Genomic DNA, 62,036 nt, shown 5'->3' on the forward strand with positions numbered 1-62,036 from the left:
AAAGGAAGCCCTTCGCTGCTCTGGCCCTCTACCAACTTCGCTCGGAACTTCAATTGGCTGAAGAGTTCTGCGCACGGATTGCTGGGTCCGTGGCCATCATTACTGACGCAGCATTGAATCACATCCCTGAGGCACGTGTACCAGAAATCAACGTGCTATTTTCACTCGAAGAGCTCGATGCTGCGTTGGCGACTTGCAGGCGTTCTTCGTCACCAGGACCTGATGGCATCACGTATGCTGCCCTATGCCACCTTGGACATGAGGCACGTGATGAGCTTCTCAACTACTACAATGAGTCTTGGCAGAACGGCGCCGTTCCTAAACAATGGAAATCGAGCCGCTTGATCCCCATTCTGAAACCTGGAAAGTCACCGCTTGAGATCTCATCATATCGTCCGATTGCGCTTTCGAGCTGCGTCGGCAAAGTGATGGAAATAATGATTCTTGCCCGATTGGAATGGTACCTAGAACGATTCAACATCTATCCGAACGCCATGACAGGCTTCCGTCGGGGTCGCACGTCCATAGACAACGTCATTGACATCGTAACATGGGTCCAAAATCAAAAAAGCCTCAAGCGCCTGTCTGCGGCACTTTTTCTGGATATAAAAGGAGCCTATGATAACGTCACCCATGAGGCCATACTAAACTCACTTGAGGCTGTTGGAGTTGGTGGCCGGATGTATCAATGGATTCAAGACTATTTGACTGAAAGGCGTTTTTTCTTACAGACCGAAGACGGCCCAACTTCAGACCATTACATCTGCCGTGGTGTGCCGCAAGGTGGAGTGTTGAGCCCTATTTTGTTCAACCTCGTCCTGGTAGGACTAGCGGATTACCTACCGCAGACAGTACACGTCTCAATATACGCCGACGACATTTGCATCTGGGCCTCTGCGGTGACTCGCCCTCAGCTAAGAGCCAGGCTTCGGCGGGCGGCAACCATGACGGCTTCTTATCTCCGAGAACAAGGCCTCAGTGTGTCTACTGAGAAGTGCGCATTACTTGGTTTTACGCGGAAACAAATGTCATCGTATCCTGTTACCATCAATGGTCAAGCTGTATTCTATGTTAAGACACATCGGTTTCTGGGCGTCATCATTGACCGCAACCTCTCGGGGAGCCCTCACTGCGTCTATCTGAAGAAGAAGCTAGTCGCCATTGCTCAAGTCTTCAAATTTCTATGCGGGAAAAACTGGGGTACACCAGTCCATTCTATGTTGCAGCTGTACAGGGTTCTGTTTCTGGGACTACTACGTTACAGCCTACCAGTGTTGTCCAATGCATGCAAGACGAACTTTCGCACCTTGGAGAGCATACAAGGTCAAGCCCTACGCACGTGTTTGGGGCTGCCTCGGTGCACGTCAACAGCAGCAACAATTGCCATCGCAGGAGACCATACAATCCAGACACATGTAGCTGTCGACTCTCTCAGAGCGCACATTCGCCATCTGTCAAGGATCCCCGACCACCATTTGGCCTCCCTACCAGCCGAGAGACCTCAAGCGACCTTTTCACGAATGATTAACGCTCATCAAGAGTACATACCAGCAAGTTTTACACCGGCGGCGAAGCCTTCCTCCCCCCTGTGGTGCCTGCGACAGCCTCAAGTGAATTTCGATATTCCTGGAATTACAAAAAAGTCCAATCATCCATCGCCGGCTCTGAAGCAACTTACACTCCTATTACTGCACCAGACGTATCATGACCGCATACACATATATACCGATGGTTCAACCTCACCTACCAGCTCAACTGCCGCATTCGTCGTTCCAGCCAAGAACGTTACAGTTAAATTCAAACTGTCGCACACGACTACATCAACATCGGCAGAACTTGCAGCTCTCCATGCCGCTATGATGTACATCACCGAAGAGCCAACAGAGAAGTGGGTCGTATTTTGTGACTCCAAGGCAGCCCTTCATAGCATCAAGTCCGCGTTACGTCACAGAACTTACGAGCAAATGACATCTGAAATCAGGGAACTGCACCACCATGCTCTGGAAAGAGGACACCACATTGTATTTCAGTGGATTCCTGCTCACTGTGGCATCGTCGGCAACAACCTAGCTGACAAGGCTGCCCGGTGTGCCCACGAAGATACAAAGACGCGTCCAACACCTTTTGCGAGGTCGGACGCTGCCAGAGAACTTCGCCTACTTGCGCGCAAGAAGTCCCAAGATCTCTGGACATCAAGTGGCTTCAATTGCAGATTACGTCAACTGGACCCCACGCTACGGCTACAACTGCCACCTAGCCTTTCCCGCGGTGAAGCAACCTTGTTGTGTCGCTTGTGGTTGGGAGTGGCGTTGACGAACGCATACTCCTACCGTATGGGAATGGCCGAGAGCCCGATGTGCGACTCCTGCGGGTGCGAGGAGTCCATCGAGCACGTATTGTGTACCTGCCCTCGCTACGATGTCCACCGCCTCCCTCTGCGGGCAACTTTACACAGACTAGACTCGAGACCATTCACCGAGTCAAAGATACTCGGACCGTGGCCACAACCGTCACTGGCTCGAAAAGCGATTCATGCACTAGTGCGGTACTTAAAGTGCACGGGCTTAAGAGACCGCTTATAGTGTCATTGTGCAAGGTGTCCCTCCCACATGTACTCAGTGCTGACTCTCTCCCTTTCTTCCTCTTTCTATTCCCCTTTCCCCCACCCCCAGTGTAGGGTAGCAAACCGGATGCTGTTCTGGTTGACCTCCCTGCCTTCCCTACCCTTGATTTCTCTCTCTCTCTACCTAAAGCCCCTGCATCTACGCGCCACCGCCGCTTTCTTAAGTAGCGACAACCTTTGTTGTGCGCCGCCTTTTTCCCTCACACCAAATCTGGTTCCGGTATTTCCGGTTCCGGCATTTCCGGTTTAAAAATTTCCGGCTTCGGCGTTTCCGCTTCCTGGAGTTGCGCTGCGGGAATTTTAGCTTTGACTGCTGTTAGACGATGGTGAGACGCCCGCGCGTGCTTAGCAGAGCTGTGGCAGTCACCATAAGAAGAATGCAAAGGGAACAAGCTGTTGTATTCCGCTGAAGTAGTAGTTCGCGGTCGCTGTTGTCCAAATTCACGAAAAACGCCAGTGGTCTCCAAGCGCCCAGGCACTACATTCCACTGTACGTTGTCGCCCGTGCCACAACCCGTAGCAGGTTGACGCGAAGCAGCGAACACGGGCAGATCACTGGTTGCAGTAGGTGGTGGTTCTTGGATGGAATCGCATTCACAGTTTCAACCGCAGCTCGTGCAATTAAAGCCCCTCCAGCGGCGCGAAAGTAAACAACGCTAAAAAACAAAGTCTCACTTCCACTCGGAACAGGAAGCCGCAGCTACGTAAGTTCCGCTTTACGCCGGAAGCTAAGGGGGTGAGTGTGAGAGGAGCGTGGAGGAGGAGGGCAGGTTGGCGGTACTTATCCTGGTCGGCGGAAGCGTGTATGGAGGGGCTTTAAACCTAGCCATCGTGATTGCTTAGTGGCTATGGTGTTGGGCTGCTAAGCACGAGGTCGCGGGATCGAAACCCGGCGACGGCGGCCGCACTTCGATGGGGGTGAAATACGAAAACAGCCGTTTACCTAGATTTAGATGCATGTTAAGGAACCCCACGTGGTCGAAATTACTGGAATCCCCCACTACGGCATGCCTTATAAAGCGATCGGGATTTTAGCACGTAAAACCCCATAATTTATTTTTATTTTTTTTTGGTTAACCTTCCTGATATTCCCTCTTCCTCTCCCTCTCTCTACCTCTCCTGAATGAAATCTTGGCCAGTTGGTCAGTAGGTGTAATTAAGCCACGTGCATTGTTTTTATAGTAATGTATTTTATATTTGCTCATCGTCATCATTACTTGGTAAAACTTACAACTATGCAATGACAAATCTACCGACACTGACATTCATCATTTTATTTATTTATTTTTCTGTCGCTCTTCTCTTAAACTGAGAACTGGTTCCTAGTCGAGTTATATCTTTCCGATTCAAAAAGTAAGCTCCCACACAGCCGAACGCCCTTTGCTTTCAGGAATCGTATCTTCAGAGCACGCTGCAGATGTTTCTGTTGGCATCATTTCAATATAATATTGCACTAGCTAAAGTGAACGCTCACGTGTTGTCTTCTGTTCTTCAGATTTATGAGCCCCTCCGAGCTTAAAGGGTCTTTTTCAAAACTCCATATGCTACTTTTTACGAAGCGTCGCCCATCCCTCGCTCTTAATTTAGTTTATCGTCTGCTGGCACATTCCGATTGCCAGCAGCGACTCAATTTGCATGCACCCGCCCGTCTAAGCCCGCTATCTCTAAAGACAAAACACTGTCAGGAATCAGCTCGACCTTCTTGGTCGTGCCAGTTGCTAAATAGGCAGGGTATTTACAGATAGGTGAAAGTTTCCACCAGATGCATATGAAAGAGTTGCATGCGTGCGAATCCAAGTTTGTCCAAGCCAGCGCGAGGTCGGCATTATTTTTGTGCACCGTTATCTTCGTAAGGCTGCTGCAGTTTTGCTTTTTTTTTGTATGGGCGATGCGGCGTTTATTTCATAGCATTCTTTATCCTGCTCAATTTGCCCTTCTTTTGCTTGTGTTCTTGTTAGTTTGATCCATGTGCCAGTTCGTTTATTATTGCGTCCCTGTTTCTCAATAACGCTGTTATTTAGAGACAAAATATACTTTCCAGGGCAGAATCTGTACAGAAGTACTGGAAGTAAGTAAACAAAATTTGGAAACTCTTCTCTCACTCCCCCCCACGCCAACGTCAGGGAAATAAACCAAAAACCAAGCTTTCTATTCAATTGCCTATTCAGCGGGGCGTTTTCTTATTTCTTTTCCAGAGCTTGCGTGAGCTTCTCTCGAACTTGCCTTTTGTGCGCTCAAAGCAAGGTTAGCTTCTCGGCTTCGGATACGGCTTTGACTCCTCTCGCTTCCTCGAGTTGACGCGCGTTCTTCAATGGCAAGCGGCGGCGAGGGAGTGCCCGCCGCTTTCGTCGGAGAGCGACGGAGCCAGCGCGACCCTCCGCTCGCCGTGCCACTCGTGGAGATCCCGAACTCTCGGGGTTCTGATCCCGATATCAGTGCGCGAACAGAACTTCTGTCAGAACAAAGCCGATCCAGAAGAGGGCGCTCCGGGCGCGCGCGGTGCTCGCGGCCTCTTGTCCGCGCTCGCTCGGTTCGGCCGAATACTTTCTTTAAAAGGGGAGAAGAAAAAAAAGAAACTTTCACGCCGGGAAGTACCTGGATCCTTTCTCGGCGTTTGGCTAGGCGCTTGTTTGTTTTGATGCCGCGCCGACTTCTGGTGCGCGCTGCTCCGCGTGCGTGGCAGCTTCCTACGAGAAGTTCGATTCAGCCGCTCCCCCTTCTCCTCGGTCTCGAGCCTTTCCCGTCGGTGCCCGCCGTGGCACACTTGTGTTTGCCGGCTTAAATTTGGAATTAAATTTATACTCTCGTCTCTGGTCTCGATCGCTTCAGAAGTCGAGTGTCGGGTTGCAGTGGAGATAAATCCAGTGTGTGAAAAGAAACAGATCTCTAGAAATGAAACAGAAAGACTTCTTAATATTGGATATGAAAAGAAAAAAGAATTATTCTACAGAAATAATGGCAAACTTGAAGATACCCCGTCATGCACGCAAAACAAAATGGCGACTTGCAGCTGCCAGATGGCAATATTTAGCGGTAATTTTATTGTTCTTGAAGCGGGAAGCGACAAACGACCAGGGGTGCCTTATTTAGACGCACATCAATCGAGTCACGTCGGGCTCAGTTACTGCCAGTTACGGGCTCAGTTTGGCAAATAAAAGATGCACAGACCACCCGTTTCTTTTCAAAGTATGGTAATACTGCTTATTTCTTTATTCAAGCATTGATATCACGCAGAAACGTGGTTGGACGAACACTTTCGATTAGGAAAGCTACACGGCAACGGCTACAGCATTGCAGCAAGCCCTACTCTACTCAACCAGCCATGATCAACACAAAAAATAGTTAAAAACAAGATCAGGTACCGTCCCCATTTATGCTTGCTCGCTGAACAAACAGTTCGACAAAATCCGCTAGAATTAAATAGCTTGTCCTTTACTCTGCGCAAATCGAAACCACCTTATTTTCTAATTATGGCAATAGGTGCAAATCTCCCACTGCGTGAAATTTTAATTGGCATTTACCTGCCGATGCACGCGCTTACTTACATTAATAACGCAGAAACTGAGAGACAAAGCACGACAGTCTGTGTTCCTTGTTCAAAAATTACTGACCGTGCATGACCAAACCAAAGCTAACTCGGTGCAAAAACAAGGACGACCAGAATGAAATCGCGACACAACAATTCATAAGTCCTGATGGAAGACCGAAACGAACTCCGGAACTCATGGCAAGGGAAATACAAGGGACTATATTAACTGGTATTCAGAAAAATCCCGCAATCGCGCGCGCACCAGCGAAAGCACCTATGCCATTCCTTGAACTCCAAACTAAACACAGAGCACATGTTCCTTGTCTTCAGCAGCATAAGTTTACTTGCGTCGCACAAAGAAGATCTCGACGCGCCTAAATTCTCGTTTTCAGAAAGAAGGAGAACCACGAGCCGCTAGTTTAGTAATAATGGTTAGTGGCACAGTGACTTCCGCTAGCTTGCATCGTTATTCTTGTCCTTCATGTCCCACGTGAAAGCAGACGCTACAGTCCACAATATGCTGCAATAAATAATCCGCGGAACACCTTTCTTGTTGTTTTTGAATTTAAGCAACGTCTTTTAAATGATAAATAGACTGCCTGAAGTTCAAAAGAAACGTAAGCACACGCAATAAAGTTTACCGAGAGAACCTCTCAATTTATTCCATGGCGCGGTTGCCTTATTCGCACGTCGTTCATTTTCGCCAGAAAACAGCTCGAGCCGTGACGAGGGTGTTACGCGTTTGCTATTTTATCGTTCTGGTAACCGCAGCGTCCGCCCTGGCGTTATACGCATGCAGAGCGGCAATTTCACATAAGGACTGACGCAAGGAAATCAGGCGATTAGTTGGGAACGCAAGCTGCACATTACCAACCACATCAGCAATAAATCATATCTTTTCTCTGATATGCAGTGCATCGTCAGCGAAGGAATAAGTTTTCGCTCAGAGACCTTAGGAAAGGATTTCGATCGTAGTCCGGTTTCTCACTCATTCTTTGAGTTCAGGAAGGAGGCAGATGCCTGTGCTTATTCCACTCGTTATATCATTGGTTATCTAAAAATCTTCCGCCAGGGCTTCTGTTGTTTGGCGGTTGTTAGTGACGTTTACGTACCTAACAGCGCTAACCTTGCGAGTTCTTAGGGAATGCGCAAGCTGACGAAAATACAACATTGAGCGCGCGCATCCACCTATGTATTTCTTCAAACATATTATTACAAGTCACTGACCATTCGCAAAAAAGTACAAAGCTTGTCGTTTCGGGATCTGCGTAGATCTCTTGTTCACAACGAGTCGGTCATTACCGGATTAGTATATGTGTGCTTGAGCACTCGTACCGGGGCTCGAGAATACAGGTCATCCAAGCTTCCTTGCGTCCTGTTGAGCGTGTTGTCAGTGGTTTGTATGACCAGCGATTCCAATGAAGCGTTGCTGACAAGTCCCTTTCCGTGACAATGGCATTTGGCTCGTCCCAGTTTCCCGCGTGGAGCGTGCTTTCAACGTTCTCTGAGATGGTATGTCAGACAACGTGGTTCTTGGTGACGTCATCTTTATATTGTTTCAGTCACCTTTACAATTTTTCCATTTCTCCGATGTATACAGATTTTCAGTATGCGCAGGGAATGTTGAAAACGCCTCCAGGATACTTTGATCATGGGAAGGGGCATTTTAAGTAGACGTGCTCAATCCTTCATTTGGTCGTCGACACATGCGCAGTCCAGACACCGTGTTATCCTAAAATACATTTACATCTGTTCGGTAATTTAAATTAAAGTTTCTTGTCTGTCTGTGTATCTGTTCGGTAATTTCCTGAATATAGACAATCGATGCGCGACTCGGTTTCAAGAATCCTGGGGCGTGTTCTGCTTGCTCTCTTGGTTACTGGGTCCTCGATTTGGCGCACGGTCTTCGCAATAAAACGCCTCGGTCGTCCCAGACTGTCTCGAGCTCCTGCTTTAAGGCTGCAGTCGTGAAGGTAGTCTCCATTATGGGATGCTTGACCAGCACCGTAAATGACGGAACACTTTCAGGGAATACCCCCCAAAAAGCGGCGGCTTTTTTCCAGACGGAGAAATTTAGACCGGCCTCCATGCGCGAAATCAGTGTCTGGCAAGGAAACCAATTCCACTAGCTTTTTCTTTAATGTGAATTTTATGCAAGTCTTCATACTGTTTCGATGGCAAGGAATCGCTGAACGTCACCCTTCAGAATACAAAAGCATCCGTCCAGGTACCTCAGGAAGACTTAAGGTCAGGGCTTGAAGAAGCTCAGTGTCCTGGATTCGACAGTCTCCATCGTCAGGTTTACAGCAGATGCAGAAATGGAAGAACCCATTGCAGTTCCTTGCAGCTCATTTTAGAGGTAATATAGCAGATGAAATACGTTTTCTCCAAGCAAGAGCGCAGCAGGCTGTAGAGCTCCATCATGTAAAACGGGGCCTGTTCCTTTAACGTCAAGCCGACGTTCAATGCCGTTTTTTTTACTAATTACGCTAAAACGAAACGTCCACACATTCTAGGCTTTTGTTGAAACATCTGTAGTCATTCACGTGATTCGGTTGAACGAGAGCCTTACAAACTTTCCAACATTGTTATAGTATGGGTATATAAATACATATCAATGTCTTTTAGCCTGTTCGTTCATTTCATACAATCATCGCACATCCACGTTTATCTTTTCTCTTACAAAAGCTTAAAAATAGGTCAAATCAATCATAAGCCACACCTTGCTCTAGCATGAGGAAAACCTAAATATAAAAAAAATCGGCAGAACTTGATTCACAATAAATGTCGACGTTAACGTGATCAGCATTGAAACAATGTGGCGGCACACTGCAGTGTCAGTGTCGAAATTCCTACACAGCCCGGCTGCTGTGTCGCACCTCGCACTGCCCGTGCTGCGACTTCTAGCGGTGGTGCTGGAAGGACTGCATGTACGCGACTGTTCTCTGATGCTCATTCCCTGATGCACAGCATCAGAGAATTTTAAAAGATCATTTTTGGCATTGTAGAGCGGCACATTCCCAGTCACACATCGCTAGTGGCTCAAGTCGGGGTCAAACAGGTTCACTGAAAAGTGGAACATGCCCAGTGCGACGTGCCCAAAGCCCCGGCACCCAAAAGCCGCATCCCTGGTAACCTATACGCCGGCGTAAAAGAGTGCAGAGTGACAGAGTGGCACATACTGAGTTACCCAAGTTGGTCCGGTGGATGGTTTCCAACCCTGTTCCCCCATCACAGTAGACCGATACACTACCCGTTCGACCATCGACTACCCGTGATCCTGCCTGTGGAAGGCAATTACGAGGGTTGCAATGTGGGTTTGTTGGTAATGCATCTTCAAGGGGAGTACGGTAGCGCGATTGCAAGATGGGACAAAAGAAGACACAAAGGGACACACGTAGCGCTATGTGTGTCCCTTTGTCTCTTCTTTTGTCCCGTCTTTGAATCGCGCTACCGTACTCCCCTTCCATTATTACTTTCTTTTTTCACAACTGCTCCCCATATTGGTTTTTGCTTCACGTGCGCGATACATTTGTTGGTGAGTTGCGTCCAGAAGCACCGTTGGGGCTACGAGAGAGCCGTAGTGGAGAGCTTCGGGTGAACTTGACCACCTGCGGATCATCAACGCGCGCATCAATATAGGTGCGCGAGAGGTGTTGCGTGCTGCCTCCCTAGGGTGCGGCCGCGCCAGGGCTGGTAATCGCAGCGCAACGCCATAGCTGCTGAGGGCCGATGGACGCGTTTTAGTCGCCCGCCTGCTAGCTTAACTCCCTTACCTCCCTCCTCGCCGACAGCACGCGAAGTAGGAGAGTGATACCACGTTTACTGAAGAGCGGCTCGATCTGGTATCAGCGTACACCGCTTTGTAGCTACTCGCACACAAAACTGGCCTGTCGCAGCCGCGAGTATCCATGATGCTGTAATTAAGAGCGTTGATCGGTTGCATCGTATTAGTGTTTCTGCCAGACGCGTTAATGCGTCGCCTAAAGCGATCGCGTTTATAGTGTCATCTATGGGCAGTCACCAGACGGGCGGCACCACTCTCTGTCAACAAATGGCGCCAGATACATTCCTGATAGCTTTCCTGCTTTCTGCTTTGTCAGCAGTGCACGGAATGCGCAAGAAAGTTGAGTTTCTGTGTGTGTGCGCCGTTACTAAAAAGAACGAGAAAAAAGCAACATGATCACGTCTTTAATTTAATTGCTCTGGTTCTCAGTCACTTTTCATTTCTAAACTTTATTAGTAAAATATATGAAAAAGAAGGCGTAACTTCGGAAAATCGCAGTTTTCGTGTGTGACCAATAATCTATGAAAACAATAAAATCGCAACGCCACCTGCGCGACAAGCCAACATAAATCAACGTAAATTTATGTTGCAGGTAAGTAAGTAACGTAGATTCCAAGTACGGAATACGCCATATAGGGCGATCAGCGTTCCAAGTCAGTTTTGTTTAACGCTACCGCGAAACAACGCCTTCCTTTTGATTATATTCCTGCGATCTTCGCCTGTGGACAAAGGGCGCCTTCGATTTTTTAGGGAAAGACTTGTTCAGCGAGTTTCCCCATCGTTTGTACGAACTCCGCGATCGCTTCACCAGAGATCACGATCTTTGTTATCAGGCCTTTTGAGAATCTCCTCACGTCTCCTCGAATACGCTGCGCGCGACGGTATTCGCTATCCCTCAACTCGGGTGCACAGGAACTCCGAGACACAGCGGCGATAGCCAGACACACCCTTTCGACTAGGCAATTCATTTTTATCGGGGACGTTTGTTCTCGATAGAAAAGGAATTCACAATCGAACAAACTTTCCGTATAGAATCATGACGCCACAAAAGATCCTGACGTGCATTGCTCTATGATTTCTTTCTTTTTTTGGGGGGGGGGGGAAGGGGGGACGCTTGGTTGAGGGACAATTACTACGGAGGATGTACGTATGCTTCGCTACCTCTTCTTCCCATACATCAATACGTGGGCGTATAACGTATAAATCATTAGCCTAGGCTTCGCGGGGCAGTCGTTATCTTTCAGATGATTCTTCTCATCCTTGAACAACCGGCACTTCGCCTCCTCGCACGTCCCCTCGTCAATGCATCCTTCGTGACCCAATTCGTACTAGTCGAGCCGATTCTCCGTAAAAATGCCGCACAAGAGGGGTGTGTAAGAAAGATTTTATATTCCTGAGAGCTGCCATTCTTTTACGTCGCAGCATTATTCCACGTCGCTTTTCACACAGCCCAAGGTAAGAGCGCGCACCTAATTGTCATAGGTGTCCTGCTTTCTTTTTTCTTCATGCATTCCATTACCGTTCACTACTGAAAGCATCCCTAAATCGCAGCTCCGTGTGTATGCCATATAAAGCGCCGCGCCATCAAATATGTCGGTCATAAATCGCAGTGCCTGCGCCTGTTCCCAAAGCGTAGCAATCATTGCGCGATGACGAAGTGTTCCTTCGATATCACGTTTGGAGAAGCTAGGGGCAGGAACAGGCCTGCTTTCGTTCGGGCGTTTCGTTGATTTTATTCTGCTTCTGCGATTGGTCCTGCGTTTTTATTTACTGCTACTGGATTAAGTCATTTACGCTACGCAATTATGTCTCTGGACTACGTGCTATAAAGACAGCGAACGTATGGTAATGCAACAAAACAAGAACTCTGAATTTACAGAGGAGATTGAATTAAAGCGTATAAATATAAACTATATACAACATCGGATCTGTCCCGGCATGAGGGGGTTAAAGGGAAGCGTACGTTAGGATTCCAAGTCAGTGTTATTGAATGAGCTGAGACTACGCGAGCGTTAATACGCCTAAACATGATTACTAAACAACGGGGCTGCTTTTATGATGATTCTGGTGGTGATCAAGTGTCGGGTCAGTGATGTTTAATTAGGTTGATGCGGCTTCTGCGACATGGTGAGGAACAGTTCGTACGTTGCAGTGGTTCGAATTAACAGGCGCCGGCAAATTGTTATGACGAATAAAGCAAATGGTTACGGCAGTTCTTCCGAAAGTTCTTACGAAAAGCTTTGCAAGTTCAGTGCCGCCCCTCTCGCCAATCGTCGACTGCGAGCCCCAAATCTACCTCGCACACCAACCTTATGTGTTAGGGTATTCATGCACCTCAGAGATTCCTGAGCAAATTGACGGGGCCGCAGTTGGTATAACATATAAGGAAGATCATCGTCCTCTAGCGTGTCCATCATGAACACTAAAATAATATGATTTTCCTTGTCTTCCTACGACACCCAACTGCATAGCACTTTATTTTCATTATTGCTCATTTCTCTCCCCTAAGCGCCAAACTAGCTCAAATACGAGTCTCAGAGTTTTAAGCTTTTCTTGAAACATCATTTTTTCATGATAGGCTAGGTTTCTCACCCAGTGTACTCAACCTCACTCTTTATAGATAAGAAAAAAAATTGGAGGCTTATCAAGATTAAGCCCAATGGATGCGAAGCATCCACTGGGCTTAACCTTAGCGTATCCTTAGCGTTTGGAGGCATCTTGACCGCATACACGCCCGGCGCAAAGACGCTGGCGCGGTTGCGGGCACAGAGACTGACGCGAAGGCGGGCGCACGCCGCTTCATTCCTGGCGTGACGTCACATATCACGTGATGCAGCGATGGTGGCGCCGCCGCCACGTCGCGCGCGACGGTGCGAACCGAAGCGTGGAGGCTAGAGTTACTGTATATGCTACCACACCTGCGGTAGCATATACAGTAACTCTAGTGGAGGCCTCCGCCGGGCGACGTCTGACGGCGCGATATGAGGCCCCATCTGCAGCCGGTGTCACGTCATCAAGTGACGTCACATCATGTGATCTCACTTCAGGGTCAATGGTGGCCACCACCGGGAAGCGACCGACGGCGCGATATAAGGCCCCATCTGCAGCCGGTGTGACGTCATCACGTGACTTCATGTCACGTGACCTACTTGAAGGACACTTGAAGGTCAATGGTGGCCACCGCCGGGAGGCGACCGACGGCGCTATATGAGGCCCCATCTGCAGCCTGTGTGACGTCATGACGTGACGTCATGTCACATGACCCCACTTCAGGCTCAATGGTGGCCACCGCCGGGCATCGCGCGGAGGCCCGAAACCTACGTTAATATGCTTCGCATAAAATACTCACCGACAATTACGATGCTCCCTAAGGGGAAATGTGAGCGCAACTTTATGCGTGTTTTCATTTCATGATATATGGGCATGGCACGGACAATCTGTTTCGTGCGGCACGTTGCAAAGGGAGCGAAGTGTGGTGCCACAGCCTCGCTAACTGGAAGGTCGCGAGAGGCAGAGCGGGGTTGACGCGTAGGCGCAATGCACAACAGCCACCGCCAACAAACCTCCGCTCGTGCAGTGCTTTGTTTTCACATTTCTGACTCGCGCTACTCTGACGCCATTACCCGCCGTGGCTGCTTAGTAGGTATGGTGTTAGGCTGCTAAGCACGAGGTCGCGGGATCGAATCCTGGCCACGACGGCCGCATTTCGATGGGGCGAAATGCGAAAACACCAGTGTACTCAGATTTATGAGCACGTTAAACAGCCCCAGGTGGTTGAAATTTGCGGAGTCCCCCACTACGGCGTGCCTCATAACCAGAAACTCAAACTGGGGCTACAATAGAGACAATCCCAAGGGCATATTGTTAGCAGACGTTGTAGAGCGCTACGGACTTTTCCAGCTAACTCAACCAGATCTCCCAACGCGAATCGGGAACAGCGTGTCCCACGACACTTCCCCCGACCTCACGTTCACCAACAACGAAAGTGAGACGCGATGGACGAACCTAGGTGAAAACCTAGGAAGCGATCACTATATCTTAAGCATATCGGTTAATGCAGCCAGGATTCGAAGAGCTATTGGCAAGGCAAGGCTGTCCGACTGGACCAAATTTCGAGAAAAACAGAAAACAATCGGCAGCATAACAGACGTAGGAGAATGGGCCGAGCGGATCCGAGTTATTCACTCTAGGGTCACAAAAACAATTGAAACGACAACGGAGGCTCCAGCCGTGGATCGTCACCTCTTACATCTCTGGGAAGCCCGGAGAGGCCTCACAAAAAGGTGGAAAAGGCAGAAGCTTAATCGCAAACTCCGGATACGGATAGCTCAGCTAGCGCAGGAAGCTAACGAATACGCACAAAAGTTAAGCGACAGCAATTGGCGTCAGTTCAGTGACTCGCTTCGGGGCACGTTGACTACAAAGAAAACATGGCGCATTCTTCGAAGCATGATTGACCCGGGAGGAACAAAAACAGTCGCGAATCGTACACTCAAGCTACTTGAAAACGAGTTTGAAGGTCGGGAAGCTGACAAGATAGACAAAATTAAAGAGATATACTTAGGAACTGTACCGACCGGGCAATCCACCAAACCCGTTTACGAAGGTCAGGACCAGCCGGAACTGGACGCCCCCATAACCTTTGAAGAGGTTTACGCAGCGGCACACTCCTTCAAGAAAAACACGACCCCAGGGGTAGATCAGGTCACGAACGCAATGATTCGCAATCTAAGTGACGACACGCTAAAGAGCTTGACCAAATTCTTTAACGACACGGTCTGGACAGAGGACGGCGTCCTTCCAAAAGAATGGAAGGAAGCAAAAATTATTCTTATTCCAAAACCAGGTAAGCCTCGTAACATCAACAACCTTCGACCCATCTCCCTAACGTCGTGCGCGGGAAAACTCTTTGAAAAGGTTGTGCAGGTCCGGCTCTCGAACCACATAGAGCTCAACAACATGTTCCCCTCCAACATGTTCGGTTTCCGACCCCACGTGTCAGCGCAGGACGTTTTTCTACTACTAAAACACGAGGTCCTGCACCCCAACAGAGGGTCGGAAGATAAATTTGTACTGGCATTGGACATCAAAAAGGCCTTCGACAGCATCTCCCACCACGCTATTCTGGAGGGACTGGAAGCGGTGAACTGCGGAACGCGAATTTATAGCTACGTGCGCTCGTTCCTCAGCCACCGCACGGCCACAATCGGATTAGGCTCCACGAGGTCTGACACCTTCAACTGTCCCGACAGAGGTACCCCTCAGGGAGCTATACTCTCTCCACTGCTTTTCAATGTAGGGATGAGAAAGCTAGCCCTGGAGCTAGATAAACACCCGAATCTCGGTTGTGCGATATATGCCGATGATATTACGTTCTGGGCTCACCAGGGGTCCTACGGGGACAAGCAAGAAACCCTTCAAAAGGCCATAGACGCAGTCGTGGAATACGCGAGGGCGGCGGACATGGTATGCGCACCCGAAAAGTCGGAATTCATTCGGGTGCGTGCGAAATACGCAAGAAAGAAGGACTGGGTGCCGCTCACTCTGACTCTCGACGGGGCGCCAATTCGTGAAGTGGAGACACTCAGAATATTGGGGATGTGGATACAGCAGAATGCTGGAACATCTCACACCCTACAAAACCTAAAGGCGGTCACAGGAAACGTGGCCAGAATGATAAGGAGAGTGGCAAGAAGCAGAGGCAGCCTAACTGAGGGAGAGACCATCAGCCTGGTTTACGCATTCGTAATTAGCCGACTCACATACGCCCTTCCATATCAGGCCTTGACAAACCAAGAGATTAAACAGGCAAACGCAATAATAAGAAAAGCCTTCAAAGCCGCCCTTGGTCTTCCCGAATGCGCTAGCACAGAGAGATTCGTAGGACTGGGCCTGCACAATACTTTTGAGGAGTACGCAGTCGCGACGTTATATGCCCAGAAAGAACGACTTTGTTCTTCAACTCAGGGCAGGGAAGTATTGGCGAGGTTAGGCTTTCCCCTGAGACCCCAGTATTGCGGAGAGGAAACGGCACAGATAGACCGCAATGTTCGATCGCACATCGCGGTGGCCCCAATTCCCAAAAACATGCACCCCAAGTACCATCCCGGACGACGCAGAGCAAGGGCAAAGACCCTTCACAAACGTTTCGGCATGGGACCGGGGGTGTATTATACGGATGCCAGTCGAGCCAGCTCAGACACTTTCACCATAGTTTCTACATGCAACAACAACATAACAACGGCATCCTTCAAAACCGCCTCGGCATGCGTGGCAGAGGCTGCAGCCATCGCCTTGGCCATTCAGGACGCCGAGCGCCAAACCAATTCGGCTGTCATATTATCCGACTCACAAGCGGCTTGCCGCCTGTTTTTACAAGGAACAGCACCCAAATCAGTAATCAAAATTTTAGGCACTCAACTACAGGGGCACCACACTATTGTCTGATGTCCGGCACACGAGCGACTGGCAGGAAACGCTAGGGCAGACCGTATTGCTCGAGGTTTGAACGTCCGAGCAACGGCATGGCCTAGCGATGACCTTCCACCGAATTCTCGTGACATCCTCCTTCAGCAAAGGCAGGAGCGGAGACGTTTTGGACATCCTCACTCCGACTTAAACAGCCAACAGCAGAGGGACTGGCGTCGTATTCAGACGAATACATACCCCAACCTGCACCACCTACACAGAATACACCCCACGAGGTTCACTGACGAGTGCCCGTGGTGCACAGACACACCCACACTAAAACACATCACATGGGAGTGTCCCAGGAGGCCTCCGCACATTGACAGTCCCATATTACACGAACATCCACTAATGAGGAATAGGCAGTGGGAGGCATGGCTTGCGGACGAGGGTCGAGAGAGCCAGTTGGCTCTTCTGGACCAAGCCCAGCGAGCCGCTCGTGCCAGTGGGGCCCTGGAATAGGGGCTCCAACCATCGTGCCTTGTTTTATTTACATTAATAAAGTTTTACTCTCTCTCTCATAACCAGAAAGTGGATTTGGCACGTAAAACTCCCTAATTTAATTTTTACTCTGGCGCTTTCTCGTAGTGATCGCCACCGCGGTGCCCTTCTAGCGCGTCGCTAGGATTTTCTTCTCACGCTTTCGCCGTACCCTCCTCATGGCAGCACGAACGCCGAGCAGCTCGCAGAAGCAGACGACAGCGAACAGGCTATAACTAGCGCCACTCTGCTTGTACGTTCTGTCCCTAGCGGCAAAGGGACGAACTACACTAGGCGTGCTGGAGTCCATATGTCGGACACGCACTACTCTGGCGCCATCTTCTAGAGATCGCCACCTCAAAGCCCTTCTTGCGCGGCAATACGATTTTCTTCTCACGCTTTCGCCATACCCTCATCAGCCGCTTCTCGTCTCGCGCTCTCTTCGCTATCGCCGTCTTTGATCCACCGCGGCACTCTGCGTTCGCTGTTTCATCCTTCGCGGTGCACGTTCGCTGTGTTACAAGAGCCCCCGACGCACGCCGACGTTCAACGCAGGAAAGGGCGTCTAAACGACAAACTGCACGTACGTTTGCCGGCGCGCGAAAGCTGGCGCACACGCGCCCCGCGCATGCGCAGATGATGCAAGACAGATCATACGCGTCGAAGTGCGCCCAGATATCTTCTCCGGAGAAGTATCCGTGCTCGCGCTGCCTCAGAAAAAAAATAGCTGTGGCTTAGCTAAGGTTAAGCCCAGGATGCGAAGCATACTATATAGCCTTTATTTTAACGCGACAGCGTTAAGGAGCTCGTGTCGCAGAAAAGCCGGTGTCGTCGGCGTCGGCTCAGGCGTGCGGCGCTTGCTCAGGCGCACATTTCGTTGTCGCGCCGAACGCTGCGTTGCTCGACGCTCACCGCGTCCAATGCGGGGTGCGTAGTCGCTGCGCCGTGGCAAAGCCACCTAGAAACAGTCTCTGTAGCACGCCGCAACCTTCGCTTCTCATTCCCACGAGCAGCTCTGTCTCCAGGAAGCATCTCAGCTCGTGAGTGTCTAGCAGAGGCAAGCGCAGCTGCTTATATACCGCCGCGACGCCGCGAGTGATGGCGCGAGTTGCGGAGCCCCGTTTTAAAACCCCTCAATCTCCCAAAGTAGCGCCGTTCACTTCCCTCCTCCTCCGCTCGGCGCGGCCTCGATGGTGGCGCCGCCGGTGGTGGGCCTGCCGTAGCAGACGACGGCTAACACGCTACGGGAGGAAATCCGCGGAAAAGTTCGTTTGAGTCCTGCGGAGCAGTTTTTTCAATCTGGATCTTGCTTTGTCAGTCGGTAACTGGCCTTAAGAATGTCGTGTCGGATTTGCGGAAGAAATAGAGAAAAGCACCATTATTCAAGGCGTATTTAAGGCGTAAAGCGCGCGCACGTTGAAACTTCGTGTTGCTGAAACACGACACAAGCACGCGGTGTGCTCAGACACGCGAGTAATTACCAGAGTTTCAGGTTTTGACAGCGTGAAAGTATGTGCACGTGGTTTCGTAGGTTAATTTACGTACCTGCAGGATGTTTTTGTTCGGCCGGCGCGTGAGAGATTCCGACTGTCTGCGGTCAGCAATGGCTGGTAGCAGGGCCGTTTCTGTTCCGTGCCTTTTACAGATGTACGTAGCTCATGCACAGGTTGTGGTGGCCATGAGCAACGTTTTCACACATAGGCGGTATAGATAATTTGAACAACGTACCAGCATATGAAATCGTTATTTATTTATTACAGTGCAAATGGTTAGAATTTGATAGAAAAAAAAAGAAGGAACTTGATAAGACAACTGGAAAGAGGTTCAGAAAATAATTATCCCCCTCCCCTCATTGGCACCAGCAACACTTTTGTTGAAGTGCTAATTTTATCTCTGTATACTACGTGCGTCTGTATTCTTTTGCGTTGTAAGTTTTCACAAGGAAGCAGTGTTGCGTTAACTGGAACGGTCAAGGCACACAAGACAGAAAAAAGTTGATTCTTGGGTTTTACATCCCAACACCACGATCTCATAAGGCACGCCATAATGGGGGCTCCGGGTTAATTTTTTTTTTTTTGCAGCTGGGGTTCTTTAACGCGGCCCCAATGCACTGGACACGGGCCCGTTATGACACGGGCGTCAAAAGAAGAGGTTGGAGGAGCCGTGGCACTTACTTCACAAAGCCGCGCGTTCTTTGCCACTTGCTCGAAGTCAGCCCGCCCGATCTTGTGAATCCACACTTTTCGGCGGATGGTAAAGCAAAAAGCTTTTTGCCGTCACTGGGTCTGTTGTGGCAACCGTAGGCGCAGCAGCAGGGCATCGCAATTAAGCACTCGGCCTTAACACATTGTACAAAACTACCGCGCTCCTTCAAACCGCCTGCCGTACTTTCGTCGCGCAGGCCCAAGAATGGGGGTCGCAGCGCGCTGGAAAGAAAAGATATACAAAAGCGCGGCGCCTGCTCTGCGCCGGAAAGAAAAAAATATACAAAAGCGCGGGGCCTGCTTTCACGTGACACAGATTGGCCAATGGGGGAGCGGAGGAGCTGGGGCGACAGGAGGAGTGGAGGAGGAAGCGCCTGGGTGAGCGGGGTGGCGGAAAGATCTAAGAATGGCGCTACTTTTGGAGAATTGAGGGACTTTACCCCGTTTCTCCTCTGTCGTGACGTCGCGGTGTCACGTGGTCAGCCTTGAAGGCGACGCCGCGAGCGACGGCGCGAGTTGGAGCCCCGTTTCTCCTCTGTCGTGACGTCACGGTGTCACGTGGTATTGAAGGCGACACCACCGCGCCTGAGGAGCTGGGTTGAGCTCTAGTAATATGCTTCGCATAACACGAAACGACATCCACCAAGCCGAAAATAGGGAGCCAAGCGGGCACGCGCTGGCGCGTCTCTTGTGGGTCCGAACCACCGTTACTCGCGCGGCGCGGCAAGCACAAGGCACGTGGGCGCAAGCCTCCGCGCGCTCGTGTAGTTTGGCCTCAAGAGCTGCGGTCGAAAAGAAAAATACACCAGCGTCCGGCGGCGGGATGTGAACCTCGGCCCATTACTGCAGCAGCCCGACGGTTTCACCATTAAGCTCTATGAACGTATGTATACTTCAATAGTGCCAACACCAGCTAGCTCTTTCGGATAGTCGCGACGTATTGATTATGATCATGATTGCCATACCACGGCACACACAAACCACAGCAGATCGGACAAGATGCGTGTCTGCATGCTGATAATGATAATGATGATTTCCATACAGTGGCACATAACCAAAGCGAAGGATCGGAAAAAAAAGCGCGTTCGCGTGTTTATTACCATCAGGATTTCCGTACTGCGGCATATAACGACAGCGCTCGATTCGCCAAGCCAGAAGCAGGCAGCATACATCGTGCAACCAAAGATGATCACTGCGTGCTGTTGACGATTATAATTTCCATACTGTGGCACATGCCCCACAACGGGCGACCTGTAAAGGAGACATGTCACATTGCGCAGCACGGAGGCGTAAGAGCGCGTGTGCGTGCCAGTTTACCTTGCGCGAAAGACGCAGGAACGAAATGGGCCAATTTACAACGTTGCATTAAGCCCTTCACGAAAGCTTCGCTTCACAGATTCCACCATGCGCGTTGCATCTTCACACCTTTCTCTTTTTCCTTTTTCTTGTTTTATGTGGACGCAGGAGATACGACACTCTCACGAAATTACATGAATGCTTTCTAAATGCAGATCGAACAAATCATGGTTACTTCCTTATTATTATTTATCATCATTATTTGTTCATACGCCCCCCGTTGTCGTAGCAGCAAGAAACGCCACATACATGGTCATACCATTCCGCTAGTTTTGTTCAATTGAACTACGCGAATTATACTTCATTTCGTAACAGTACTGACAACAACTCTTATGAATCCACCAGGCGCATCGATTGTCAAAACGCTTTAATTTCATCATCATGAAATCGCTACGGAATCCGACACGTCTCTTTCTACATATATAATTTGAATAAATGCTAATTTCGTCTACCGTGCACCGGCGGGAGTTATAAACGTCATATTCAATCGACGTCCAAGTTTTCAGCCCCACCGGAGAAATGGCATCCGCAAGTTACGTCACTAAAAGCAACGCGTAACTAACGCGTAAGTGTCTTCGCACCAACGGAACAAGCTGGTGGCTACGAGGAGGGGAGCGGTAGGCGTGAGTTCTCAACCTCCGTCCGTCTCTGAATTTCTGTTTTTTCTTCATCTTTTTCTTCTACGCATTCTTGTCGTCACGGTTCACGTGACGCGTTCGGTGCTTGAGGATGTCGAGCATCTTCTGCCGCTTCTCCTCCATCAGGTTGTCGCGGCGCTGGTGGACGTAGTCGCGGATGTTGGGCAGGCCGGAAATGACGCAAGCGGCAAGCGCGGAGCGAGACTCGTTCATGTCCGTGGCCTCGTACCACTGGTCCGTGGTCGGGTCGTAGCACTCGGCGAGGTTGGTGGTGCTCTCGCCGTTGAAGCCGCCGATGGCGAACACCAGGTTGTCGATTATCTATTGAAAGCCATGCGATATTCGAACGAGAAATGAAAAGGAGTTAGCGTTCGCGATAAGCACAGGTCGTCAGATCATGAACACCTTCTGAAGTGCAATAAAACGACGCACTAAGCGATTCCTTGTACGAAAGCTTAACGTCAGCTCCTTGACATTAGTACTGACGTGGCATCTTTGACTTTGTATTTATTTATTTATTTATTTATTTATTTATTTATTTATTTATTTATTTATTTATTTATTGCACTATATAAGGGTCCAATCCCTCTTCACCCATAAGAAATTAGTGGCAGGTGGCAGAGCACACCCAATTATTCCTCTACGCACCAGTTTCGGTTCCCACAGGCTTACCTTTCAGGTGTCGAACCTTTACAGCCAGCCTTAACACCATACGACGTGAGCGAGCTTCCAAAATAAAGACGACAAGAAAGTGGTCTTTTCGGGCCTTCTTAATTGCCACGTGTCATCGTTTTGGGCGGGAAAAGCGTGTGGTATACCACTTCTACAACATTAAAAATGTGCCAGCCCTCTGCCGCCCAACACAGCAGCACTGCATGTCATTCTTTTTCGTTGGCCAACCAAATGCACTGAAGCGTGGTAGGCAACAAACGGAGAGAGAGACCACTCACGACATAAGCACCCAGATCGAGTGCGTGAATGCTGCTCCTTCACAAACAATGGGTTCGCCGCATTCGCGACCAGTAGGTCTTGCATTCGTTACTAGGCCCCACATGTTTTCCTTGAAAAACATCACTCGAAGGAACTCTGGCACTGCAATCGTTCTGCTACAGTAGGGAAATGTTAGTACACATAGTTGCTCATAACGTTTTCCCTTTTCGCTTCAAACGTTCTTCCGACGTCATTCATGACGCTTTAGCTTGCAAGTTGTACTGCTGTTAAAGAGTACGCATTTGGGCTGGTTGGTTCATGATTACGAGCAATAAAAACAGCGCTAAACGACGGAACGAGCGAAGGGACTGTTGTCTGCGTCCCTTCGCTCGTCCCGTCGTTTGGCGCTGTTTTTATTGCTCGTACTGCTGTTGTTTTCAGCATGACCTTCGGCGGACAAACACACCCCATTTGCATGGACAGTCATCACAAGGTTGACATGCCGTCACACAACACAAAATACCCCTTTTTATCGTCAGTTTTTGGCTCGTGCCTCTCAGTACGGGAACCGTCACAAGTTCGGTCAAGTCTTAGCTATGATTCTATAATTATGAGCTTTTGTCTGACTTAAGTGTATGCTGAGGGATTTCTGCTTATTTGTTTCATAGATAAACCACCCTCCTCTGCACAATAAACAATTAGGTTCAATAAAAGTAAATGAATTTACAAGCACTCATACTTCTTTAAGCACAGCAAGTCAGTCACTTTTGGCCAGCATGCGTAATGAATGCGAAATGCTCCATTGTCTGAAGTGTTTTATTTGCTGCGTTACGTAGCCGTTTCAAGCTAGAAGGACAAAGCTTAGGAAAATTCACACGATACCCGCAAATCCACGCGTTGCCCGTCATTCCCATGCTGGTTGAACCAGCATATACTTACCAATCCCGTAGACACTAGCACGAATATTTCCTAGAGCAATCTTTGTAGCGAAGAATGTGTCACGCCCCAAACATTCGCCGTTCTAAGCTTACTGGTGGCAAACGCAACGGATAATGTTAGGCGGACATGGAAAGCAACGGCAAACGGTACTTGGCGCTTCACGGCAAGTTTGCAAATCTGGTCGCATTTTCATAACACTGGCCTTATGTGAATGAATTGAAAGTTTTAGCCCGAAACTAGCCTTTCGGCAAGAGCTTCGCTCGCGAAGGATTTCAGTTATTAACATGGTTCATACTGTGTGTGGTGTGCTGCTATCTGATCTCTTTCGCTATTGTAAAGAGCCCAAAGGAACCCTAGCAGATATGAACGTTATGGTCCTGATTTAAGCTCGCCCCTTTGTACGTTTACGCGTTTTGTGTATCACTAGTACTCATGCCAAGGGAGCACGTAATAAAGAAAGCATAAGTACGTATCGAGGACTGTAGTGCCAGGCATAGCGATACATTAAGTTACTATTGTCGCATCAGTCATCTCTATCCCCTGCAAAACAATGTTGTTGTTTTATTACCTGGAGTGTAGGAGTTATCATCATCCTTGCAACAGTTCTCAAGAGCATTCGTATCATTTCTTAGCGTATTTTTATCCCATAGACGAAAATTTCGCAGCTTTTGGTGAGCTCAAAAGCAACGTTAGCGGAGCGGTCATGCCACTCGTAATTTTACGGTTTGCGGAATAACGATGCACCACAAGCGTAGAGCTACAGTGGCAGCCCCTTGGGATACCGGGTGCTCGTCCGGTTGACCGCCCTGTCTTTCCTGTCCTTGCTCTCTCTCTCTCTCTTAATTGGTCACTGCACGTTAAATATATTCCTCGTACGCAAACGCGCTCTTGTAAACAAGAAAATTTTGAGGGCACAATGCACATAACGACCATACAGTGGCACATTTTTACGCCAGCAACTAAAACCCATATGTATATGTGATGATACTTGTGTATAAATGAGCTTAAATCCAAAGCAAATGTAATCCGATTCATTGCTAATGACGTTCAATGGATTAAATGACCATACATTGTTGCGGTACCACGTACAGCGCAAAAGTTATAATTGCTTGCGAAACTTGGTAATGAATGTGAATTGAATGAATGAATGAATGAGTTGAGTGTGACAAATCTGTCACAGTGGATGGAGAAACCATTTTATTGTAGCAGTATTCTTACATTAAATCACTTCATATAGTTATGGTAGCCATCTAAAATCTCCATGTCACGTTCCCACAAATAAGTGAGCTATATTTATTCATACAACCTCACAATTTATGAGCCGGGTAAGAATTCATTCAGTTTTCTACAAACAAAACGGACGCAGTACAGGAACACGAATAACACTCACAAGTGCTTATCTGTCACTGATCAGGTAAAGCTTATAGCAGCTTAGTATTTCATCAATAAACGCCCACTGGAAGGTTGCAACATTTTATTTCAAATCTTCTGCCGTATTTTCTCCGCTTGTGTTTGTGACACGGGGCTCTTCCGTACAGATAATATATGTTAGGTATTGAAACACATTCGCATGAATTGCCCTAAATTCTAAATTGTTCGATTGTGAGTGGTGCTATCGCCTAATGATTATAACTATCACCGTGAAGCAGCAAACTACCGATATTGAATCCGAATGTAATTCCATAATAATGTCAATGTATTTTTTGTTATGCCCGGCATCACGGCAAAGTATCAACAAAATATCATTTCTGAGGTTCGTCCGTAAATAGACATTTATTCACAGTTTTTAAGAGTCCGAGGGAGTGTTTATTGGAGCACGACATGATAGAATGGAGAGACTGCACTCAAACATTCTTTCCAAGTACTGAACTCCCGTTCGGCTCAAGGTTTTCACTACAACAGCTCTGCAAATGTATCTTATACTCTTCCCCAACTTCTAGCGTGCGAACACCGCGAATGGAGAAGAAGACGAAGTTTCCCTGCTATGGTAGCTGCTCACAGCACCTGTGAAAAATCTCGCCTTCCGCGTAAATACGTTCTATACTTCAAGAGATTAGACCACACGCTATCCGAGGACGCTCCGGACGCTCATGCGCAGTCTGGTTTTTTGACATTCAGTGAATGTCGCTCCATCGGCCCTGCAGCTGAATTGTGCACCGGGACTAGGCCTAATGCCTCCGGTGATGCGCTGGCGGCGGTAGATTTGCCGGCGCCGCTCACCACGACGGCGTTACCGGCCGCAAAATTGACACCTGAGCCTGGAACCCAGCTGCTGGTTCCTGCTCCAAGTCCTTCGGCTACAGCCCACCCATCGCCTTCCCAAAATACACATCAGACCGCGATTGATCTGCCCTCAGGGCGGAGCCCGGCGATGGCTTCCCAGACACCGGGGCTCCAGATGGGGCTCCAGTTGTTGTGCATGACGAAACGAGTACCCCTATTGACTTGTCTTCTGCGCTACCATCTGTGCCGTCGGCCCCCCGTGGTTCTCAGAAGCGTCCTTCGGAGCAATCTGCACCAGATTCGTGTTCGGCCAACAGCGGTTCCGAAGGTAAGCGTTCCTGTCTAGCGACTGACCACCCAGTTGTGTCGACATCGGGCTCGGCTTGCTATAAAGCAACCATTAAAGCTCTCGCCCCCACAAGCCTCACGGAGATTCCGAACAGGATTACTCAGGCGAACCTAGACGCTTGTCTTGGCACCACAGGCTTCCGCGGCTTCACGGCCAGGAAGAAGTCAAATACCATCGCTGTGTGGCTCCCGACATTGGCTGCTGTCGAGCGTTTGCAAACTCTTTAACGACTCTCGATAACAAGCGAAGTTACCATGCCGGTCCAGGTGTTTCTCGTAGAGGGCTCGGCTTTACAGCGCTGTGTCGTTTACAATTTTGACATTGGCGAGGATCAAACTGTTCTCCAGCCTGAGCTATACTGTCCTACTCACCGTGTCATTCAAGCGTGTTACATGGGAAAGGGGCGCTCTTGCATCGTCACCTTGCAGGGCCCACCAACTCCCCCAGCCCGCCTGTACTACTATGGCTGCATTCTACGACCTCAGCCATATGAACCCAGTGTCGTCTATTGTTACAACTGTTTCCGACCGGGCCACATGCGCCGATCCTGTCCATTTACAGCGCCAGATGAAGCTGTACTAGCTGGCGCAGTGTCTTACCGATGCGGACTCTGCAAGACCGACGACCACGAGATCACTTCACCAACTTGTCGCACGAAGCAAAAGGTCACTCAGAAGGTTCGTCATGGGATTCATAAGCAATGGCCTCAGCATGCTGCAACACAACCAGTGCCGACATCTAACAGGTTTGCTGCGCTCCAGTGGGATGACGACGACTGGCCAGAGCTTTCCGAGCCCGACCCGCCAGCACCCCATTCCAACAGACTTACAGTGACAAAGTTCGCAAATACCGCCGTCACCCGCTGGTTGCACAGAAGCAGAGCCGGCTGGAACATCCGCGTGATGATATGGCAGCAGTTGACAATCAAATTGCCCGCCTTTTAGCGGAGGTATCCAAGCTCCGACAGCACCGTGAAAAACTTGCGCTTCGGCGACGTGCAGTGGAATCTCACACCACCACAAGTATCCATCCCGCTGCATCATCGTCTCCGTCACGCCCTGCTGTATCGGTCGCAGAGTCTACCAGGTCTTCAGCTCCGTTGGCGGATAGCTCTACATCATCCCTTTTGCGGTTCATGGTCAGCCAGTTATCCAATCTGACATCTGTGATTTTACAACGCCTGGACTCGTAATCAAAATGGCGGGAACAGGTGCCTGTGGCATGCTTCAGTGGAATTGTAGAGGGCTCTGCACGAAAGTGGGGGAGCTTAAATCCCGTCTACGTATGAAAAAGTGGCAGGTGTGGGCCCTGACAGGAGACCAACGCCTTGACTGCCATTCCGGGCTTCAGTGGACACGTGTGTCCTTCGATGAGTGACTGCCGCGTGCACACAGCTGCCCCTCCAGGAAAGGCGGCAGTGTATGTTGATACGCACTATCCTCAGGTCTTCCTTTTCTCTTGAAAACTGGTGTAAGTCATATCAGGAGGCAGTGCCAGTAGCTGGGAAATTATCCAAGGCAACTGTTGTGGTAGTGTCACACTACATAAGACCAGCCGGTGGCTCTTCTTCACGAATTAATCTGGGCTGGTTAGTGAATGTCCGTCGCCAATACCCAGCGTGTCCTACTTTAGTTGGTGGTGATTTCAACGCCCCTCACCCAGATTGGGGGTACCCTACTTCTAGCCCTCGAGGTAGGCCTGTGCGGGACGCCTTCGCGGATGCGTTGTTTGTAATACTGAACCATCTCGATTCAGCAACGCAGGCTGTGCCTCAAGCTCGACGTACAACATACGCACCAGATCTTACGTGGTGGTCGGGTCCCGGCACTCTCACTGGCAACTGGAGCCCGACTGCTGGGGTAGTGACCACCACCCTATCATCACCGGCCTTCACCCGTCGCAGGCCCGCCGATTGCGCCGCAAGTATTCTGTGGTCAACTGGGACACATTTCGCTCCGTTCTTCAAGATACCTATGTGGACTCGTCACTACTACTTGTTGACCGCATACAAAGCGCGCTCAATGAAGCTACAACCAGCAGCTGGGTAGACGTCGATCGACCGCCACCGGATATCGGCCTGCTCAACTTGTGGGCTGCTCGCAGACAAGCTGAGCTGGCAGCATCACGAGACCCCACTTCTGCACAAGCACGTACAAGACTGAATTTCCTTACTGCTAAGACCCACAGCTATGAACGCGACCTCTCGTGGAGGCACTGGCATACGTGGTGTGAGCGGTTTTTATCCAAGACATCGAATGCTTCCCTCTGGCGAACGTTCCGTGCCATGGAACACGGTTGACACCGTCCAGACGCGGCAGCCACAGCCTGCTTCGCTGCTGGCTTGTCGCCGGATGATTTCGCCAGAGAAGCAGCCCGGAAGTTTTTCCCGCTGTCCGACGGTGTTGCCTCAAACAGCCAATGGTGCTTCCTTGGCAAGCATTCCGGCACACATCCACAGGTTACCATCTACAGCAGACTCCGAGGGGATTGCAAGCTCTTTCACCATGCCTGAGTTGCTTGCAGCGATAGATGGTACCAGTCGCAATACAGCACCCGGTCCAGACTCTATTACTTATGAGACCTACAAGAACCTGAGTTCCGCTGTGCTGCCTCAACTCCACGACACCATTAACAAGGTATGGCTAGATGGCGTTGTCCCTCCAGGCTGGAAATCAGCTATTGTGATCCCGATTCCGAAACCAAGCAAGCCGTGGACTAACCTTGGCAACTTCCGACCCATTTCTCTAACGTCAACGTTGTGCAAGCTTGCTGAGAAAATGCTAGCCACACGACTGTCGTGGTGGCTAGAGCACCATGGTTTCTACCACCCTGCTCAAGTTGGTTTCCATCCATCCATAGGTATTGAAGATTGGTTGGCTGTCTTGGCATCCTCGGTTTTATTGTCAACTCGTAGCCACAGTGTCCGTACTGTCCTCCCTATGGACGTCGAAAAGGCGTATGACAACATCAGTCATGCTGCCATCTTGGCTTCAATTAACATGCTGCATTTCCCCCCTAGAGTGCGGAATTTTGTCAAATCTTTCCTTCAAGACCGACATTTTGCGATTCGCCTCCGTAGTGACGCCATCGGCTCATTTTTCCCTCTTCGTGGCGTACCCCAGGGATCTGTATTGTCACCCACATTATTCAATATTGCTTTCATCCCGCTTGCATGGCACACACACGATGTACCCTAAATAAAGTTCTTGTACGCTTTTGATATCATGGTATGGAGCACTCATAACGACCTACAGGCTCAAGCCGCTGCCCTTCAATCAGCTTTAGATATCACGGTGACTTACGCTTCTTCGGTCGGCCTTAGGCTTTCCGTCAGCAAATCTGCTTACATGTCAGTCGCCAATCGCTGGGACTGGCGTAAACTCTCGGCAACACCCATTCGTCTGCATCTATCCGGAATCCCTCTTCAACAATGTTCAATTATAAAAATTCTGGGTCTGATGGTACACGAGTCGGGAACCGGAACTGCTTGGCTCTCCAGCGCTAAAAAGCAGGCAATTCAGACGTTGGGTCTGATTAGGCGCATTGCTCCTAAAACGGGCGGCGCCAGCTCATATGTTGCGCGACGATTGGTGAAGGCGGTAGGGCAACCACGCCTTGTTTATCAAGCCCAATTCCAGCATTTGACGAGGGCACAATGGGATCGCCTTGAGGCTGTTATTTGCGAGGCAATGAGGGTCATCACTTGCCTTCCCCGCATCACCCCGATCGTGGCTCTCCAAGAAAATGCACAGCTCAACACACTAGATGAGCTGGTGCAGCAGCGACGTGATGCTCGCACGCAAAGTGTGCTCTCCGGGCTTACGCTTTCTCGAACTCGCTTCTACCACCACCATCGCCAGTTCTACATCCCTGGAGTTTTGTACAGCTGAGTGATAACAAGCCAACTGATATACATCGCCCGACATCAACTCACGCGGCGGCGTCGCTTCGTGACCAAATTATTGCTCAAGATGTCCACCTGCCACTTGGCTCCACCGTCCTTTACAATGATGCAAGCATTCAGGACTGTGAAACAACCACTGCAATTTATTGCCCATGCGCACCCTCCCTTAAAAAGACGACCCGGTTTCAAATCCAAGAAACTCCTTTCTGCTTTTGTGCTGAGCTCCTTGCTGTCCGAGAAGCGTTGTGCTCTGTGGCCGCCTTTCTCATGGCCCCTATGGCCCGAATGGTCATCCGCACTGATGCCCTACAGGTGACGTGGCTTCTGCGACGCGTCAGTCACAGCCCTGACATATGCCAACAGATCCATCTTCTGGCGGCACGCATCCCGCAGCCAATATCTGTCGAGTGGATCCCACGCGACCTTCTAAGCTTCCAAAGCCGTGCGGATTCTGCGACCCGTCTAGCGACCTCTCCATCGTCACCGCTTCAACTCTTTCACCTAGATGATGCCACCCTCCTATTAACAAGAAAGGAGCACCTCCGGCGCCACACACGTGCACTCATACCTCCGTGAGCGATAAATCTCCCCCGTGGTATTACCCGTGCAGAGGAGGTTGCGCTCCGGAGGATCCGGGTCGGGGTTACCCTCACTCCTGCCGTGACTAGGAAGTGGTGCACTTTCGCCCGTTATATCCTCTTCCTGAGTGTCCACTCTGCAAGTCGCGAAATGCTGAAGCAGACATCCACCACCTGCTGTGGGTCTGCCCTGCACTGAAACCGACGAGGCTTCGGCATCTCACAGTTGCGGGACTCTAGCCTCATAATCCGAGCGATTACGCTACTTGGACGCAGGGACCACATTATCGATCCCTCTTGGACTTCATTAGGTCAGCAAATCTTTTTTCATTCATTTAATCATCCTTATTCACCCCCATCCCATATCCCTGTATGCCCTGAGGCATTTGCCCTCGCATAAAAAAAAAACACCGCGAACTTTAAAAAAGCTTAGAGGCCTTATAAGGGCCTATAAGACTGCAGCATCAAAAAATGCAGCAGTTTCTTGCGGCCTGCACTGGCGAAAAAAGCGACGGCATCGTGATAAGAGACAAGAGCGCTACCTCTCACTTCATTCGTACATGCTTTTGTTTCCGCAAGCACAATGTTTGAACCATTGCACCTCGCGAATTAGCGTAACGCTCGATTATTCTTTGCGATGCTTGGTCGTGTTACTACTCACGGCCACGGCGAAGTTGCTTCTGGGCGTGTACATGTTGGGCAGACTGGTCCACATGTTGGTCTCCGGATTGTACTTCTCGGCCGAGGCCAGCCTGGTGGTCCCGTTGAAGCCACCGATCGCATAGACGCAGTTGCGAAAGCCTATGCAGCCGACCCCGCTGCGCCGAAACCGCATGCCCGAAATCGTGGTCCACTGGTCGGCCGTCGGGTCGTAGCGCTCGGCCGAGCTCAGGCACTCGCTGCCGCTGAATCCGCCAGTCACGTACACGTAGCCGTCGTGCGAGGCGGCGCACGCGTCGCTACGTTGCATGTTCATGGGCGCGATCATCGTCCACTGCGAGCGACCAACAAGTGCAGCGCGATCACAGAGGGGACCGCCGCCGGCCGCGGTGGTGTGTTGTTCACGAATGAAAACCCAGACCGCAGGTAACGCGACAAGGCGAGGGTATTTAAAATTTAAACGACTATGCCTTACGCGGTGTTTATAGAGGCTAAATCCGGGACTAGCGATCGCGACTAATTTGTCTTCGTGGCTCTCTTTTTAGATAAAGTCACTTCACATCGTATCTGTAGACTACGCGGAACAAACTCCTAAGATGGCATGCCGAACTTCTTTACATTTTTTTAATGCAATCCAACCTGCTCCCCCCGAATAACACATTTTACTGCCTGATTTGCTTGGGCTTCTTGCAAAATGTGTGCAAGTCCATCTTGAACTTGTTCTCAATATAACTGATTAATAACTGCCCAGAATCTGTGAACCATTTGCCCTTGTGATTTCCTTGTGCTATTCTTTTATTCATTAATGCTCTACTTACTTGAGAACAAATGTTACCAATTTCTTTTTTTATTTTCTATTTCTTTTTCATGCGTACTCCTGACCGTTTTTCGGTATCGTGGTTTCACCAGTGATGCGTTGTGCAATATTGTTAGCCCTTCTACTGGCCTCAACCAGAACTGAACCTTCTTGCAGTAGGTCCTGTACACAGTAAGCATCTGTGCAAAATGCAGTTACTTAATGAATGGCACTAAATCCGGAAACATTCCCCGGCTTGCCCTGTGCAGTTGTTTCAATTACGCTCCAGGCACCATGGCACCATGGCCTCCGAGATCTCCGCCATGACCATTGTCGGTGGTAGCGCAACTAATTTCGGAGGCTGTGCAGCGGCAGCTTTGTGCAGCCGTTCACTCTCGCGTGATGTCACCGCGTTAAACAGCCTGCTAGCCCAGCTGCTATACCAGGTGCCCTGACGAAAGGCGACGGAAAAGCCAAGACAGGTGAAAGATACGCACGAGTGCACACACCGTGCATAACTAAGCAAAGACGACCATGTTGGCGGACCGGGATATATAACCATGCATCCTATAAGAAGGACCAAAGTCCGATCGCACTCACACCGGAGATGCAGGTGGATTTTCCCATTTCGGGAGTTTACATCACATGCCAAACATAGTCAGAGTCGGTGACACAATAAACCCTTTCAGGGTATATTATTTATTGACAGCCCTCGCGAGCATTTCTTGTGTTGCACATAAGGACAAGTGCACCACTAGTCATACAGGGATGCTTAGGGATGCCCGCCCCTTAACAGCTGGAAATCTCAGTCGGCATCGACACTGCGAAAAGTGGGGGCTCGTATCGAATAGCATGTGAACTGGCCCTTAAGGAAACTAAGATCGTGATGTTCTCATAAACCCCAGCAGAGCTTTAGTAGCCGTAAGCTGGCATGTGTTCTTGCGTGTCCGACCTTCAGTTCAAGGCCGCTGCTAGGCATGCTGTGCTCTCTATTATTTAATTGCTAAACTCCGATTCATTCATTTGCAGTCCGATTGCCTGATACTAGCCTAAATAAATAAAGAACCGCGGGAGCTAAGATCTGCGACTACTTGACTACTATAGCAAGTAAGTTCTACTTCGTTATTTGTCCCGAGTGTAGTAGTGCGTCCGTGCAATCGCTAGCGTAACCATGCCATGAAGTGGGACAAGTGCGAGCAAAATCTCCCAATTAAAGGTACTCTGAAATGCCACTAGGTACTTCCGTTAATTAAATACAAAAACACAATGGAAGAATGCGACTAGCAAAAAGAGGTGTGTGTGAGTGTGTGGAGGTGGGGGTGCAACGCACAAATCTCTGCCAAATGAATCATCGGTATGCACAGACCATGACCTGGCGTCTCAATTAGCCAAGCCAATATTCTCAACACGTCCTAAACGATCAGCGAGACTCCAAGACTTTATATCGCGCATATGTACCCACTATACGCCAGTTTTAGTGGCGTTAGTTGCCGTAGCAACATCCATCTAATTATATCTGACCATATTTTGCAGGTGGTTGTTAATACGCACTATAGGCAGTAGCACTAAACCAAACTACAGAGAATCCAAACTTAGGGTTTGGGCTGTCATTCGTCCCTTACCCAAAAGTTTAAGTATAGTTTGGGCGCCTATAAGCTCAGAGTTAAAAAGCATGGAGACGCCGACAAAAAATGCGGTTCTCAAATTGCACCAGATCTTAGCTGAACTGAACATTCAAATGAGAGAAATGGTGATTCAAATATTCTCACATCAATGGAAAATATTTAATCACAACTCGCCGCAATTTTTGAGGTGGCTTGTCGATGTTCATATTACTAAAGTGAAAACATTTAATCTGGCGTGCCCTAATCTGGATTGTCTTGACTGCGAACATCACGGCGAAACTGTTTAGCTAGGGCCTATCTCGTTGGCAATCGTCACATTTCAGTTAGTGGCTTAAATGTGTAACCACTTTAACGTAGTGTCATAATTGATTATTTTGGCCCTCAATCACTATACCTAAAATTTTCTTTTGAAACTCGAGGCGCGATGCAAGCGCACGGCAATAGCGGAAGCCAGGAACAGAAGGACGACCACTACGGGATATTCCGGGAACGTGAAACGGTCGCTTGTCAGGGCTAGCCCCACGTTTTCAAAAATACCTGTTAGCCAAATGCAGGGCATAAGAAAATAGAGAGCGTGTTACCTGGTTTGTGCGGTGGTCGAACTTCTCTGCTGTGTTTTGCCTGTGACGACCGTCGTATCCGCCCATGGCGTAGATTATCTCATTCAGCACTGCCACGCTCACATAACACCTGGAAAATCGGAGCGGTCGTTTTAACCTTTCAGTATTTAGCGGAGATTCGATTTCCGCAGCATTTCTCACAAACCTTTTATTTCCACCTTCGAAGTTACTGAATAGCTGCTTTCCCTCCATGCTTTTCCACTCAACTGATGGCGGCGGAATGCAAACATCCTTGTATAAACATCATTAGGTTCTCCTGGAGAACCTGAAATGCTCTGACTATTTGAAACCCTCCTCTAATGCGTCCTTCATGAACCACAGTGCTGATCTTTGGTATCAAAATTGATATAACGTCTTTTTCAGCGTGATTTGAGCTTTACCTACTTTGATTTTACCCATTTTACGGTCATTTTACGACTTTGTTAAATTCCTAACTAGTTTATTGAACCGCTATATACTTCTAATGCTGCCCTTAGTAGGCCGAATTTTGAGAACTTTGAGAACCGCATTGCAATCGCTTCTTTCGGATGTCACTACGCTAAAGCGCACCTCTTAACGTGCATCGGTGTGACAGACCGCCATTTCTTTGTGTGCGCATTGAAGCATCGCACGCTGCTGAAGTAGTCCTCGCCGTTGAAGCCCCCGATGACATAGATGTCGTTGCCGATGGCCGCGCACTTGTGGTACGCCCGGGGACCCTCGGGATCCACGGCCTCGACCTGTGCGTCCGGAACAATACCAACGACTCCTTCTTGGCTTCCTGTGGTGCGTTAAGGCTCCGCGTTGGGCTGAGCGGAATGAGTTTACGGTCTCGCGAGAAGCGCAGAAAAAACCAACATCAGCGACACAGCATTTGTATCGCGCCTTCCCTGCTCCAGTTTTTACCGTCGCAACCGTCTGCGATGGCTGCTCTATCGCGAGAGTGTTATTCGCCAGAGTAAAGCTGACCTGGAAACAGAGTTGCCGATAACCTCCTGCATGAATGCGAAGAGTGTGCTGTTCCTTGAGCCGTTGAGCAGACCAAGCCGCGATCCCTTTTGATATGAAATGCTTGGAAGCGCTGTGCTCACACGTGTCAAACATGATTCGTTCTGTTGTGTTACGTCATAGGCAAACAGCCTATATATATATATATATATATATATATATATATATATATATATATATATATATATATATATATATATATATATATATATATATATATATATATATAGTTCGTTGTCTCTGAAATAAACGTTGTGCGGTTGCTGTTGGGCCGTCTCCGTCACTCTGTCACCCGCTACATTAGTGCCGACGAGGGTGACAATACCGCGGAGCCCCCGCCACCAACAGTGGCGTCTCGGTAGTGCTGGGAGCCCTGCTGGGTACTGGACGTAATCGACTCTACGGAGCGTCGGCGGTCATGGCCCTGGCTACGAACATCGGTACCCCATGTTTAGACGAAAATCAAGATAAGTTGGATATTTACTTGACTCGAGTGGAGGCAGTCTTTCACGCGGATTATATTAAGACAAATGATAATAAAAGGGTCCTCTTGGTTTCGACACTGTCAACGAAGACGGTAGGCATTCTTGCTGGACACTGCGCCCCCCGGAAAGTAAATGGTCTATGTTACAAGGAAGCACTTACCTTCCTAAATGACTGCTATGGGCCGAAGTAAAATGAGGTTGCCGCAAGTTACAAGTTCTTTACAAGGTACCAGGCTGCAAACAAATCTGCCCAGGACTATGTTGTTGAGCTACGCAAGGCTGCGTAAAAGTGTAACTTCGGCACCAGCTTGAACCGCATGTTACGGGACCGCATTGTTTGTGGCATACGAAATCATGCGGTGAAGCAGACGCTTCTTGAAAGAAGTGAGCTCATATTTGCCCAAGCTGAAACGATTGCCACAGCGACAGAGACAGCCGCACTGGAAGTAAGCGCCATGACCAGACCTGATAATTAGGTAGCGGTGTGCAGTGTAGCGAGAAAGCAGTGTAGCGAGTGTAGCAGTGTTGCGCACGCTGCGATAACTACGATCACGAAGCAAGCGACGGTCCGCAGAAAAGAGCGCAGTGTTTTCACTGTCGGAAGACTGGTCATTTCGCAAGGAAATGCCGCTCCCACTTGGTGCTCCGGGAAGCTCGTAGGCACGATGACGTAGCTAACGCAGTTCATTACGAGAGCGCTGTATCAGAAACGGAGGAAAGCGACATTTTAACAGTATTCACATTCAGCGAATCACGACAAAAGAAATGTTTGCTCCACGCGTTCCACAGAGTTATCCGCTGGGGTGGCGTGCCCTTGAACAGAATTAGCGACGCGGGATCACCGTTTTCTATCATTCTGCAGGAGGGGTATCTAAAGCACCGTTTGAGTTGACCACGCTTATCGAAATGCAAACTGACGCTCAGCTTTTACATGGGCAAGCTAGGCATATTCGGTGAACTGCACCTTCGAGCCCATGTTGCGGGGAAGGATGTGCCTGCCACACTGATTGTTATAACATGTTCGGGTCCCAGCCTTTGCCGTAGAGACTTAATTCAAGTGTTTTCGCGTCTGCCATCCGGTTTTCTCGCTACAGTTCAATCGACGTCAGCCGATCGCGACACCCTCTGGACCGAGCTTTCTCCTCTTTTCGAGCCAGGCCTTGGAAACATTCAGGGGCCACCTGTGAAATACCACATTCGAGAGGGCATCCAACCAAAGTTCCACAAGGCGCTGTCACTCTCATGCTATTCGGGAAAAGGTGGAATCGCAGCTTGACCATTTAGTGGAGCAAGGCATATTATCGCCCATAGCACATTCTGAGTGGGCGGTGGCAATCGTACCAGCACTGAAGAAAGTTGGGTCCCTTCGCATCTGCGGCGATTTCAAAACCACAATCAATGCTGCCTGTGTAACTGAGCAGTACCCTTTACCAAACATTGAAGACATTTACACGTCGCTACATGGCGGATCGTTTTTCACAATACTGAACATTAAGGATTCACATAACCAACTCCCTTTGGATGACGAGGCGAGGAAGCGGGCCGTGATAAACCTTCACAAGGGGTTGTTCTGTTAGAACTGTCTTCCATTCAGAGTTGCCTCGGCTGCCGCGATTTTTCGGCTGCGCATGAAAACAGCCCTGGGGTGCTATGCAGGATGCGCCGAGTTTGGCGAAACTCGGGATCTTCACGAGCTCTGGCGACACCCCAAGATGAAAGCACGAATGGTACCGAGACACAGTTTATCTTTCGACAAGCCTCCAGTTTCATTGGTTTATCTAGATTCACTCTGGCTGGCTATCATTCCTTGGGCGTTGCCTACTGGGCGGTCGACAAACTGGGGCTCACGTGATCATACCGTCGGTGCATGGTCGTGCCTTCTTTCACTTGTTTGTCGTTCCACCGAGTGCATTACATGCAGAAGCAAGTTGTAAAACAAATGCATTTAGTACAATATTATTAGTTACTTTAACGTGGTTTAGAAGCATTTTGAAGCTTACGAGATGTGCACTGAATGCGTCTTAGACTAATTTGTAATTTAGTACGCTTCGCATTATACCACGAGGGAGCGCTGTAGTGGCGTCATCACATCCATTCACCGGGCAAGCATGGCGGCTAAGCATCAGAGAAGGCCCAGTGTAAACAAACCCGTACAACGAGCTTGCAGTGCGCGACGTAGTGATCAGGCTCGCGGAAGGCCACTATTTCTTGGATAGTTCTGTTCCTCCGTGGGCAATCTTCCCGTGCACATGGTAAGACTGCCAATAGCTTCGGCGATTTTAAAGATCGCAACGCGCACCTACTGTTCACGGCGAAGTGCTGAAGAAACAACTTGTCCGGTGCTGCTTCTGCGAGTGCGCTGAGTTCCTCCACTCTGCGTGACTGCGAGCGTCACGAACATTATATAGTGTGGGCAAAAGGCAGACATCCTATATAGCTACGATGCGACAAGGAGGTGGTACCGACGATGGATCTCGCTACCAACACAGTGAAAGAGACATCGACAAACTGCAGATAAGTATATTTCTACTGTTTCATATTTAGCATAATAAGAGTGCACGGATTAAGTCACTTTCGTTGTAACGAACTGAATGTCCAGCAGTTTAAAGAAGGCAGTGAGAACCAATGAGTGTTCGTGCTTTTACGTGCAAGTGGGCCCGCGAAAATATGGTATAGATGAAGGTAACCTTCACTAACTTGGTGAAGCAACAGAAATTCATGAGTGACATTAAGCTAGCAAAATTTATGGAAGAGTATCTTTATCCATGTGAAATATCAATAGCAAGTACTGATATAAAGCAGGAATACAAAAATTTCGTGGGTTGAACAGCACATGGAAGGCATTACCGAATCGTGATCGCCACGTTACCGATATCCTTGAAAAAAGTCTAGAATCATTGCATTCCACCGGTTATGCAATATGGGACATAAACCTGGAGGTTAACAAAGAAACTTGAGATGTCAAGGACTGTGTAGAAAGCGAAGTAACAAAAATTGTTGCAGATATCATTATGGCAGGAAGACAGTGGCGTAGTAAACCGTGGCAACTGATATGCTAGTTGAGATTAAAAAAGAAAGGAATCGGCAGCCAGGCCATGCACGTATTCGATCACTTGTTGCCAATTCATATCAGGTGATTACATAAGCATTACAGAATGAATGTCAAGGAGAGAGAACTACAGCCAAGGATGGTAGAAAATTGCGTAATGGGACAAGAATATGATGTTTGTAGGTATAGGATGCAATTAGCTCGTATAAGACGGGATTGTAGGGTGAGGCATTTGTTTTGCAGCGAACAAAAATAGGTTTGTGGTGCTGACAGTAGAGACTCGTGAAGGTGCGGGGCCACCTCAGCTGCTGGCACACTAATCAACATGACAATTGGCTCTGAAAAAGAAAACCCCAGTTTTGAAAAATAAAGCAACGTTGTCCCAACGCATTGTTTTACTATGCATACTACACTAGAGGCTTCCACATTTAAGGGCACTTAGTACTAATAGTGCAACGAGCATTTTTCTTTGTAAATAATGGTTTGTAAGTGGCTGATTCATTCCAATACACTTTTTTGCAGCAAAACATTCTGCTGCTGGAGCCACTCAACCGCCTGGTGGCAGTAGGCGAGCGCCAGGCACGTGCTCTTGAGAGTGTGGCAAAGGTCCAGAGGGCTCCTCCGCAACAGTAGTATCGGTGCCCTCACTGCTCTCCTGTCGAGCCCACAGAAGGCACCTTATAAAGAAGCTTTCAGTTTAATATTTTGTTTATTATTCAAGAACATGAATAAAATTATTGCAGTAAACATTGTGCTGTGCATATTAGGAGACTTGTAACATGCACTTGGTGTCCCTTCAAAATAGGCAAAAACGTAAGACAACCTGTGCCACTCTTGGACCATGTAAATAAAAAATACACTAATGCAGCATACACGTCATCATGCTGTTTGTTCTTTTTATGTGCAAGAATACAGTGCGTGTTCATTAGCCACAAGATGAACGGTGTGTGTAATTCACAATGAAGAAAGGAAACAGCAGGAGCTTGATAATGCTATCACCTATAGACTGTGCATATGACTGCAACACTCCCCGATTCAAATGTGCCATTACATGCATGTTCGATACCACATATTCTTTAACATTGTGTTATAATTGCATGTACCATATTTCACACATCTTAAGCCCTTGCATAGCACACTTCTGATGTATCCATTTCATAGGCCAAATAATTGTACACTTTGTCCTTTTGTGTTGTATGAAAAGCAGCATCCTTTACAGTCGGATAAAACTTCAGAAGACAGGAGAGGCCCCACCCAGATGACCAAAGCGCAGCAGCCGATTGCCTACACGTCTAAAGAAATAGTACCTCTCCAACGAGCAATAGTAGTCTGTCTGGCGGCACGATATCAGTCTCGAGTGCGTGCCCATTGGTGCAGGCTTCTGTTCACCTGCCTTAAAGTGCAGATTCCGCAGCCTCTTAAAGTTTTATCCGACTATAGAAACACGTAATGCCTTGCACCAGTTGCATAGACTTCTGCAATTTGATAGCACACAATGATCAGGAGCAGAAATCTATAAAGGCATCCAAGCAAAGCTGGCTGGCCACACTTCCATTATGAGGGGCTGAAAAAGGTCTCGCCAAATATTCCCATGACGTCCTTGAAAACGAGGTGGTGTTTGGCACTTCTTTAGAATCAAAAACAGATTACACTCAATGTTGTGTAGCACGTCAAAACAAACTGAGCTTGGTTATTTGCACAGCATGTAATGGGAGGTTGAGCTTCACATAGGAAACAAACTGCTCTGTCCAGTACAATTTTGAGGCCGGTATGGCACCTACTATGGCACCGGTATGGCACCTATTATGTCAACAGTGTCTATATACAAATTACACTTTTCGCAGGCCATTGATTTCACCATTATTTTTGTGTGATGGTCCTTTCAATCAGCGCTGGTATTACATGAGCAGGTGGATTTGAAAGCAAAGCTTTGTTTGCAAACCTTCCGACTTCCATAAGTGTGTGGCAAGGCACTGGCATGTTGTCGAATAGCTCACACTTCCTCGGTCCTGCACCAAAGACGCCCAATGCTCTATTTTAAGTTGGATCGCACAACAATTCAACGGCACACAAAGAAGTGTAACACACACAGCAAAGCATTCTGCTTTGTGTTTTTCTCTTTGTGTCCCGTCGAACTGTTGTGCAATTAAACTTCAAGCTTCTACACCAATACGCCGTCTTCAACCTCACCAATGCTCTAGTTATTAGGCCACAATGGTGCACATCTTTGAAATTTCTCAACACAAATTAGCTCTCCGAAAAATCACAAATGTTAAATTTTTGCAGCACAGCTGTATGTACCAACGTGTCATATTCTTCACCACTAAACTCACAGGAATCAAAGAGGCAAGCATTACCCAGCCTTGCTGCTGCCGTTACCATTATCATCATGTCACCAATGGAAAGACAGTGCCACGTTTTAGTAAAGGCAGTGCTGGAGGGAAAGGTGTGACAGCGAGGGCTTACAATAAAAATAACAGTTACGAGACATGTTCAATGCCAATATATGCTGCATGTCGCTCAGCCTACTTTGACAATGCGGCAAGTGTTTACTTGTTTGGGCATATCATGTTTTGTGTAATCATTGCTCTAAAGCTATACAAATGGTCTATTTGCTCTGCAAGTTTTATTTTTATCATGGTAGGTCAAAGACCCACTTTTCATTGGCATCTGCACCACATTTCTCCCGATATGTAATAATGCTTTGGTGGTTCATGACATCTTCACGTACAGAGAGTTCTGCAGAGTATCGGATGTGCATTGTTCTAATGTTTAAGAATTAGAGCCCCATTATGAGATGAAAATATAGAATTTATCCATCCAGAATAACGCCGCTCCCCCCCCAAAAAAAAGAAGATGCACTGAACCTCTGGCACATGCATCGGACAGTGAACAGAGCAAACAATCTGAAGTATTTTCTTCATGCAAGCCAACACACTAAGATTCTCAATGCATTTTCATTTCGTCACAAATGCATAGGCACAACCGGCTTGGCGCAACATCCACATCTCGCGCTGCAACAAATTGTGCAATGCCTCGCTGTTTCATAGTGCGGCCGATAGATTACGCATGACCAAAATTCAGCATTGTGCATACTTAGTAACTTCCCCAATGAAGAACCCCAAGTTCTTTATGAGATTAGGATTCATAGGTTACTTCACACAATTAGTGACATCCATTTATCTATTTATACTTAACCCCTTTCCCATGAAAGTGAGCCATTTGGAAGGCACCCTGACAGATAAGTAGAACAATCGACAAAAAGTGATCAACCAGCGAAAAAGTATGTTAATCACAGTAACGCTGACATTGAAGGCGCCTTAATTCCTACGTACGTTCCGTCGCCACACCCGACTACGTTCGTAATGTTCCCACGAAGTGGGAAGCACTCTTTTATATATGCCCGCTCCGCCGCAGTATTCTGGAAAGCTAGCCACCGCTTACGCACTGCCGCATCGATAAGCGCGTCAGACACATCTCTGACACAGTTGCTAACAGTAGTTTGATGGCGTCCGATGTAACGCTCGGCGCCGACGCTTCCCTGAAAACTCCCAGTCCCGTAGAAACGGAGGGCACAGATGACTTGCTCTACGACGGTGAGCGAATGAAGCCCGCCACGCTGTCTCCGCAGACGAGAGTCTTCGCCTAGCTCGTCACACAGCCAGCACACTGATGTCTTCGACAGGCGAAAATGACGCTGAAACTCCCCGTCGGTCATGCAGGTGAACGGGTCCGGACGGTCATACTGACGCTTGCTGCCGCTGGATGCAATGAAACAGGCTGCTGCTGCCGCCGCCATGTTCCCGAGTTGAACTCGGAGGGGGTTTCGCGATGTACGAGTTTAGCACGAGTTCGCCTGTCAATCAAAACCAGAGGTCACGCCCCGCGCGAGGCATGTAACTATTGCGCGCGCACCCACTACAGTTGGGCCACGCCCATCTTCCGGCAACAGCGACGCGGTGTCGAGCTGAGAGGCATCAACAATCTTGACCGCCGACATAAAACACGCACAACGCACTGTCATCGGTGATGTACTGAGCACCACTATCAAAAACAAAGCGTTGACTGTCGCTGGCATACATCTTCTCGGGCTGAGATGGCCGCACAACACGGTTTCATTGCCTGCATTGCGGCGCGTAGCGCACAGTAAATAATTATCGGCACGTCACTGTAGGTGGTTGCAAGGCGTCGAGGCGTCGAGGGGTACGACGATGCTGAGGAGTGCTTATTGCAGCAGTCGTTTCAGATGGCTGCTCTGTCATCGGTGATGAAACGGAGCCACAACGTCGTAAACACGATCAGCGTCCGAGAATCGCTCGCTCTTCTAGGCCCAGTGCAATGGCATTTCTTCATCACAAGCACTGCGCACTCAACAGTTCCAACACCTCCCTCCGTTCGAAATCTGATTTCATAACTGCACACAAGAGCCCTCACCTGCCAAAATGCGAGTGCTGCGGTGTCGTTACGATATCCATCTGCGATCGCTGCTGGCTCCAGCAGAGGTAATCCGCAAGCACCTTCGACTGCACAACATACTCATATACTGCGTACATGCGCTCAGAGGCGCCTTCACTGGGCAAGCGATGACAAGCGATGAATTCTGTCGCTGGGGAAGCACGCACGTTTCGCAATGTATCGCAGAGGCTTCGCGCACAAAGATAAACTGGTACATTTTCACTGAACTGCGTCACTACGCACTCTAAAATAACATACCGCCATTTTACAGCGACAGCTGTTGTGTCGTTTTTGGTTGGTGAAGCGGGGGCCTTAATAGCCTAGTGAAGCGCCTGCGATTAAAAGCCGTACCGCGGCGCTGCGTTTCTATTCCCCTAATAGAGAAAGAGTGGCCATGACCCTTCATGGATGAAGACCGACTTTATTGAGAATAGCACTGCAGCGCCCCTAGGCGACTTATCACTGTATGAACGCCCTCGTGCGTGCGACCCGCTTCAATGTACCGTTTCTGAGCTTTCGCCTCCCTGTCGCCACTCACGGCAAGAAGTGCAAAATTTAATAATTTGCTTGATCTCCGTTTGTCATCACAAATTTCTAGCATTGAAAACGAAAAACAGATACCTAAAGAAATAAAAATGTGCGTTATTTTATTTGTCGTATTTAAACGTATTCGTTTGAGTGAAAGTGTAGGTGCAAGAATGCGCCGCATGTACCCCGTTCGCATTCGATGGAGGATAGATAGATAGCGCCCGAAAGATGAGGCACGCCCTGGACGCGCCCGGGAAAGGCGTGGCAAACGGCTCACGGCAAGTGTGCTGACAGACTGCGGGGCAGTCACGGTATCACTAAGTTGCGATAATCCGTTGATAACAATACGCGGCGCTGGCGCGTTTCGTTGTGCAGCCTTCTGCGCGTGAAACGTGGAAGCAGCGTGCCGCGCAGGGTGCGCTCATGTTGTCATACGCGACTTTTTGTCTACATATATTTTTGCGTGCACCTTCGGCCCGTTCCGCGCTATCTCTGTTCACTGACTGCCGTCGAGCAAACTCGGGCAAAACTCGGGTGAACGAGAAACTCGGCGCATCCTGCATAGCACCCCTGGCCAGCGTTCCAGCCGTGCAGGTGTATTTGGACGACGTATTGATAGCGGAACGTCAAGACGATAATGGCTCAGTGCTTCGGGATCTTTTGTGCGGGCTTCAGGAGAATGGTACAAGCTGAAGGCCGAAAAATGCCGTTTTTGTAAAGACGTCATCGTCTACCTGGGCCATCGCATCGACAAATACGGCTTGCATCCGCTTGAGAAGAACCTAGCAGCAATACGCGACTCACCATGGCATACGAATGTGAGCGAACTGCGCTCGTTCTTGGGTCTCTTCACTTATTATCACCGGTTCTTGCCACACATGTCAACGATGTTGGCCCCGTTGTATCTTCTACTCGAAAAAGAGCATAAATGGTACTGGGGAACGGCGCGCGAAAGTTCATATCTCATGGCTAAACAAACACGTCTGAGTTTGTCTGCTCGGACGCATTTCGATGCCAACCAACCTGTGGGCTTGGAATGTGATGCGTCACCTTCGGGTTTGGGTGCCGTAATCTCGCAGCGAATTCGGAAATCGGATAAGCCCAATGGGCCTTCCGTTCGCGCGCGTTAACACACGCCGAGAAGAAGCTCGGGAAGGAAGCTCTCGCACTGGTGTTCGGCGTAAGAAAGTTTCGAGACTACCTGCTGGGCCGCGAGTTTGTATTCATCACGAACCACCAACAACTACTGGGACTTCTGCGACAAGATCGACCTGTGCCCCCAATGGCTTCGGCACGTATTGAGAGATGGGCTCTGTTTATAAGCCAATATCAGTACCGCAGCTTGCCCGAGAGGATACCAGATGCTTGTCGATCGGGCACCTTACCAGAACACGTGCTGTCTTTAAAGACCCTCGACAGCTCGTTCGTGCCAGTGGGTGCCATACTGGCGCTGGCGATCGCCTTTGAATACATCAGCGTTGTGCAGCACTTTGTACTTAATGGATGGCCTAAATTCTTTTCAACGTGTCACAATCACCTTCAACCTTATTTGTGCAGAAAACTGGAGCTGTCAAGCCTAGGCCTGCACTACTTGTGTCATCGCATCATCGTACCCTGCAAAGCGCGAGTCTCCATGCTGGCTGAGCTACATCGGTTACACATGGGCGTATCTGCGGCGAAAAAACTGGCTCGGACGCTGTTCTGGTGGCCTGGGTTGGGTGGTGAGATCGAAAGCCTTGCACGTTCATGCATCTCATGTGTACAAGCGCAGCCAACGCTATGTTGCCAGGCACTGGCTGCGCCTCCTATTGGTTGGCCAGAAACGGGGACAATGTGGTCAAGGCTTCACATTGTTTATGCCTGACCAATAGAGGGACGCATGTTCTTATAGGCGTCGACTCGCATACTAAATGGATCGAGGCAGTTCCCAACAGGTCGGCGACCACGAAAGTCACAATCGCGCGGCTTCGCCAACTGTTCGCTCGTTTTGGCTTGCCGCAAATAGTTGTATCAGATAACGAGCCTCAGTTTACAAGTCAGCTGTTTTCCCAGTTCGGGACTGCCAACAACATAACTCATCTACGCATTGCGCCGTGCCACCCACATTCTAATGGTCTGGCAGCGGGAAGGGTCCGCACAATAAAGGATGGCCTTGTCAAGCATTCGATGGGGAACGATCCCGGAATATAACTAGCGCGAGTGCTGCTAGGCGTACCCCACTACCGTGTGGCAAGTCCCCTTCAGAAATGCTCCTGACCTACCAAATTCTTTCCCGCTTGAATGTTTGTGTCCCTTTTCTACCTAGACGTTTCTCGCCGCCACCCAGATTCCAGTCCGGCGACCAGGTGTGGGTGCGCAACTTTGGCCAAAGGAGCCGTTGGCGTCCAGGCATCGTCAAGTGCACCGAGCGTTCACGGCTGGTAACGATCGACACTACAGACGGCCTAGCCTGGCGTCACTTGGACCAAATTTTCCGTTGGGTGCCTATGTCACCCATGGCCCCAAAAGCAGAGGCTCCCGACTCGCTTCACGTCAGCCCGGACAATAAGAATCGGCCGACGTCAACGCGAGAAGGCCGGTCCAGTTCGGCCACTCCAGAACCAACTAGCGCCGTGCCTGTTCCTTCCACAAAACCTCCATCCCTCCCAGCCGAACAGGCTCTCTGTCCCCCCAAGCCCGCCAGTCTTGCGGAGGTCTACCTGACAAAGACCCATGCAAAGACTAGTTTTATAAAAACAGGGAGAAGTGGCATAATATGCATGGAAGTGCTATGCTAACACGTGTCAAATATTATTCGCGCTTTTGTGGTGTTACGACATAGGCACACAGCCTCTCTCTCTCTCTCTCTCTCTCTCTCTCTCTCTCTCTATATATATATATATATATATATATATATATATATATATATATATATATATATATATATATATATATATATATATATATATATATATATATATATATATATATATATATATATATATATATATGGTTCGTTGTCTCTGAAATAATCATTGTTGTGCATTTGCTCTAGGGCAGTCACTCTGTCACCAGCTACAACAAGCGTGTTCGCCAGAGTGAAGCTGGCCTGGAGTATGCCACGAAGGAAAACAGAGTTGCCGACAACCACCTGCGTGGACGCGAAGTGTCTGCTGCTCCTCCAACCGTCGATGAGAGCAAGCCGTGATGCCTTTACCAACCTTGATCCACCTGTCGGCCTTGGTGTCGTAGCTCTCGATGTAGGCAGTGGGTCCTCCCGCCATCCAGCCGCCGATGACGAACATCACCTCGTGCGGTATGCGTGGTCGCGCGAACATGGGCGTTGGCACTTCGTCGTTGTGCACCACCACGTCCAGGTCGTACAGAAACCGCAGCGTGTCGATTACCATAGGCCTGTGCGAGAGATGAAGAAAAGAGCGTCGCGCTTCCAAGCCCGTCGCTCGAACGTAAACTCACGGACTTGACATTCACCGACATCAGGCGTGGAATCCTTTGTAACTGTCGAGAATGGCAGCGCGACGACCACGACACGGACATAGAACTTTTTGGTGGACATCGCTTGCTACATTACCGGTTGCTATCCGTTATATAAAATTAATTTCGAGGGGCCCGGGCCCTCTACAAAATTAAGCGGCTAGACCCCCCACCCACGCCACCAGCCCTCACACCCATTCCTAAAGCTCCGCAAAATGAAAGTTGAGCCTTGACAGCAATTCCGCGGTCAACATTTCATGCCTTTTTCACTCCTTTTGGATGGCGGTAGTTATCGGTAACTCCTGGGATGTGAAGGCCAGTTTTCTCCTCTTCGGTGCCAGCGCTATTAACTCGAGATGCGTTCAGTTGTCACCGTCTATTCAATGGTCACATGCATCGTTGTTGCTACGTTAGTTAACCCTTCCTTCTTTTAACTGATCCAGGAAATGGATTCGTTTCGTGATCAGCTGGTCTGTATACTCGTAGCACCAGTTGTGGCGGGAGAAAACACCAGCTGCGTTTAACTTTTCCCTTCGCTTCCTTATTTCCTCGAGTGACAGCTCGCCGCGACGGTGGCAGATACTCAGGACCGTATACGAGGGATATCGGTTAGATAAAGTGAAAAATAATGCCAGGCAGCGTCCAAGATCAAGCCCTGCAATAACCCTTAAACCGATAAGCAATATGACTGTCACCCGTTACCTCGTCGGGTTTACCGTAATTGTACAGCATTTTTCGCGCAAGATTGGCGGCTGGAAACAGGTGTCGCAAGGAAAGGAGAAACCAAGTGATGTACTAAGGCAGAAGGCTACGGCAACAGCCAAACGGGAAGGAAAAGTGAAAAGTAACAAATTTAACCATTGTTTATGGAATATATATATATATATATATATGAATCAGCATCTCGTTATTTTAAAACGTAGACAAAACGCCGCCGGAACTGATAATTCCGTGTATTTTGTACGACGCTTTTACAGTCATCAGTCGAGCCGCCTGACGTAGCCACTTCTCTGCTGTGCTTATATGTGGGTGTTTTTCTGTCCTTCCGCGGCGGGCGCAGTGCATCTAGAACTGCCGTGTTCTGCGCTCTAGACGGCTGTACGGGACTGGCGACCACGCATCCTTACAAAACTTCCCAAACAACAATATGAGTCTGTTTGGGCAGTTGGTAGATCAGTAAACGAGGGATCCAAAAGAACTGTGATTGTTCCGCAAATATATATTTATCTATAATTCTTCCAGACCTAATTAAAAAAACGCAGCTATACTTCACGCAACCTAAGCCTGCAGTGAAGTCCTGCTTACGCCCCCATAATCGCCAGCCACTCTTCCTCCGCGAGGCTACAACTTATTCATAATTCAAACTTTTCCTGTTACCCAAAAAAGGCGGTAACTACAAAAATAAAATTATTAGCAGGCAATTCGATACGTTTTCCCTCGCCTATTATAGTGGAATGACGAAAGCTAAATACTTTATTGAATTGAAGTAAAATGCTTGCTTCTCTGCAACTATTTGTTGTCATGTTCCAATTCAGCTGGAAATTTCATGAGTAAAACGGGTTCAGCAGTGAAATGAACTGTATACGCGGACTTTTGAAAAGGGAAATGCTCTGATTCCATACACTTTGTCCATGTTTGTTGCACACCTCATTGCTTCCGCATATCAAAGGCTCTTCAAGAACGGCAGACGTTCCGGAGTGTATATATATATACATAAATATATATATATATATATATATATATATATATATATATATATATATATATTTATATATATATATATATATATATTTATATATATATATATATATATATATGTGTGTGTGTGTGTGTATGTGTGTGTGTGTGTGTGTGTGTGTGTGTGTGTGTGTGTGTGTGTGTGTGTGTGTGTGTGTGTGTGTGTGTGTGTGTGTGTGTGTGTGTGTGTGTGTGTTGCTAAAGACCAGGCTCAGGTAAAAACGTCTCGATATGTATTACACACTTGCTTTTTAAATGTGCATCACTTTTTCAACCCATACCTTGGGGCCACAGTGCGTACGTCTTCTCTCATCATCATGCTTTGTTTGTTTGATGGACGGATGGATGTAAAGGACTCAACAAGAACAAAATCTTTTGCTCGCCAAGATTTGCGGCTCAGGCGCCATATTCACGCGTAACATCTTCATACACTTAAATACCACCCTTCAATTTCCCGTTTCCAAGCCCAGCGCCCATGTTGCCAATGCGAAATGTGGGCCTGTCGCTACTCAAGACATGGCAATTCACTACGAATCCTTAGACTAACCAAACCTTCGGCAAATCTGTCCACGAAGCGAGCGACAAGTTACATTTGTAGAACAGGTTTCTTTCGTTTTTTTTTACAATCTTTGCTTTCGTTTTTTCTGTTTGGAACTTCATACGTTCTTCGTGTGAAGAAGGATAGGTTCAATTCAGAAAGCTTTGGGAACAGGTATTCTAATATAGGAGCTAGTCTCAGGATTTTTACTAAATCGGAATGTCCTTTAACCAGAATTCATTGGCCCGCTTTTGCCGTGCTGCTCGTAGAGTGCGATGAAGCTAAATTATTATGAACTAATTAGTCAAGACACGGTCATTTCGCCTTTACTCTCTTACTTTTGAAAAGCAGAGACAAGCTTGGCTGAAACAACCGGCCCGCAAGCACACAAAAATCGTTATGTCAACTTACGAATAAAGGTATTTGAAATTCCGAAATAGTACCAGGAATTGAAAAAAGAAAGTGAAACAGTGCCCTACTTTCTTGTCCCGTTTCCGAGCCTAGTTTTTAAATTTAGAGATGCGAACCAATTAGCCCAACAGCAAACTCTTCAAAATATTAGAGGTCGTAGCCAAACACGCAGGACTATTTGATTCGTTTTAAACGTGGACATTTCATACTAATGTACTTTGGCTCCAGGCTTTGCACTTAGTTCTTTCACTGCATCAAAACGCTCCACGAGCAAGATACGGAAAATCCGTGATGAAATTGACAACAATATTTGCTTGTTATTAGCCCCACACCTTAGCAAATAGTAAATCGCACGCTGTCGCTGGCGTTCATTTTCATGAAACACATTAGCATATCAATCATTCCGTGAGTACCAGCCACGTATCGCAAGTAAGCCGTGTGTGTAGCCCAACGCCTTCTAAGCGTTCCCGCGGTATCGATCGAGGTGCGCACCTGCAGGACTCGTTGTCCGAGACGAACTTGTGCGACTTGATCTTCTCCACGAAGAAGTTCGTGTCCACAAGGCCCGTGCGCACACATCGGAGCAGCCGGGCAATGTGCTGCTGCCGGTTGGCGGGATCGAACTCGATCCAGCGCACCACCGCTTTCCACACGGTCTCCTCCTTGATGACGTTCAGGTTCTCGTCGGAGAGGATGGCCTCCACTTCGTCGATCTCCAGGCTGAGCAGCTCCTCGCTGCGCTTCGACACTTCGATGAAGTGCTGCATCAAGTAGCTGCAAGACAAGCGACAGAGGCCAAACGAGGCCCACGTGGTTGACTGCGTGAATGTCCCCGCATTTCACCGTGATTTTTGTAGTCACGAGCTCCGAAACGAGCTGTCCATGCACGTTTGTTTAGTCGTCAGTTCGCAACAACCACTACCTTTGCCACCGCAACGAAGGAAGGCGATACACAGGTTATCACTCCACTGATACAGCGTTGCCATTTCTATACAGGCATACCCTTCTTTCGCTGCGTCACAGCCCGCTATCAAGTGAGCACGTAAAGATAAGTAGTCGGCTGAAATTATATCTTGCTACGAACAGTAACAGTCAGTAGTAAACACGTTAAACGGTTACTTCCATTCTCAAAGATCAAAACTACCACGCAGGAGCCTGTGACGTCATATGTGGGCCCGTGGCAAACCGAGTGACACGACTGCCTCTCAGAAAAAATACATAGGAAAAAAGAACATATGCACCCATACCTTCCATATCTAATCATACCCTATGATCTATGGAAGCACTCGAGTTTTTTCAAAGAAACTCGTATGTTATTATAAGATCATTCAATATGGGTGTTTGGGGGAGTGTGGGTTTTCTGGATAAAGTGGACTGAACATACCGACGCCCAGTAGCAGTAAGAATGAAAAGGTGCCGGCATAGCACGTACGAAGCAGCGGTTAGATGGCAGCCGTAGCCGAAACGCACGCTTAGAAAACGCTAGGCATAAGCTGGTGCCCTTTCAGGAGCACGAAAAGAAGCACCAGTTATGAGCTACATGGCGGGTTGCCCGTGTTTGTACTACAATGCAGGAGTTTCTTGAAGCTTCCACGTTGTAAGAAGAACGTCAACAGGCCTTTGCGCGGATTATAAATAAAGTAAGATTGCAAGCGTCATGTGTCCCTTTCTACAGAATCAAATTGAACATGTTCAAATAAATTTTTCTTAAACTTGATTCCGACAAGTGCGTTGGATCGGCCGTTATTTATCTTTATTTAACGCGAAAATATCCACATACCTTAGCGCTGTTCGTGCTGACGTCAGGCACGACGCCACGCATTGTCTGTGCTTATATGAGCTGCTTTTATGCTGAGTTCTTTGTGGAGTACGCATTAAGTCAGATTGCAACACAATGAGCCTCCATAGTCTTTACCATTCAACCAAGCTTTCTAACCTAAGCCAGTAGTACGTAGGTTCTAGAGAAACAGTATAGCAGAGCACATCGTCCCATAAGGCGCCTGACTTGGAAAACACTTTCTAATGGTTACTGGTTATCTCAACTCACTTATATGCCTTGGCGGTGAGGTCGAAACAGTTGTACAGCTTGGCCACGTTGTGGATGGAGATACAGTTCTCGGGCGCCATGATGGAAAGCAGGAAGTCGCAGCAGTCCTTGACCATGCCCATGACGCAGAGGTAGTCGGCCGCCTCCAGAAGGCTCTCGACGTTGTCGCAGCCCACCCACGTGACACGCTTGTACGCGAACTCCACGATGATGGCCATAGTCGCCTTGGACACTCCGGGCACCAAGACCTCTGTGCGCGGAACCTTGTTCAGGGGGCTCCCGAAAAGTGCCCTGAAAGGCATTGAATTTCCGTGAGAGGCATGACTTAAGCCAAGCTGCAGCTTTGGTCCACAGCTGTCGGGCACCAACTGCTAGCACCATTGTGTTTGCAGCCCCATCCGTAGTGGCATGCAAGTGGTCAAGCCAACAAACATGGCATATGCAATCCCGTCAGTCGCCTGCAAGCTCCAGAACAATTCTGATAAATCGCCCACGCTCAATACTATTGTTGCCGCAGATCTACAGTCACACAGTTCGGTTGGAGAAGCATATAGAGAATTGTAGAAAACGGTATAAAACTAATAAATGGACGATAATGTTCGTGGTTGAAAATTGTCGAAAATCTCTGACTACCTTTCATGCCCATCAACTCCGAGATTACGAAATCAGTCTTGGTGTACGCTGATGATCTTGGCAATGAAGTAACAAAATTAACATCGAGCATGTTAGGACAACCTAGCATAATGTCACGTTATTCTTCGAATCATCGAATTTATTCATTGAATCCCGGCCCCAGCGGTAGACTTTCAATGAGGCCGAAAACACCCGTGTACTTAAATTTAGGTGCGCGTTAAAGAACCGCAGGTGGTCAAAATATCCAGAGCCTCCCACTATGGTGCGCCTCATAATCAGATCGTGGTTTTGGCACGTAAAACCTCACAGCTTAATTAATTTCTAATGTCACGTTAATACGTAACATTAAAAATTACATTACAATGACATTAAAATATTACATTACAATGACATTAAGACTATACCGCGTATTACGTTATTACGTAATACGCTGTATAGTTTGATTATTTATCTAGCTGTTTAGGTATTTTCGAATAGGAAGACTGTCCTTTTCTATCTTCTCTATTCGTGCACCCAGTGCATTGTTGCTAGCGACAATTGCAAACCCTCTTTTTTTTTTGCTGCCACCACACTTCTACCTAAAATATACAGGGTGTCCCAGCTAACATTAGCCAAACTTTAAAGATTTGCAAATGCCACGTCGCTGGACAGAACAAAGGTAATGATGTTTGCCTTCGCTTGAGGATACTCAAGTTTCATTCCACCAAATTAGGTAATTTGTATAAATAATTAATGAGCGTCTCAAATATTATAATTAAATTAAAACTGTCGATGAGAAAATTCTAGAACAACATGTAAAACTCCTGATACAGCTCAAGACGTGCTATATGATGTGTTATATGATGTTCCTGAAGACGTGCTATATACAGGTGTTTCTGCCGGCGTGAAAGAAGCCCGCCACTGCACTCAAAATTGCCGTGCTCCTGCCGTGGTTGCTCAGGGGCTATGGTGTTAGGCTGCTGAGCACGAGGTCGCGGGATCTAATCCCGGCCTCGGCGGCCGCATTTCAGTGGGGGCAAAATGCGACAGCACCCATGTAGCTAGATTTAGGTGCACGTTGAAGAACGTCAGGTGGTCGAAATTTCCGGAGTCCTCCACTACAGCGTGCCTCATAATCAGAAAGTGGTTTTGGCACGTAAAAACTCTATAATTTAATTTTTTAATCGCCGTGCGACTGGCCGCTCGAGCCACCTTCCGTTCCATCCACTCGTCGGACAGTTCACATCTTTGTCCATTGATTAGGTATCAAATGATGCGAAATTAGATCCTACCTACCACAAAGTGGTAGAGTACTGCGTATTATAAAAGGAGGCAGGCTTCTGCGGAAAGCACGAATTGTACTCTCCACTCCTATATAAGAGAAGCTAGGAGTGGAACGTCGCTTAGGTCACCTAGTTGAAGTAATGGGCAAGGGAACCTCTGTGGCGGCAAGGGTAGCCTGCCTCATAAATTGCTTCGGTAGAACGCCCACTGAGTCATTGCCTTAGAACTTGGATCAGAAAGACTTCCGATGAGTCCTCAGGCGGACACCTAATAAAATTTGGTCAGCGCATGAACCAGCAAGCCAAAGGTCCACAGCAGCTGTTACTATACAATTTACAAATGCTTCTTCAACGTTTATTTAGCATCGGTTCAGACACAGTGACACCGCTCACATCTCCAGATCCTTATTTAGCATTAGAGTAGATTTGCTACCAGCGATAACGAATGTCACCAATACTATAAAAAAAGTTAACGTGCGCGGCCACAGGCATCGCCCCGCACCTGAAATACTCGCTGCAGCTGGCCATGACCACCCTGTGCACGGGGAACTCGCCGCCATCCGAGGTCTTGAGCAGGCCGTCGCAGAGCAGACCAGCCCCGCGCATGTCCCACAGTGCCTCCAGGGTCTCCTGGCTCAGCAGCTCGTCGGGCCCGTCCCCGCAGCTGCCCGCCATCGTGACGGGTCGCGCTGCCGCTGCCCACCAGCCCGGCCTGGCGTCGTTGCAGCCGTGCGCCAGCGGCCGCTCCCTCCTCGCGCTTCCCTTCGGTGACGACGACGACGACGACGATGATGATGATGATGATGATGATGATGATGGTGGTGGTGGTGGTGGTGGTGGTGATGACACGCTCACAGCATTTTGAAGCGAGCCACCACAAGAGTTGGTCAAGCCCTAAAATGAGCCAAATAAAAATTTACAGTTCTCCAAACAGCGCCTATCGCTCCATCATGCTACTTCAAGCTCTGCTGACATTGGTTTGTCGTAGTCTATCCTGCTGTTGTTGTTCTTAATGATGATGATGAAGAAGACGAAGCAGATGATGATGATTCCAAGACTATGCGGGAGACATACCCTTGTCGGAGCAATTAAGAAGAAGCATGTAGTACATTTAAAATGAAATAAATAAACTAAAGATGAATAATATAAGAAAGGCCAGAAACAAGGTAAAGAAGAATGGAGCCATCATGCAGGATTGCTTGCTGATGAATGAAACTAAACTCAAAGTTTTCCTGCGAATTCGCAATAAAAGAAAGTACAGGTCCAATACACGTGTTGGAATGTATCTGAAGCGAAGGATACGTAAATGCTTCACAACTAAGCGCGACGCGTATAATTTCGTTTATTTTCATGGTATGCAATGTGTAATTTCATGAAATGCTTGCGCTTATCCACAACAAAGGCATCAACATTATTGTCATGCAATTTTTGCGTCCATGCACTAGATCGCTCACAAGCTATGCCGAAATGGCAGAACTAGATAAGGCAGATGCTAGTGTCAGACGCTTATGCAGTGATGTCACAATGCCTAAGGTGACGTGTGGTGCTTGTCGAGAGAAGAATTATACGAAAAGTGTGACAGAAGAGTGCGACGCGTATAAAACTACTTTTATGGATTCTGCACCTCTAGCGTATTGGTGGGACCATGCGCGTCTTGCAGGTTGTTGTTGTTGTTGTTGTTGTTGTTGTTGTTGTTGTTGTTGTTGTTGTTGTTGTTGTTGTTGTTGTTGTTGTTGTTGTTGTTGTTGTTGTTGTTGCCTGTCACACTGTGGCTCCTACCCACGATGGGGGATTGGCAAAAAGATGGGTGGATTATTCCAAATTAACATGAAGCACAAATTTCCTAATATCTATGGAATTGGCCTTGAATAGCATAGAATTACCTGTTAAAATAAAATCTGGAAAATCACATGGAATGAGTAATAATTAGTTTAAAATTGCAAAAATATATATATATTTCAGTATGGCAATCGTTAAGATTCCGTCAGGAATGTTTGGACAGCGAAGCAAGCATACCTATGGCTGAATTTGAAAGTGGACGCCCCGAACGAAAGAATGGCAGGTTCTGTCGAGTCCAGGCCAATTCTTCGAAAAGGTAGTTCCAAAAATATTGGCCAAGAACGAGCGCAGCCGCAATGGCACAAACTCGGTAGCTAAATCAACGAAAATAAAGTGAATCAAGGAATCCGGTAAATAAAATTCAACATTCTATTAACAGATGGGAGGGTGCCTTACAGATACTTCTGAGTTTATCATAAATAGTAATGCTTTATGTAGAAAGATACCTTTTGTTTGTTTGTTTGTTTGCTTTTACACAGAACAGTAGCTGGAAATAACAAGTCAGCATACACGTGTTATACAGGGTGCGCCGTAATTACTATCAGGCAATTTTTGTAATTGTCCTTCATTTCTTGACATTTTTATCCAGTTTATTCAAATACTCCTTCTATATATCTTCTATATTTCGAGCAAGCTTCATGATTGTTTGTTTATATTTAGAAAAATCGCAAGCCCTACATCACATCAACCCGCAGTCTCGTCCCCGAACAAGACCAACATTCTCCTTCTGAGGTCGCCAAAATCCAAAAATCCACCTCAAGATTCTTCAATGGGCTTTCAAAAGTGGAACACATAAGGACTTATCCTGTACTTATAGTACTCCCAGTGTGGTCACTTCTCACTTTCAAGAAAAATGTGAGAAAGAGAATTCCATGCTAGCCCTGAAGAACCATCAAAAGGCTTGCCTTGGCACTTAATATGTATGCGACAACAACAAGAAGAGCCGTGCGACGGGACCTCAAGGTGTTCCTCTACAAGTTGCAAACAAGACATCTACCGATGGACGTGCAGTAAAAGGCAAGATGGGACTAATACGGGCTGCGGTTGACATGAGTCGAAAATGGGGAACACTTGGGAACTGTCTTCGCCAATGAGAAAATTTTGATAGTACAGGCCCATAACAGAATTATCTGTGTTGCTCCGACGTCAGAGCTTGCTGTTGGTACAACCAGATGGATACATTTTGGAAGCTGCCATTCTGGGTCGGTCATTGTTGGAGCTCAAAACCGCCACTGCCGGCATTCATCTTGTTTTTATGACAAAAGGCACGAAGATCGATACTCACATACACATAAGCATATTCTAGAGTGTCATCAGCTGGCCATCGTCCATGTCCCACTTTTACGAGTAATCTCGGAATTCGCAGCAGGACGGTGCTTGAGCACAAAACAACTGAAGAGCAAATAAACGCCACACCAGTGGTGTTGCGCTCTCACGCACGACTTAATTTCCGCTGGGGAGTGACTGCCAAGCTGCCCTGACCGAAACTCTGCGAACTTTTGCGTGTGGGAAATTCTTGAATAGTAGGCCCGCACACATCAGCACACCAGCGTGGTGGCCCTGAAGGCATGACTGGAGCGAGAATGGAGGAAACACTCCCTGGTGATACCTTGGGGACCACGACTGAAACGTACCCAGCGCGTTTCAAAGCCATGTTCAAGGCCAAGAGTGGAGATATTGCATAAAATATTTTATGCTGCATTACTAATATGCCGGGCTAAATGCCCAAACAATGTATCCTAAAATTGCTTTATTCCTAACGAAAATATTAGGCACAAAGCTTGTGACAGCACTTATTGCGCACCCTGTATAAGCCATAACGCGGGTACCTTGACATAACCTTTGCGTATATATGCCCACAAATATATCCACTGACATAGTTACCGACCTGGCATCACCCAACAGCTAGGCAGTCATACTAAATCCCAGACATTAGTCAAAGAAAGCTTGGTTTTAAAAGGCAAATGTCAAATTACCACAGCATCTTTTTCATGTTCAAAATTTAATCACACATCGCCTGGGAAAACAAGAAGCGTCTTTTTACAAGCGAAACTTAAGTTATTCATTTTTGAACAAAAAAAGAGGCTTCGAATAAGGTTTGTAATGAAAAAAATCGATGGCTCTCCCGTAATCAACAGTAGCTGTAAGCATGTAATAACCCGCAAAGCAGATTGGTTGGAGATGATACTAGCCACAATCCTGAAATAGGCGTAGTACATGATAACAATGGCACATCCCACTACACCACACCGCGCCACGCCATACTGTGCATTGGTCCATATGGACGCTGCCCAGCAAGAAGAAGAGAACCGGTGGAAGGCCGCACGACAGGCAGCTAAAGACGCCAGGGAGACAGAGCGCACTGCCTAGCTAAAGGAAGAATTAATGGAATCCTGGGGTTTTACGTGCAAAAACCACGATGTGATTATGAGGCACGCTGTAGTGAAGGACTCTAGAATAATTTTGACCACCAGGGATCTTTAACGTGCCCCCAATGCACGTGACACGGGCGTTTTTTGCATTTCGCCTCACATCAAATTGCGTCCACCGTGGCTGGGATTTGATTCCGCGACCTCGTGATTAGCAGCGCGACACCATAACCGCTAAGACACCGCGGTGGGTAGAAGCGCCTGAAGGAGGGGCCACGAAGTGTGGCGCCATCTCTCGAGGAGACGCAAATGCCGCGCTGCGGAACTCGCGGGCCGCAGGCGTTCAGCGCTCAACACCAAAATAAGACAATGAAGTGTATGGTGCCCTGTATCAGCTTTTTGAACGTCGCCCTGTTGGAAACGACAAATAAAGCTTCAGCGATTAGAAGTGACAGCTTGAGTAATATTGTGAAGAAACATTAGGAAGAACTCACAAGCAATATTTTTTGTAACTTGTTTGGGCTGTAACTGACGTATGAAATGTGGTCCTGTACAAAGTTTTGGGGACCAGCAAGCGCATTTTTGAAAGTTTTGACTGGTTGCCAGGATGACCTCGTTTAAGTGCTCGGATAACGGCTCTGGCTTTTAGCTCAAGGTTGCCAAGATTTAACTAGGGTACTGCCGGTAGTACCCTAGTGAAATCTTTACATTGCTCCGGCTAACCTGGTTGTCTTCTTCTCTTCTTCATTACCCCACTGGCGATGTGGATCGCCACAAAGGTCAATTGAAAGTCACCGACAACGGGAGCTAAAAGAATGTCATGCTTCAAAATCCCTGTGGCTACAGCCGAGAGCGGAGACACCCAGATAAATTAAAATTGTGGATGTCAATGAAAGTCCAAATTGATGAAATAGTGCTTCGAGGAACCTCCTAATCGCATTGCTGATTTTCTAAACACCCTAACTACGAGCGGATTAAACACGGATAACATGCCTCCTCGTTCCTTTTGCACTTATGTCCTTTCGCGAAATCCCGCTGTGTGATTCTCGTACATGCATTTGATTATGCTGTACCTATAAATGTGTATAACCGTATGTATTCCTGCTTTTATATATATATATATATATATATATATATATATATATATATATATATAGCCCCCTCGTCTCTTCCTTTGCACTGTCCCTAATACTGCAGGTGGCATTAACCCCCTTCCTCACAAAGATAATTGGCTGGATGGTTAAAAAACGGCGTAAACAAAACAAAAACGCTGTCAAGGCAGATGCTGGAGCAATGAACACAGTGACCGCCACAGGAAAGACACAAGTACAAAAGAGGTGAAACGTGACGTGCAAAGTCTAAAGAAAGGGAGGTAACCGCATTAGCTGCACATATGAGCGCAAATATAAAAAATGAAAAAATGAAGAAAACATAATCAGGAACGCGAAACATAAGGCTTCATGCGGACGACGTGAACGATGTCAGGACTAGGTTGTTGTCTACGCCGCGTGTGAGCCGCACTGTCCGGAACGACTTCGTAGTTCACGTCACTAATGCGGCGTAGCACTTTGAATGGCCCAAAATACTGTCTGAGCAACTTTTCACTAAGGTCACGGCGCCGAACGGCAGCGCACACCCACACTTGGTCGCCGGGGTTGTAGCAGACTTGTCTGTGGCGGAAGTTATAATGTCGTGCATCGGCGTGCTGCTGCTGACCGATGTGTAGCCGCGCAAGCTGGCGAGCTTCCTCAACGTGGTGGACGAATTCTTCGAGGTCAGTAGTTAGGCGCTCGTCGTCTTGACACGGCAGCATAGCGTCCAGCATCGTCTGAGCTTCGCGGCTGTAAAGGAGACGAAATGGTGTAGGGTGCGTGGTTTCTGGTACGGCGTTATTATACGCGAAGGTCACGTAAGGCAAGATATGATCTCATGTTTTGTGCTGAATGTCGATGTGCACAGAAGTCATGTCCGTGATGGCCTTATTTAAGCGCTCCGTTAGTCCGTTGGACTGCAGATGATAAGCGGTAGTCTTTCGATGCCTAGTGTTGCTCAACTTTGAAATTTCGTCCATGAGCTGAGCTGTGAACGCCGTCCCTCGGTCTGTGATTACAGTGGACGGGGCACCATGGCGCAAGACAATGTGGCACATGAAGAAGTGCGCTACCTCAAAAGCCGTTGCCTGTGGTAGCTCCTCTGTCTCGGCATAGCAGGTTAAATAGTCAGCCGCGATAATCACCCATTTGTTGTCATTGGCTGACAAAGCAAAAGGCCCAAGAATGTCCAAGCCGACTGAAGTCCAAGTCGTCCTGAAGGATCGTGCATGTTTGACGACCAACATAGGGCATGGTTGTCAGTCATCACTTTGAAAGGACGGCCGTAGAGATAAGGGCGAAACTTCATGATCACCCAAGCAACCGCGAGACAATCTTTCTGTGGCAGAGTAGTTCGCCTCGGCGCGGGACAGAGAGTGGCTAGCATAAGCTATTACTCTTTCATTGCCCTTTTGACGTTGGACGAGTATTGCGCCAAGACCTATGTTACTGGCCTGAGTATGTACCTCGGTGTCAGCGTTGTCGTCAAAATATGCCAGGATAGGTGCTGACTGCATGCGTTGTCGTAGTTCAGTGAAGGTCGCCTGTTGGTCATTTTTTCCAGGCAAATGGCGCGTCATCCCTGGTAACGCGACTCAGGGGTTCCGCTATCTGCGATAAATTGTCAATGAAACGGTTATAATATGCACACAAACCTAGGAAACGCCGTATTGCCTTTTTGTCGGCCGAAGGAGGAAAAGCGGTTACTGTGGCAAGCTTGTCGGGATCGGGTCGGACTCCTCTAGCGCTTACGTCGTGTCCGAAAAACTAGAGCTCTTCATAGCCAAAGTGGCACTTTTCTGGTTTAAGCGTGAGATCAGCCGATCGGATCGCTTCTAGCACATTCTGCAAGCGATGAAGATGTTTCTCAAATGTTTCAGAAAAGACTGCTACATCATCGAGATACACGAGACAAGTCTGCCATTTCAGTACAGCGAGGACAGTATCCATCATTCGTTGGAACGTAGCCGGAGCTGAACACAAGCCGAAAGGGAGCACTCGACATTCATAGAGGCCGTCGATCCTGGGAAGTAAACCCCGATAATGATGTCACGGGAGCATTCGCGTAGTACAAGGCAGCTGGCCACTAACGTAGATTCCCGAATCCAAGCTCTAGTCATGCAGGTTCCCAGCGGAGTAACGAAGTGACCACCAGCCATCCCAATCCGCGAGCCATGCCAAGGAGTAATTACATTTTTTAGACACATCGCCATCTTCCCGCTTATTATTGAAAAGTCCGCACCACCGGTATCCACTCAAGCGCTAATCGCGTAACCGTCGATCCCCACCGGTATGTCGAGCGAAAGCCGGTCATTCCGTTCAGCTGCAGCTGACATCGGATCGGTGCCCGTCCTTGTTCGCGTCAATCGGAGGCCTTCAGCACGTCGACTGCCATCGGCCTCGCCCCCAATGGTCACTGTAGTTAGTTTTCCCGGCGGGGACTTGGCGATCGCGTGCTCGAATATCGCTGGGGCGGTGGTGAAAATTGCCTTGGAGACGCCGAGCGGGACTGTCGTCCGGTAGGCGGTGCCGGCGTGCACTGTTGAGCCAGATAATGCCAGAACTTCAAAACGCCCGCGGCCCGTGCACTGAGAGCAATTTAAAGATCCCCTGTTAATCAAAATTATTCCGGAGTCCCCCACTACGGCATACATCATAATAAAGTCGTGGTTTGTCACATAGAATACCAGAATTCAATTCTACCAAATCTTACCTTTACGCTCTGCAGCTCAGACTGTAGAAATAAACAAGATTGCTTGCTTGATTGATTGATTGATTGATTGATTGATTGATTGATTGATTGATTGATTGATTGATTGATTGATTGATTGATTGATTGATTGATTGATTGATTGATTGATTGATTTATTGATTGATTGATTGATTGATTTAAATCTGGCACCCAGGAATAGTAAATACCGAATTAAGACGCACTTAACAGTATGCAATGAATAAGCATATTGGCAACTCATAATAAGACCTGCGCTCAAAACGTTGGTACGATACATCAAAGAACGACCTTTGTTCTTCTGTTAGCATCAGGCAGAGCCTTGCCAAGCATATGCCCTTCTGTGTTACGTATAGCCCCTTGTGATACTACCGGAAACAATGTAATACAAGGCTTTATACTCGTTACGTTATATCTCCGTAAACATTTTCACAGATGTCTCCAGCCCCCTTGCTTAAATTGACTTTTGCGTATGCAACTTTTGTTTTTAATTCGGTGGACTCCCACGACAGATATAAAGAAAATTCCCGGATGTCCCTAGCTATCACCTAAGAAACGCTAAGGCGAAAGCCCTCTAAAACTTACTGTAATACACCTTAATCCTCCTTAATCCACCCTAATATTCCACCTTAATCCAGCTTCTTTCCCCTAATCTATCTTAATCCTCGTCAGTTCATATTAAACCTCGCCCTCA

The 62,036-nt window shown here is 48.2% G+C and overlaps 1 protein-coding gene across 1 annotated transcript; it reads right to left on the reverse strand.

Moving 5' to 3' along the window:
• Window positions 1-20,797: 20,797 nt before the first annotated feature.
• LOC135915326 (kelch-like protein 10) lies at window positions 20,798-54,095 on the reverse strand. The gene is made up of 8 exons (XM_065448362.1): window positions 53,818-54,095; window positions 51,421-51,711; window positions 49,866-50,147; window positions 46,414-46,606; window positions 34,259-34,428; window positions 33,671-33,779; window positions 30,670-31,002; window positions 20,798-21,406 (listed from the first exon to the last, which is right to left on the reverse strand). The coding sequence occupies exons 1-8, from the start codon at window positions 53,988-53,990 to the stop codon at window positions 21,128-21,130; spliced, it is 1,830 nt and encodes a 609-aa protein (XP_065304434.1). The 5' UTR covers window positions 53,991-54,095; the 3' UTR covers window positions 20,798-21,127.
• Window positions 54,096-62,036: the final 7,941 nt, after the last annotated feature.

Source organism: Dermacentor albipictus, chromosome 1, assembly GCF_038994185.2.
Source record: "Dermacentor albipictus isolate Rhodes 1998 colony chromosome 1, USDA_Dalb.pri_finalv2, whole genome shotgun sequence".
Lineage (NCBI taxonomy): Eukaryota > Metazoa > Arthropoda > Arachnida > Ixodida > Ixodidae > Dermacentor > Dermacentor albipictus.

Coding starts and splice junctions, on each gene's coding strand:
- LOC135915326 (XM_065448362.1), bottom strand. CDS start 53,990: ATGGCGGGCAGCTGCGGGGACGGGCCCGACGAGCTGCTGAGCCAGGAG. Junction 46,607..49,865: donor TCGGACAACGAGTCCTGCAG/GTGCGCACCTCG, acceptor TCTCTCGCACAG/GCCTATGGTAATCGACACGC. Junction 33,780..34,258: donor ACACCGATGCACGTTAAGAG/GTGCGCTTTAGC, acceptor CCGATTTTCCAG/GTGTTATGTGAGCGTGGCAG.